Source organism: Amphiura filiformis, chromosome 1 (assembly GCF_039555335.1).
Source record: "Amphiura filiformis chromosome 1, Afil_fr2py, whole genome shotgun sequence".
Lineage (NCBI taxonomy): Eukaryota > Metazoa > Echinodermata > Ophiuroidea > Amphilepidida > Amphiuridae > Amphiura > Amphiura filiformis.
The window spans coordinates 100,514,058-100,569,605 of record NC_092628.1 but is presented as its reverse complement, the minus strand read 5'-3'; the positions used below and the strand labels follow the sequence as shown (position 1 = coordinate 100,569,605).

The 55,548-nt window shown below is 35.2% G+C and overlaps 1 protein-coding gene and 1 non-coding gene across 2 annotated transcripts; one reads left to right on the top strand and one right to left on the bottom strand.

Moving 5' to 3' along the window:
- The first annotated feature begins 3,987 nt into the window (after nt 1-3,987).
- On the top strand, nt 3,988-4,059 carry Trnaa-cgc (transfer RNA alanine (anticodon CGC)). The gene has a single exon. It is a non-coding gene; the product is annotated as a tRNA-Ala (tRNA).
- A 14,405-nt stretch (nt 4,060-18,464) lies between these two features.
- Nucleotides 18,465-45,992, bottom strand: LOC140160346 (homeobox protein Nkx-6.2-like). Its single transcript, XM_072183597.1, has 3 exons — nt 44,807-45,992; nt 38,407-38,585; nt 18,465-21,646 (listed from the first exon to the last, which is right to left on the bottom strand). Exons 1-3 carry the CDS (start codon nt 45,252-45,254, stop codon nt 21,410-21,412), a joined length of 864 nt encoding a protein of 287 aa, XP_072039698.1. The 5' UTR covers nt 45,255-45,992; the 3' UTR covers nt 18,465-21,409.
- Nucleotides 45,993-55,548: the final 9,556 nt, after the last annotated feature.

The window sequence follows — 55,548 nt, the reverse complement described above, 5'->3', positions numbered from 1 at the left end:
GCCTCAGGCCTGCCGGCCCTGCGGCCTTGATGTTTTTTGCTGATGGTGGGGACAGCGGTCACACAAAATTTCTTGCCCTGCAGGGCCCTTTTATATTGGAACTCACTTGGAGTGTTTAGTTGTCGTATGGAGTCACCGGCCTCAGGCCTGCCGGCCCTGCGGCCTTGATGTTTTTTGCTGATGGTGGGGACAGCGGTCACACAAAATTTCTTGCCCTGCGGGCCCTTTTATATTGGAACTCACTTGGAGTGGTTAGTTGTCGTATGGGAGTCACCGGCCTCGGGCCTGCCGGCCCTGCGGCAGACCCGAGGCTTTTTTTTTATGTTGGGGACAGGGGTCACACTATGTTTCTTGCCCTGCGGGGCCCATTTATTTTGGAACTCACTTGGAGTGTTTAGTTGTCGTATGGGAGTCATCGGCCTCAGGCCTGCCGGCCCTGCGGCCTTGATGTTTTTTGCTGATGGTGGGGACAGCGGTCACACAAAATGTATTGCCCTGCGGGGCCCTTTTATATTGGAACTCACTTGGAGTGTTTAGTTGTCGTATATTGGGGTCCAACTTGGAGTGTTTAGTCGTTGTATGGTAGTCTCCGGCCTCGACAGCCCGTCATCCAGTAGAGACAGCACGTCAACCTCAAGGTTACTCATTGCTTTCATGCCCTGCGGGGCCATTAGATTGGGGTCCCATTTGGAGTGTTTAGTTGTCGTATGGGAGTCTCCGGCCTCGGGCCTGCCGGCCCTGCGGTCTTCATGTTTTTTGATGATAATGGAGTCAAGGTGACACCTTCATGGCGACGGGCTGTCTCTAGTGGGTGATGGGATGTTGATAACAAAATGGCATATCGTTATCGACAGCCCGTCATCCAGTATAGACAGCACGTCAACCTCAAGGTTACTCATTGCTTTCATGCCCTGCGGGGCCATTATATTGGGGACCCACTTGGAGTGTTAGTCGTCGTATGGGAGTCTCCGGCCTCGGGCCTGCCAGCTCTACGCCTTGATGTTTTTTGTTGATACTGGAACTCAGGAGAGGCCTTTTACCTTAATGATGACGGGCTGTCTCTACTGGATGACATTATTGGTACACCACACGCTATTAGCGCTAATAGCGCACATCACGCTAATGTGCGCTATTAGCGCTATTAGCGATAATAGCGCTAATAGCGCCCCTATGTAGAGAAAGTGTTAATTTTAACAATTTTAATTACTTGCGCTACTACTTGCTATTAGCGCTAATAGCATATTGTGTGCTAATTCACGCTAACAGTGCTATTAGCGCTGGTAGCGCCATTTACTATGACTTTTAATATTTTGTTACTATAGCACAATTGCAAATGACACGCTATTCGGTGCTAATAACGCTATTAGCATTACTTGCGCTAGTACTTGCCATTAGCGCTAATAGCACATTGTGTGTTAATACACGTTATTAGCGCTATTAACGCTGATAGCGTACTTTTAATATTTTGTTACTATAGCACAATTGCAAATAACACGCTATTATGTGTTAAAAACGCCATTGGCATTACTTGCACTAGTACTTGATATTAGCGATAATAGCGCACATCACGCTAATGATCGCTATTAGCACTATTAGCGCTAATAGCGCCCTTATGTAGAGAAAGTGTTAATTTTTAACAATTTTGATTACTTGCGCTACTACTTGCTAATAGCGCTAATAGCATATTGTGTGCTAATTCACGCTAACAGTGCTATTAGCGCTGGTAGCGCCATTTACTAGTGACTTTTAATATACGGTGTGCAAAAAGTTCGTTCCGCCCTTGTGTCCGGTTTGCTCTAAGCATATTATCAATATAGTTAGAGCATTATCAGCTTTTGCCCTCAAGATTACTTGCTATGAATGTTCTTCAGGCATACACGCTGTAAAAAGTCTCCAGCCATTTTAATTTTCTTGTAGTGTGGACAGACGTGTGTCTTGGGGAATTTAAAGAACCCCAAACCTCAGAGAATTTAAAGATGGCGTCCAAATAAACCGACAATGGCTTGTTCAAGGAGAGAAAAATTGCTAGAGAATGGAGGAAGAAGGTCTTAACCCAATAGAAAAATATTGTGGTCTATTCTAAAAAGAAAGGTTTTTTGAAACTCCTTATTGCAAAAGCATAACACCACAAGTCTTACAGATAGAGTCCAGAGTGTATGGCAAAGTATAGACAAGAATGACGAACTTCTTGTGCCATTAGTGGACAGTATTTCTGTGGCAAGCGTGGTTTGGAGGTATCATGGTGATTGACCACCAAGGATCCTATGACTTCAAATAAATTTGTTTAACATCTCTACTCATGTAACAACATAACAGATAATAAGTAGCCTTGAAATGCATTGTGTGAGTTTCATTTTAAATGCTTTTGGGGAGGGGGCGGAACGAACTTATTGCACACGGTATATTTTGTTACTATAGCACAATTGCAAATGACACGCTATTCGGTGCTAATAACGCTATTAGCATTACTTGCGCTAGTACTTGCCATTAGCGCTAATAGCACATTGTGTGTTAATACACGTTATTAGCGTTATTAGCGCTATTAACGCTGATAGCGTACTTTTAATATTTTGTTACTATAGCACAATTGCAAATAACGCGCTATTCGGTGTTAAAAACGCCATTGGCATTACTTGCGCTAGTACTTGCTATTAGCGCTAATAGCATATTGTGTGCTAATACACGCTAATAGCGCTATTAGCGCTGGTAGCGCCATTTACTATGGCTCTTTTAATATTTTGTTACTATAGCACAATTGCAAATGACACGCTAATAGGTGTTAATAACGCCATTAACATTACCTGCGCGAGTACTTGCTATTAGCGCTAATAGCATATTGTGTGCTAATACACGATAATAGCGCTATTAGCGCTGGTAGTGCCATTTACTATAACTTTTAATATTTTGTTACTATAGCACAATTGCAAATGACACGCTAATATGTGTTAATAACGCCATTAACATTACCTGCGCGAGTACTTGCTGTTAGCGCTAATAGCATATTGTGTGCTAATACACGATAATAGCGCTATTAGCGCTGGTAGCGCCATTTACTATAACTTTTAATATTTTGTTACTATAGCACAATTGCAAATGACACGATATTCGGTGTTAATAACGCCATTAGCATTACTTGCGCTAGTATTGGCTATTAGCGCTAATAGCATATTGTGTGTTAATACACGCTAATAGCGTTATTAGCGCTTGTAGCGCCATTTACTATGACTTTTGATATTTTCTTACTATAGCACAATTGCAAATGACACGCTAATTGGTGTTAACAACGCCATTATCATTACTTGCGCTAGTACTTGCTATTAGCGCTAATAGCATATTGTGTGCTAATACACGATAATAGCGCTATTAGCGCTGGTAGCGCCATTTACTATGACTTTTAACATTTTGTTGCTATAGCACAATTACAAATGACACGCTATTCGGTGCTAATAACGCCATTAGCATTACTTGCGCTAGTATTGGCTATTAGCGCTAATAGCATAGTGTGTGTTAATACACGCTAATAGCGTTATTAGCGCTGGTAGCGCCATTTACTATGACTTTTGATATTTTCTTACTATAGCACAATTGCAAATGACACGCTAATTGGTGTTAATAACGCCATTATCATTACTTACGCTAGTACTTGCTATTAGCGCTAATAGCATATTGTGTGCTAATACACGTTATTAGCGTTATTAACGCTTTTCAATTAGCAAATAAATTAGCAAATTTCAAATAGCACGCAAGCGTTATTTGAATATTAGCACCTGTTAGCGTTCATCTGATAATTGCGCGCTATGACGCTAAATAGCGGTAATAGCACGGATTTCATTCTTTCAGCGCTAATTAGCATTGTTAGCATCTTGGCGCGCTAAATGACCAATATCGCGCTTGGGTCGAATGGAAGTCACCAAAATTAGTAAGTTCTTTATCTCTCTTTAGTTGTCACATCTGTATTTGGTAATAAAATCAGTTAATTTAACAGTTGGGGTTGTAGCTCAGTGGTAGAGCGCACGCTTCGCATGTGTGAGGCCCCGGGTTCAATCCCCGGCAACTCCATTATTTTTGGTTTTCATTGTTGTCGAAACCAAACAATATTTTGCTCACATCGTCGTATTTCAAATAAAGTTGGTCGGATTTTAATTATTTTTCCTTCTCTTCCTCGTCCTCCCGTATGTTTCCTTCTCATCGTTTTTCTTGTGTTTCATTCGTCTCCTCATTCTTTCTTCGCGTTCCTCAGTGACGTCCTAAAAGACTAATAAACAATCAAACAAACAACAAAATTTGATAATTCTCCTGCTCAAAATATTTATACTTCGCGAATAAAAAATGCCTTCAAAAATTCATGAAAAAACAAAAATATAAGATTTTGTGTGGTGTTGTGTTTAAACCACAGACACAGGACTTTGAAGACAAATGTGTTTAGTTGACGCTCCATTGTAAGATTCAGGGAAGGTGATTTTTTTAAATCGCAAAAGAGGTTCCTACGGGATTTTCACGGTAAGCTTAGATACACTTCCATTATTGTCATTCCTCATTTATACTTGTTCTTTATAAATTAAATGCTATAAACGAGCGACAACTGGGTAGAGCGCACGCTTTGCATGTGTGAGGCCCCGGGTTAAATCCCCGGCAGCTCCATTTTTTTTAAAAACTTTGTCACTCACCTCTATTTTATATGAAGCATTTTGTTGCTGTCGTTGTTTTTTGTTGGTTTTTTTGCTCACGACCTCTAATATCGAATAATTTGTTATTTGTCACATCTATGTACTTCAAATGGCAAGCGAAATTCTATGAACAAAATGAGGGTCAGGCAATGGGTTCACCCCTCTCCCCAATAGACGAATCCAACGAGCCAAGTCATGGTCAGGATTTGGTCGGCCATGACGGGTCCCCGCATGCACCACACTGGTGTAGTGACTGCCCAATTGGGTGGATTAAAGCCGCTTAAAATTCGATGTTAGATTATTTTGTGTTATATTCTGTCATTATTCTTTTGTCTACGTGTAACACAGGTGATAGAATGCAGTTTAAAATACCCTCCAAGGCCGCATTAGTTCACATTTTATGTGAGATTGAGCCGACGGGGACCCAACTTTGGCAGCCATTAAGGTATAGGAATGCGTGAATTTGAATTCGTCTATAACATCGTATAGCTTCATGTTTGCTTGGTTCAGATTTGTTGATGACACCTTTGTCGTCAGGCGACATGGCAAAGACAAACTGGTCAAATTCTTAATCATCTCAAAAACAACACAAGTGTATTCAGTTCACCTTTGAGATTCAGGAGGCGGGTCTTATACCTTTCCTTGATGTTAAAGTGCAAAGATCTGACACTAGCTTGAGTTTCTACATATACCCACTCACACAGATCAATACATTCACTTCACCTCTAGTCACCATATGTCTGCCAGGAACAGTGTTGTCAATACGCTGGTTCACAGAGCACTGACTCTGTGTGATGAAGAACATCGAAAAGATGAACAGGGGTTAAAACATACTCGGTCAAATTAACAGACAATCTAAGCTACACGAAAGATTCTCTGCTCAAGGATCGTGCACCATGTGTGTACTCTATACCCTATACCTTGCAGCTGTGGTGAGAAATAAATTTACATAGGTCAAACAAAATGACCATTAAAGGTCGGTAGGAGAGGTCCGTTTGTTTTTTGTTGACAAGGGGCAGTAATCAGTGAACGGCTCTTTTCAGAGCCACCAAACCTTTAATTTAGCAGATAAATTTAGGTGAGGTTTGCTTGTTCTCTATTGGCAAGGGACAATCTTCAGTGAACGGCTCTTTTCGGAGCCACCACAACTTTTACATTAGCAGATAGGCAAGATCTGCTTTTTCTCTGTTGACAAGAGGCAGTCTTCTGTGAACGGCACTTTTCAGAGCCACCAAACCTTTTACATTAGCAGATAGGCGAGATCTGTTTGTTCTCTGTTGACAAGGGGCAGTCTTCAGTGAACAGCTCTTTTCAGAGCCACCAGTAGGCAAGTGTCTCATTCTTGGGTACTTTGTCCTGAAGAAGTCAGAGCTACTTCTGACGAAAGCTTGACAGTTCTAAACTAATTGTCCGACGGCGAACCCGCTAAAACTTACCAATTGTTATGATTATGATAGCATGATCGTCAACTGCCAAGCATGATCGCTATTTTACCCTTAATATCATTTCATTCATTTTGTTATTTTCCTGTTTTAGTATTATACTATAAACGACAAATAAGTAGTAACAACATGGTATATATTTAAGTAGCATGGTTTGAAATCTTTACACAAATATTCATTTATGTGCGTCATTGGCAAGAATACAGTAAGGAAGCCGCAATGATGGAAGATGTGTCCCAGCAGTGAATGCAGGATTTTCAAAAAATTTCGCAATTTAAACTCCTCTTCCCGTGGAGTGAATTAGAATGATTTGTATAATACCCCAAATTAATATTTTATGACATCTGCAGCTCTTACTTATACGGGGAAATTTGAATATACAAAAATCAGTAGTTTGTTCAAAAGTTATATCTTCTCCGGTTTTTTTAGACAAACCTTTCATCATAATCGACATCGTTAACGTCCATATTCTAGGCATAATAATCAAAATTTATACCATTCATTCATTCATTCATTCATTCATTCATTCATTCATTCATTTGCCTGTCTGCTCGTACTAAAGCAGAGAAATTCATTCACTCATTCATTCATTCATTCATTCATTCATTCATTCATTCATTCATTCATTCATTCATTTATCCATTCGTTCATTCATTCATTCATTCATTCATTCATTCATTCACACAAGTACATACATTCATTTCCAGCATAAATATTTAGAAGCTGTATTTTAATTGGTCAATCGGATGTATATATCGTGTAATAAACCAATCAGAAATACTGTAACAAAGAAAGTGGTTCTCATGGGGTTAAAGAGGACATAAACAGTTCTTGCTCCAAGCTCTCGATATAACACAATGTTGGTACGGTGGCTTTTAAGTTTTGTGGTTATAAAGATGATCATGATGGTTGTTGAAAGCTTTTCAATAACACATCCGGGAACGGAAAGAGATGAGCAGAAGATGCCCTGTGGGATCTGACAAAATCTCGGTGGCAGGTGAGATTAATACCAAAAGTTGTCACGAACGTAGGTTGGATGGTATTAAATCAAAACATATTTTCTGTTTTTACTTTATCGGTTCCAATGAGTTTCCCGCCAAAAATTATGTAAAAAGGACACTGATCATTTTAATCACATGTGCATCAGTTTTCAATTTATTGAAACTACCACAATAAAAATGATATACCAAGTACACCCCCACCCCTCCCTCATTTATATAATTTCTGGCAATATGATCTGAATGCTTTAATTTCCGATCAGTTTTTGCTCTATACATTGTTAATCACAATGCTAATCTGTAGCTAGGGATGATGATATCATTATATATGGATGTTTCGGCACAATGTTGTATTCCCCGATACATTTATGCGTATTTGATGATACATCACTAGTGCCTAGTTATTGCAAGATTAATTAGTAGATATTTTTGTTATCTGTCCTATCGCCATCATCAAATTTGTCTTGACCTTTATGTGTCTTTCTTTCTTCGCTTTCCTTCTTTTTTCTTTTCTCTATTTTCTTGTTCTTTGTTGGTTTGAACAAATTAAAACTTCGCTGTATTAAAATTATCATGTATTAAAATCTACATATTCATTCACTGCTGATTTTTAGTGAATATAAATTATCCATATTATTAAGTACATTTTATCTAACTCTATTTGAAACACAACCTCCCTCTGGGGAAGATTCAGGTTGAATCGTTATCTGAGGGTGTATGAAATTCAAACAGAGTTGCCTAATGTGTTAATTCCATTTGAAATTCATACTCCCCTTGTAGAAGATATTTATTACATCTTCCACAGGGGTAGCGTGGATTTTAAATGAAATAGTCTAATGTACAAACAAAAATAAGAGTTACATCGCTTGTCATGCTTGTCTACAAGGTCAACGATCTGTAGAAATCAGTTAACAATTCGGCTCTGATGTTCTAATAATATAGCTATTATTTCCTTCAAATGAATTAGCTCTTTAAACCCGGACGTAGATGCTTTTGTAAACTGTTGATAAAATCAAAAGAATATGATTAGTTTTGAACTACCAGATATGGCTGATATTATAAGGTATACCCTAGATAAATTAACTAATGGGGAACAGGTCCAACATGAAAGAAATGAAAATCTATTTTTCACACTAAGCTTTCTAAGAATGAGCTAACATTTACTTTAAACTCTCTCCCGAACCCTCTAAGACATACCGCCAAGAGATCTTTGAAATTCTAAGAAAATTAGCCATTGATTTAATTTGTCTAATCTGTCTAGTGCTTTTATTGCTCAAAGAATCAGGATTTGTGATTTATTTTTGGAAAGTTTCACAGATTTAGCGTCCCATTAAAAATACTCATCATGTCAAAGTTATCTTGGTAAATGGTCTTTGTTATCTATAGTAGCTAAATTTATTTTGACACCGTAAAATTGTCGTCCCTCGTCTACCATTATAAACATAATACCAGTTAAAAATCACACTAAAACTGAATGATTGATCAAGCTATGTTTATCCCAATCATGACATTAAATTCGATTTCCAAAAAAGCCTCTTGGCACAGAAAAGTAATATTTTATAAGCTTTAAACTAAAGTGATCGTTGCACTAGAGGTCCTTGACACAATTATTCCATCGTCGGGTCGGATAGAGATAAGAAGTGATCTTTTCTTCAACCATAATCTGCTTGAGAAATGTCCCCTTCACCACTCGAATTCACACCAACTATGGTGAGATCCGTACTTACGTAGACCCCGGCTTACTTGAGGTCCCTATTGATTTACACATCAAATACCAGCCCTTTTATCACCTGTGGTTATAAATGTATATTTGCCGGATACTAAAGATTATTAATTTGCAATAGGTTCGGCAACGATGACTTACACGAGCTTCTTCTTGTTAAGAGCATTTTGCTTAGCAATTAACCGCGTTCTCCTGCCACGGGTTTTTGAACTCTGTCTTTAAGGAAAGACAGATTAGAGGGAATCTGCTGTAGCGGGTTGTGATTCATTTGGAAGGAGATAAGTGTCCATCCAAATTGACAGAAAGAGAACTAATGAAAGATGACCAAATTTGACACCTACAGACAACACGTCTGAGGCACACAGGTCTCTTCTTTTAACGTGACGCTGATCAAGTTAAGCGCTGCACCAAACAGGCAGTATCGTGAGATAATAACCGTGGGCTGAGAGTACATTATTCCATGTTAATATTAAACAAGTTGTTTCATGGGATCTTGTAAAAAATCTACACGGTCGAGTAAGCGGCGATTTTGCCGGTTGCTTATGGACAAGTAATATGTAACATATGTTAATGGCCACCGACACCAATCATTATAACCTCAATCTCTGGATGTATAGGGCATAAGTCTAACCTCGTCCTACACAACTTAAGGACAATGGTTTTGCTAAGAAACGTACAAAATTAAGACATTAAAATTGAGAACATTTGGACTCATTTTGTCAGAACTAGCCTGTCAGTATTATTAATTTCTTTTTAGTATAAACGTTTGATAAAAAGATAATCACTTTACTTAACCATAATTTTCTAAGACAACTTGGCACCCTCACCTTAAATTTGTCTCGTATTTGGTTGAATTTAACACTTTTCGTCTCAAAAGTTTAGTAACATTATGTTTGTAGTGCGGTTTGCCTTAAAGATTAGACTAAATTAATGTTGATATCCCGAGAGTATGGTGGGATTTACGCGGGTGTTATTGTGATTTTCAAACATTTATCTAACTTTTTCCTGCTTATGAAAATAAAAGGCGCGATAAGAAAAACACATCTAAATGAATGATATCGATATGGCACTTGAGTATCAATTTTATCGATCATTTTCGGCGTAAAATTTTAATATAAGAAGTATCACATATTAATATAAACCAAAATAAGCGGAAGATGACAACATATATGAATTGATTGCTCATAATATCTGACAAAATAATATGTTAACTTTCCCCTTAGAATTAGCATCTTTGCAGCAAAATGATAAGAATCTTTGTATGCTAATTAAAACTATTTAAGTGCCCTTCAAATAAATGTATTACAGTATGGTAGCATCCTTATACATGTAATATTAGCGTTGTTACTGATCAATTCGAGAATAAACGATAGGAATTTTATTTTGCCTATCCTCTACCGTGTGATAGACGACAGGCAGGTCCAATATTTTGAGTAGTGGATGCCGGCGCAGCCGGTATCCACTACGATAAAAATATTGGACCTGCCTGTCGTCTATCATAATGAGGATAAACAAAAAAAATTCCTATCGTTATTCTCATTCTTAATCAGTTAAATATTATTCCCGATATTATTATAATAACTGTAAACAAATTTTTTAAGCAAAAACTAATTTACCGTCATAAAAACTCCCCTCATTATAAAATGAACGAAACTTGTTTACAACTTCACGTATTCTGTTGTGCGTATTGCTAGCGCATTCGCGTATTCCGCACTAGTCTACGCATCCAGCGCGATACATACGCGCACCTCTACACGCGTGTTACACATTATCGAGACGCATGATAAACGGCACCCGAAATCATGCGATTGTCCAATCACAAAATGTGTCTACGAACTAGACCACTCCCACTGACTAAGAATGACAATTAACTTATATGTGCCCTTAAATAGATTTAATTATATAACTCATACAAAGATTCTTATCATTTGATTGGTCAATTACTATTGAATATTTTTGCTATCTATAGAAAAAGACTATTGAACTCCGCACCAGTGCAATAGTCCATTTTCCATTGCACTGGCGCGCAGCTACCATGGCAACGCTGACAAACGCGGGCGTATATCGCGAACGGTGACCACATCGACTCTCCAATTTATAGGTGTGGATGTCGCTTCTAAAATAGATACAGTTTGTAATATTTTTGCAATTTATTTTGTTTTCCTGGTGATTTATAAAATTAGGTGGAAGATAAAGAATTATAAATATAAAACAAACATTGAATGTTTTTATTCGTTCAATGGGAAGAATATATTCATCCGGTGAAAAATGAACTGTTCCATTCAACTCGGCAAATTCTCGTTGAATGGAACAGTCCATATTGAACTGTTCCATTCAACTCGGCAATGCCTCGTTCTGGAACAGTCCATATTTAACCTCATGAAAATATTCGTACCATTGTACTCATAAACATTCGATCTTTGTATACTCTTTAATCTGCATGTAACTATTTGAAATCGGCTACTTAAAAATAGATGATTTCGTCTTCAACATATCAAACACGTGCCCTTAAATAAAGGTGTAGAGTAAAACTCATCTTTACCACATCAGATGCAATGAATACACAAATAAGGTGAAGGCTATTGAGAAACGACATCCCCGCTTGGTGATTTCATCTCATTTCCCCTGTTTGTTTTCTACATACCACATAATAACCACTTACTTATACAAATTCAGCAAAGTTAAAAACACTGTATATTCCCCTTGGAGCTTGGTTAATATCACACGGGGTTCCCGCAACTACATTACTGTGAATTACACACTTACTCTTATCCAAATTGTAAATTTGGAATTCTCCATTTGTGAATCGAAAACATCGCCGGAAATATTGGGGACAATGGGATTTAAAACTATCTAGAGAGAAAACGATGCGAGAAAAAATAGCACTAATGGAGATCAAGATGTGTAAAACTGTAGCGAAGAAACGCACGTAATTGATATTGATTGTTGCTGCAGGTCTTTGATAAATAAGTTTTCTTCTTCTACTACTAATAAGTTGTATAAAGCTGACAGCGGTGTTACAAGAGCGATCCCGTGGGTTTTTTCTTGTGAAATCGAAGTGATAATGTTGTGTAGATGACATTAGAAGAAAATGCTTTCTATGTAGCATTATACAACTGACGAAGAGATGTCCAATTAATGAATCACGTATCATATAACAAGCATTTGTCATCTATATATTTTGCTAATAGCCAATTTAGCAAACAATATAGCGAAGATGTTATATCATACAGCGGGTCATATCATCTCTATGTTTAATTTCCGATCAGTTTTTGCTCTATCCATTGTTAATCACAATGCTAATCTGTAGCTAGGGATGATGATATCATTTATACATGGATGTTTCGGAACAATGTTGTATTCCCCGATACATTTATGCGTATTTGATGATACATGAGTATCTAGTGCCTAGTTGGCGCACCTTATGGTGAGATGATTACGTGATGTAAAATCCGATGTGATCTAAATCGATGGATATAATGGGACCTCAGAAGTTGGCTTTTCCATTTGAAATTCATACACCCCCTATGGAAGATATGACCACACAGGGGGTGTGGATTGCAAATGGGGTTACCTGAATAGGTGACTCCATTTGAAACTCACACTCCCTGTGGAAGATTAAGGTCATGTCTTCCGTAGGGGGAATGTGGATTTTGAATGGAATAGCCCATTATAGAGAGATCTTAAAATTATACTGTGTCCCGCGAAAAAATAATATCCATATGCTTTGGAACAAATCGTGATGAATGCATTTGAAACCACATTAACATTAAGACCATATTTATTTATGTGCGTGGCACTCGTCAATTGGGCTATTCCAGAAAATTCCTATAGAGGAGTTCCGATTTCCAGACTTTTTGTCCAGTCGTGATTGTTGGAAATCCAGACTTTTAAAGAGTCCAAAGACGAAAAAATCCAGCAGAAAATAGCCCAAAGTCCGAAATCCTGAATTTGAGAGCTCATTTTAGACATTTCCGTGATTTTCCTTCATTAATTTGGATTTCCAAGCCTTTTCAAGCGACTTTGGCAACTGGAATTCCAGTCGTTTTCATAAAGCAGACTTGAAAATCCATACATTTCTTTGAATAAAAAGTTACTCTATAGAGGGTGTGCATTTATTTTCTGGAATAGCCCATTGTCCATTCCTTTCAAGCAGTTACATCCTAAAACAGTGCCGAAAAATAATTTACAGTCCGAAGTAACTTTATACAGGTTTAAATATATTTAAACGATTGGATTTCTGAATTTACTGCATATTCTTGATTGTTTTAGCACCGCTTCAGGTTCTTTCATTCTCTGTCCACATTGCGGTATCTTCACCTCATTTTCAATTTGTTTTTACAATAATACATAGTTTTATATGTCTAATTGCAATAATGAAAAGTTAAAATTTAAAATGAAAAAAATATAGATTTACATTTAAACCTAAACAAGTCCACCATGTTTTGCAGTTATTATATTTATTTACGATTGAAAAACTAAGAATCAAGTAAAATGGACTCAAACCCCTAAAACTCAAATATTGTTCTATTTGTTCGTCATTGTTGTACATTTTGGCGAATTTCCTTTAGTAAATATGTTTTTCTTTTTTCAAGAATACAAAACTCTAAAACTTTGGGAGTATACAGAACATGACCATGCAAGTAGACACACCTGCACGACTAGCAAAGAAACACATCATCATGACACATGATGAAAAGAATGACTTGGCAAGATACATATCAATTATCAGTTGATGACAATTATTGAAATACATGTAAACATGACAAGCAATATTAATCATTTTAATATCACACCCAAATTGAAATGTATTTTAACTAAACGTTTATTTATCAAATAATGACATGAATCAAAATCATTATTAGTCAGTCAACATTGTATCCTTGAAATTATTTGATTTATAAAAAACGTGATTATTTTCCGCTTTTGATTTCTGATACTTAGAAGTAGATCTAATAAAATTTATCATAAGCTTTGTGTTGCAATCGTACAAATCCAATCTAATCCTGTCTTGTTAACAGTAATGTACAAAATATATCTATTAGAGTGTAGTCACAGGCCTCCGTTTGTTCGATAATAGAGGTTATCCGTGTTCTGTAAGCTGCATATCAGCGACTGATATACCTTGTTTAGGACTTTCAAAAGAAGTACCTGCATGTGCAACCATCACTGTTTCAAAATAGCCCGCCAAAGTCATGCAGGTAACTCCTAGGTCGTGCATTGAATTGGTTTGAATGAGGAATACTACTGGAACCAGCGCCTTTTGTTTAGAAGTCACACATGAGTAAAGTGGATAATCTCTATATAGACAAATCCAATTTCACGCATCCCTACACCTCAATGGCAGCCGGGCGGCTAGCCATAGCCGCGACGAGGACACAGCTATCTCACCTAAAATGTGACATGATGCGGCCAAAAAAGGGTATTTTAAACTGCATTCCATCACCCTTGTTACACGTCGACAATAGAATGATGACAGTTTACAACACAAAAGAATCTAACATCGAATTTTAAGCGGATTTAATCCACCCAATTGGGCAGTCACAACACCAGTTAGGTGCTGCGGGGAACCAAATATGGCCAACCAAATCCTGACTATGACTTGGCTCGTTGGATTCGTCTATAGAGGGTATTCATTACTACGTCATTGATGTGATTGCTCATGCATAAAATTCCTCCACATAGGTTGTTTAGCTTAATCGGGAGAGTGACCTCTTGAAATGATGATCACAGTTATCTTTGAGTTATTACAGTGAGGCCCACGTACAATGTTCAACACAAAGTGAACAATGCTATAACTTGGAGGGCAAACAAACCAACACCGCCAAATTCGACTGACATTGTGTACAACGTGGGAAGCTATGGGGAAATTGAACACTTGTTGTCTGATCATGCATGTGTTTATGGTTCGGGTAGCGGTTACTTAGCAACTCTCGTTCCGCTTGGGTTTATTGCATACACTCTATACCTGTTCGACATGATGAACCCTACCCCAACCATAATCCTAACCATACACCTAACCCTACTGCTCTAATCCTATTGAAATAAAAGGTATAGATAATCCGGTTTTGCTTTCTGCGAGTCCACCAAGCGGAGGAAATGCGAGTTCAATACCATTACACGCTGAATCGATAATCAATACCAGATTCAATACATTCACCTGCTGGGTACGGTATGTGCAGCTACACCTGTGGTGCTGCTATGGAATGTTAGCTAGGCGTAACAGGTGAATCTATTGTATTCATGGTATTTAACAGCAAGATGGCTGGCACATTTTTGGTTATGTATATCCTGGTATTCTTCAGAGATTTTAAGCACCTTTCTCACGCAAGAAAATTGTCCCTCTTCTTTTTAAGCAGTCCCCATCTCAAATTAATGTAATATTTAAATACCGTGTGTAAAACCGTGTGTAAGAGCTGGACAGTGTAAGATATGGAACTTATATGAATACCTGAATACAAAACCCACCCAAGTCCATACTTTGGCCAAATTGAGTTAATCATAATTCTGTATAAAAGAACAACACAAATCCACCCTCTGCGTGCGTTTATTGAGCATGTGAAATCCAAAAACCACCCTAGTCCAGGACTTGGGTGGTTTTTGCACAAATATTATAGTGCCCTCGCAAACAGGGCAAGACAGCTGATATGCTAAACTAAGAAGATGCCGACACCAGAGAAATGATACAGTCCCTCATGTTTTGGATGTCAAATATTTTTACAATATTCCTCGTAAAGTATATATATCAATATATCAGAGAAAACTTCTTGCTATTTAGAAATATGCCAAAACTGTGTCATCAAATTCTATTTCAATCATGGCTTATAATCACCATGACAACTGCTCAATAAGATTAAATCAGATTGTCGGAGGTTACTGGTGCTGATGAAAATCAGTATTAATATAAAGAGAACGTTTGTCAAAATTCAGATTCAGATTTTGGTGTAGTAAGGTTGCATAATTTGACGATTCACCTCCACAATATCAACAGCTATTAAACCTGAAACCTATATGCATTATTTTGTATTCGTTTGATATAGTGTTTTTACGCTAAGTTGAATATCAAGATTGTAAAAATTAGCACTTTTTTGTGAAATTTTGTGAACTTGCTCATATCTTTTATCTTGTCTCTCAAAGTAACATGACAGTGTCTTACTGATTTCCATGTGTGCATCATGCAATCATGATTATCTAGAGAGGTTTTCGCGAGAGTAATCTGTCACCACCACGGCGTTCGTGTTCGCAATGTCTGCGGAAATCTGATTCTCCATCTAACCCAGGGGAACAGCAGTTCACTACTATGAATTGATGCATATCGGAACATCGAATTTGCTAAGTTTCCTTAAATTGTCATTAAAGTGCGAACTTGTGGAATGGTTATACATTATTTACGTTGTAGAGGTGCGAAATACCGTACTTAGGTTCCGCCCCGTGAGGATTAAGACCTAGACATGCAATCAGCAATGCTACATAGTTAGTTAGATTGAAGAGAATGTCTCTGTCCTGTGATACCTCTTCGTGGGTTCTTAATATACCTGTACTGTTTTAAATACTACTTGACATTCAGTGTACTTAATAGTCATTTTGATACCTGGGTATACATCAAAAGCACTTTCTCTTTTGAAATCACATATCTAACAGAACTGCAAGGGTCAAAATGATTTGGATTCCCATAAATGACTAGAGTTCCTCTCTAAATTGAGAAATCTTTAGAATTTCGACCGTACCCATCCATTTGAAATAGTTACCTTCCACAGTAAAGGATAGAGCGCATGTACTGCGCAGTCCAATTAGCTCAATCGGCAAGGCGCTACACTCTGGTGCGTAAGTACTAGACGGTACGAGTTCGAGCCCATCAGTGTATATTTTCTATTTCCGTGGAAAATTGAACTAGCTTGAAATTCCTCTTGGCAAAGAACATACTGCCTATATTATAGGCTGACTAGGGTTCTGCGCCTGTTTAGAGTTGGGACCATGAATGATGTTAAAATAGATGTGTCTTGGCCATAGACTCCGTTGCTTTTTACTGGATACATTCACAGACTTTGGCTGACTGACCCACACAAAGGAAGATAATGAGATTAAGGTTAGCAACTAAACACAGCCAAATTAAAAGGTCGCACTAGTTCCATTCCCATAGCTCATGAACAACAATAAATTAAGAAAGTTTTCAAAGTATATGATTTGTAGAATAAACTATTTCAATAATATATTGATTAAGATTATGAAAATCGGTGGTTTTTTTTTTGTTTGGTTTTTTTGTGGCTGCTTCGACCAACAATACATCGCGTACACTTAATCTGGTTCAGTCACCTGCATTAAGACGGTATTGTCATGCAATATACCATATTTGGAACTCTCCTGGACTATATATAGTCTGAGATAGTGTGAAAGATGAGAAACATATCAGCTAACATTCGGGTTTGTTTGTTGGAGGTAAATTGTTGCTTTTGTTTGGTTGGATGTGATGCAACTGAATACAGAAACAGAATGTAATACGTAGGACATCCAATTCGAAGCTCTGTTAACCAAATTTAAAAATAACCAAAGTTTTCTGTAAGTCAGTCTCCATCATTTAACCCTAACTCACTTTCTGCTTTTTTGTCTATGGGGAAGGGAAAAGGGACGAATGAAAGGAAGGTAGAAGAAAATCTTGTTTTCTCTTCGGGTGTGGAGGACAAGACCGGGGATTCCACGAGTGTGAAAGCATAGTCTGTAACTCTTTTTACAGTCTATGGTGAAAGTTGCCCGGCCGACGTTATCGTGTGTATCTGTTTGGATCATTGGATCATAGTCGTATTTGCAGTCGGTTCGTGCTGCTGGATTTTGTTGAATTGGTCCGTGGTAGTTAATCGATTGAACATATCTAATTGATTTCTGTTTCTGGATGAGTCGCACCACAATTAGCCAATTAAACGAAATAATGTAAATCCAAATTACGAACACGGACGGAATACCTAGTGTGTTTTATTTCACACTTTCTGTTTTATCAATAAGACTTGCAGGTCAAATCTGGGACACAAATTAAGGAGAAATCGATAATTCATGATCCACAGCCTCAACCTCTACTTACTTTAAAAAGTTGAGATTTTTAGTCAGAAACCTAGGTTGTTGCACAACAATAAAATCCCATTAAAAGCCAATGGTAGATTGGAAATACCATTACACAGTTACACCTGTTACACCTGGCCAACATTCCATCCTTAACAGCTCATTACGTAACCAAGAGAATGTACCTTCAATACGTAACCTGCTGCACCTTTGAAATGCCGACAAGCTATTTATGTGTCATTTGCGCCTTTTTCAAGGGCCATTTCGTGATTCTAGCTTCCTCTTTTTAGAATATGTATCATATATCAGATATCCTATCCATGAAAAACCTTTTTCCGAAGTTTCCAAAATAGGTCACCATGTTAAGTAATGAGTTGCTAAGGATGGAATGTTGGCCAGGTGCAACAGGTGAACTATTGTATTCCTGGTATTCAGAAGGGACTGCGTATTGGTATTTCCAATCTATATACCATTGGCTTTTAATGGGATTTTATTGTTTTGCAACAGTAGCCATGTTGCGCAAGAAAAGGTAATAATTGCCGCACAATCGTACACGAGTAATAGACTCAAACTACAATGGGTGTTATTTTTTATACTCTGTTTATTTATTTTTTCAATATGCTATAGCCTCTCAATACAAACACAGTACATCACTATTTACAAACTTGGTATTTACAAAAATAATAACAATAATAATTATTAAAATGATGTATCCGCAATACACTTGACAATATCTTACAAAATATATATAACATCTTAGCACGTGTTGCTTTGTCTGCATCATTAATTCCTCCCACTTAGTGGGATGATAAGTCAACTCTTTTGCCATTCAAACACATAGGTTCCTTATTCCTTGGGGAGAAAACGTCAAATATCTAAGCGAATAAAAAATAAGGTGAAAATTCACCATTTCCATTGCAAACATGTTCACCCTGTCGTATACGATAATATTAACTTTTGCGTCAATGTTCTTAAAATAAGGTCAAGATAAATCTGTGATTATCTTCAGACGATCTTTAAATATTCCAAATGCTGCTGTTTTTATCAAATATTTTCCCATGTACAGAATATCATAGGAAGTTACAATAGACAACAGTAGGTGAACGAACGTGAATCCGTGATGTCAATTTGGTGCCATTCAAGGATGCTGATTGGTTACAGTGTGATCATGTGACATCACGAGTTTGCGTACTGCGTTCGTATTGTTGTCTACTGATTTCAAAATCACGTGCACACCTCAATCAGTATGACGCCGAGTTCCGATTGCATGATCAACTCGGATCAATTGATTGAAAGGATGTACATTCGTGCGATTTTGTTACTCTTTTAATTATAGTTATAAGCGCGTGTTTTTATTTTCAAAGATACTTTAGGACTATTAGCTATCTTGTTATGCCGAAATAATAAATAGTTTTTCAAGATCTGTTTATATGATCTGATAATATGAATTCTTGTTTATAACCGACGAAATAAGAAACAATAAATACCAAAAAATTGCATAAACTATCTTCACATGGCTATTCGGTAACGTGTTTCTTCAAAGTCGCCATTTTCTTTTAAATGAATTGGTGTTTAAGTTTTAGACAAACTGTTGCAAATATTGGAAAGTCATAACCAATCACTCAGTTAAATAAATGTAACAGTTTACAATGTCAAAATTCAAACGAGAGGGGAGAAATCGGGAGAAATTCCGAAAGTTTCCATGGCGAAACAAAAGGATAGCAAAGTACGACTTGCGCGCCATTAATGAACTTTGAAATCACTTTGGCCACATTTTAGCTGATCTATTTGCCTATAATCTCCCTGATGATAAACATATGACTCTTATGTCTTGGTATACCGAGGAAAGGTATATATGAAATTATACATTTGTATTGTTTATAATTTACATTGAATGTTGTTTTTAAACAGTTAAGCACATTTATCTAATTACAGTGATCAGAATTTTGAGCAAAGCTACGAGTGGAACTGGCACGCCAAACCATACCGAATCTTATTTTACAGCCATGACACATTTTAAACTTACATGTACAAGCAAACGATAGGTGATTCCTCAAGCTTCGAGATTTGCCACTGAAGATTTGCTACGTTTTATACATAAACTCACGAGAAACTGGTTGGCATACCAATCATTTGGAAGTTCAGCACACATACCATAAAACATTGTAAAACGGGAAAGTGTTGTCTTGGAATTCTGACGGTACATATTTCCGAATACAATAATTAAGCTGAATATCAATAGGATTTTTAGGAATAATGTACTTTCAGAATCTCGAGGCAACCCCGGAATACTAATAAGCTGTACTTTTGACCATCATTATCATTTCAGAGGACTTTGAAAGACGTTAAAAGAGCATTTGACATTCACACAACATCAGACCCTTACAATGTTGTTATTTTATCCGATGGTAACGATAGTTTTAAATGACAATCTTGGCACGTTAAGTTTCCCGATTTGAATCATTTGAGCAAGTGACCATACCCGTCTTTTTTGGCCACGACGGATATTTTTCAAGAATAGTGTCTTTCTTTTAAAAGTTCCAAACACAAGTAGTAAAATTCAGAATACAAAATATCACTCTTAGTACTTTCATTGCATTAACCAGAACAAAATGACAACTGCTTTGTACCAAATATCTACATGTAATACACGATGTGAGGATTGCACAGTTATTCCATGTAATACATTCAGCTGATGCCTCACAATGTTTCACATTCACTTTGTCATGTTTTAGAACAACATTCAACATTCTTTTCTTGATATTTCCCTTCACATGAGATTATTATACTTGCATTGTTTCATGAACATTATGAATCTCATGTAATGGTATGCTCGCGTTCCACCTTGGCTCGGTTCAAATCGTTCGTTTTGTATAACAATAGCTTTTTGTAACGGACTTTGTAACTCCTATTGGTAGCTTCAATAATTGTAAGAGACTTTGGGACTTTGTTAAGCTCAATACCTGCTGCTAGACAGGTAACCAACGAAGTGCTTGTAATTTGATTGAATCAAAACGAATATAACTTTTGATTACGGCCGGGCTTTCTATTTTCTTAGTAGATTCCGAATTTGATTGCCACTCTTGATTGTGGACTCAAAGTTTTCTTGATAATCCTTTTGTGAAAAACAGAATGATTACTAAAAGCTTCGTTATTGAATGAGGCAAATAAACAAAGACTTGAAACGAGCCATTGCTTAACACACACACACAACTTTGCGTAAAGTTCTGGAAGTAGAACATATGAGATCCGACGACAAATTGTGATGATGCAGTGAGTAGCACTGGAGTACGTGAAATTCATCTTGCCAGTTGATTCAGTGGGTGATGATGAGGAAATACGGAGTCCTCACAAAATAAATGTTACGGTTCGTGAAATGTCCTCTTGTTGACGATATATCTCTGTTGATGACTGCTTTTCCAAGCACTTTGCACATGCGCATAAATATTATTTACCAGATACTAATAGAGTTGTTTCTCTTTTATTCACAACTAATTATTACAATAGTCATAAAAGCCGCAAATACAATCAGCTTATTGGACTTGTTATACTTGAGTCTTTTCCGTAGTCTTCTTCTCTCCGTCTCTTTGCCGCACTCTCTCCATCGCTATCGTGCCTTGATCTAGAATGTTCTGTTCCTTCCTCTGTATCTGATAAAGCGTCTACGGATAAGTGGTCGTTGTCCGAATCGTGTTTTCTCTTTGCTGTGGCCATTTCGGCGGCGTGTTTCTTTCTCCATTTTGTTCTTCTGTTTTGAAACCAGACCTGCAGCAACACACAAAAACAAAAAAGACAAGTTTGGTTAAAAAAAGTGTCTGGTTCACTATTATAAGCTTTTGTTTGGAAAATTCACCGAATAAGTTTAGAAAACATAGTAAAATGGGAAGTTTTACTCTTATTTCTAGCATTGTCTACTAATTGATGTATAATGTTGCTTCAAAGGACAAAGGAAAATACTTTGAGTAATATAAATCGTTATTCTTCTAATCAGAAATGAACAGATTGAAAACAGCAGATGTATTGTATAGTTTAGTTGCAAAATACAAGAACATAATAAGGTAGTTCAACTGGACTTACTAGAATTATAATTTAGTACAACTATTTGATCTACCTGGATGATTGATAATATTCATAAATACAACATATAAGGTAATAACATCATTTTTCCTATTTGGAAATCCATTCTGCTACTTGCACATGTATTTTTGCAACAAATTAGCCACTCCATACTAAATAAAACAAGGACCAACCACCCTTATCCCTATTATTTACAAAGACTCGACCCTTGACCAAGTTAAAAGCCGTGCCGCTACATCTGCAGTTGTATACCCTAGTTACAGTCACTTATCCAGTAGTTACATGCTTCATTCGGTTGCCTTTAAGCTTAACTAAGATAACAGGAGTGATAATTAATAGCTAATCAAATTCTACCTATCAATGTTATCATTAAGATGAACTTTAAGCATCATTTATGACGATATGGTGTATAAGGTTGGACTTTATTAAGTTATCATTTACAAAGAGTTATACCTAATTAACACGGTAACAAAGACTTCTTAATTGCCATGAACGAGCGTATGAGAAGAAAGCTTCATTTGGTGAACAAATAATGTTGTACGATAAATTAACAAAAGTATACAACGGTTGTGTTTAAAACACTACGCGTGCTTGCTATATATATCCATATGTTTATCGTGTTTATCGCCATTCCAAAGTCTCTAATTAGCCAACGGTTCTACCGTATAAGACCAACTACATTACATCGAGACAAATATTAACTTTCTTAATACGTTGCTACAACTAGCAACACACATAAAGCCAGTGAACAATTAATTAATGGGGTATGAAAATGATGAAAGAGAGACAAATACGGTAATTAAGTGCGTTAAGTACGCATCGTTGAAGGCTAATCGTTTGGCAACAGGGCATTAATGACTTCTCCGCGACATAGCCGGCTGCACGATTCCCTTCGACCACGCTAATTTGTCATTGAAAACTTCAGACGGGTCTTCGTTTATTGGGTACAAATATCATTCCCAAATAAATACATTTTCTTAACTAGACTTACTTAATGGAAGATTGACAGCAAGAGTAATAAAATATTAGATGGTTGAGCAACTTTGCTTTCGATTTTATATGCGCTAACCTGCAATGAAACGTTCTAGGAGGGGCATGTTGATCATTAACCAATCTTAATTAGGCAGTTTTGGAACAAGAATTATTAAATGCTTATTGATTCTCTTTTCTGGATGATAATGAAATTATTAAATGGGGCATAACTTGTTTATATGTTACATAACTATATGTAAACCCTGGATGTGTGTGAAGTTATGTCCGTATGTCGTGGTATACTGGACGGTATATGTGTCTTTCTTTATGTTTGTCTGTGGGAGTAATGAGAGACAGGCAGACAGACAGAGATATTGTGAATGCCAGAGAAATAGTGACACAGGCAGAGACAAATATAATAGTGAATTATGCGCAATAATCTAAAGTACTATTATTGTATATCTCCTTGGTCATGATGTGGTTGACTGGTTATCATGTTGGTTGATTTCAACCAAAAGTACAATGCAGTGGAAAAATCAAATAATCCCCACATAGTGGTGTCCAAAATTAACATCAGTCTTCCCAACAAAAATAGAACAGAGTTCAACGTCTTCTTAAAGTCAATCTGTTTTCAAAGCATTAACCTCCATATTAAAGTAAACCACTAATCCTTTACCACGAATAGAACCCTCACATCAGTCACCCACCGGTTTCTTCATTTGTCCAATTCTCGGTACTTATTAACATTGATTGTATGACATAAACATATATAACACCCTTATTACCTAGTACCTGTATATTATATCAATTTTCAAAACACCTTACCGTCACTTATACAACTATTAATATTTTTTATCAAGAAGCCTTACATGCAAACAATAGGAAGTTATAAGATTCTAGTGATTAAGAGCTCTTGAACATAATTTTTTAGATATGGCTCTATACCTCAAAAAATAGATTTTTCTGATATTTTGTGCAATGATGCATGTTAGGGTGTTGACTACTTGTGTGACTAAAAAAAATTCAAAAATCGGCTCGTTGCCATGGAAACGGCCAAAAACCAGATTCTGTCATTTTGGGCCAAATTGGCACTGAAATTAGTTTAAAAAACATGTTATATCAAGTGTTCTCTGCATCTAAGCCATATAATGCTGGAACATTACATTAATTTCTTGTGAAAGGGCATCTATTCATCTGATGATCAGTATATTTAGAGGTCAATAAGTTATTCTTAAGAGTATGTGCAGAGCCCATCTGTCAGGTGTATTTTCACTTTTTCAAAAATGTCATTTTAGCACCTAACATATCATCATGAAAATCAATAACCCGGTGTTGCCAGGATTTTGTCCATTCTAGTGTGGATAGTACAAGCTAGGTACTTTACATTTTAGTAAGAATCAGCTTGGGCAAATGCTACTTCTAAATACAGTGTTGCCAGAAAAACCGGTATTTCTGCAAATTGACATTTTGTCAAATTACCCATTTTGTCACAATTTTGTGCATTTTGACAATAATTTCCTTCAAGGTGAATCCAAAAACACTTTTTCATCTTTGTTAATACTGTAATAACTAAACTCAAAATTAGTGTTGCCAGAATTCTTGATAAAACACCCAATATTAGCATTTTACTGATAATGATTTTTTCTTGATGCATTGGTTAGGAAATGCTTATTTCTAATTTTCATACCGAATGTACATAGTATGCATATAGATTGTTATATGAATGTTTAAACACTAGAGCACAAAATAAGTGTTGCCAGAATTCTTGATAAAACGCCCAAAATCATATATAGTCCACTCACGCTAAAGTTGACAACATCAAAATGTGGTTTACTATCATCAATAGCTTGTCCTAAAAAGCGTTTTCAAATTTTGAAAACTCCACAGTTTTAGTATTATCTAGTACAAAGTTATGGTCAAGGTATATGGGTATTAATTTTGGTCTTTGTTTTCTATTGGATTTTGCCACCTTATTTTGCCAATACAGTTACTGGTGACTTAAGCTAAGGCCATGATTTCTCCGTGATACGGAAAAACTGAAAAATTCACGGAATTCGGGTTTGCTCGTGAACGGAAATTTGAAAATGCCACAAAATAGTGAAAAACTATGCAAAATGTCTACCTTTTGTGTTTATTTGCAAAATAAAACAAAGGAAAGTGATCATTTAGCAGTAATCAACCATTAAACAATCCATTCTAGCATTAATTCTAGGCCTTCGCTGCAAGACTCTGGCCATACTACAATAAAAGGTAAGACAAAATACACTTTAAAATAAACATGTTTGTTTTAACGTTTTAGGGCTTTATATGTGGAAAACGGAAAATCCAATTTGTAACACGGATTTTAAATTTTGTAACACGGAGAAATCATGGCTTTAACTTAAGTGGATTGGATCAATATCAATATCAATAATATCAAACATAATAAAAAATATTAATATCAATATCAATAATAATCCAAAATATTAATATCAATATCAATAATAATAAAAAAATATTAACATCGATATCAATAATAAACAAATTAGAGATATCAATATGAGTAAAAATCAAATATTTTAATATCAATATCAATAATAATCAAATATATTAATACCAATATCAATAATAATCAAACAAATTAATATCGATATCAATAATAATCAAAAATATTAACATCAATATCAAGAATAATCAAAAATATTAATATCAATATCAATAATAGGCCTAGTCAAAAATATTAACATCGATATCAATAATAATCAAAATGATTGATATCAATATCAATAATAATCAAAATTTTTTAATATAAATATCAATAATAATCAAATATATTAATATCAATATCAATAATAATCAAACAAATTAATATCGATATCAATAATAATCAAAAATATTAACATCAATATCAAGAATAATCAAAAATATTAATATCAATATCAATAATAAATCAAATATATTAATATCAGTAATAATCAAACAAATTAATATCGATATCAATAATAATCAAAAATATTAACATCAATATCTAGAATAATCAAAAATATTAATATCAATAATAATCACAAATATTAATATCAATATCAATAATAGTCAAAAATATTAACATCGATATCAATAATAATCAAAATTATTGATATCAATATCAATAGTAATCAAAAAATTTAATATCAATATCAATAATAATCAAATATATTAATATCAATATCAATAATAATCAAACAAATTAATATCGATATCAATATTAATCAAAAATATTAACATCAATATCAAGAATAATCAAAAATATTGATATCAATATCAATAATAATCAAATATGTTACGGTAATATCAATATCAATACTAATCAACCAAATTAATATCGATATCAATAATAATCAAAAATATTAACATCAATATCAATAATAATCAAACATATTATTAATATCGAGATCAATAATAATCAAAAGTATTAATATTATTATGAATAATTATCAAAATATCAATATCAATAATCAAAAATATTAATATCAATATCAATTTTAAAATATTAAAATATTTTTGATTATTATTGATATTGATATTAATATTTTTTATTGTTATTGATATTGATGTTAATATTTTTTATTATTAGTGATATTGATAGTTTTGATTATTAGTGATATTGATATTAAAATTTTTGAATATTATTGATATTGATATTAATATTTTTGAAAATTATTGGTATTGGTATTAATATTTTTGATTATAAATGATGTTGATATGAATATTTTTTATTATTATCGATATTGATATTAATGTTTTGGATTATTATTGATATTAACCCTAGAACTACAAAGTACCAACTCCCTAAGATCTTTTCTCTGCTGTAAAAACGCGTGCATTTACGCCCAAACGACCTAAGCTAATCGTAGATCCATCCTTTGGTGAGGCCCACTTTCAATGATTTTCATTTCGCTCATATAAAATTATTATAAGCTACTAACTTTTTACTTGTTAATTAGGTTGAAATGGTCATTTCCTTTTATATTTAGGAGAAAATTCGGTCAAAATCAAATTTTTGTGGAATTTTTAGCCGAAAATCATTTTTCTCTATACTTTTGTACATAGCTGGTATTTCCCAAATTTCCATGGGCGCCATACATTATGAAGTCATAGCGACATTATGTGGGGAATGTTCGTACTTATTGGTATCACTGGATAGAGGAGACCCATAGCTATACATTGTTACCAAATATAACGGACTTAACGGTATATGACGTTTATAATTGAAAATTAGGGGGTGTTGCAACCCACCTTCGTAATCCGTGTTGCAAAATATCATGGCTTTAAAAGTACCGGTAGTTCTAGTGTTAATGTTATTATTTTTGATAATTGTTGATATTGATGTTAATATTTTGGATTATTATTGATATTGATATTAATATTTTGGATTATTATTGATAATGATGTTAATATTTTTGATATTATTATTAATATTGATGATAGTAAACCAAATTTTGACGTTGTCAACTTAAGCGTAAGTGGACTGGATCGTGGCACATATAAATATATATATGATTTTGGGTGTTTTATCAAGAATTCTGGCAACACTTGTTTTGTGCTCTGGTGTTTAAACATTCATATAACAATCTATACTATATACATTCGATGTATGAAAATTAGAAATAAGCATTTCCTAACCAAATCATGAACAAAAATTCATACTATCAGTAAAATGCTAATATTGGGTGTTTTATCAAGAATTCTGGCAACACTAATTTTGAGTTTCAGTATTTAGATATTTAAAGAGACGAAAAGTGTTGTTTGGAATCACCTTGAAGGAAACTATTTGTCAAAATGCACAAAATTGTGACAAAAAGGCGTAATTTGACAAAATGTCAATTTGCAGAAATACCGGTTTTTCTGGCAACACTGTGTTTAGAAGTAACATTTGCCCAAGCTGATTTTTGCTAAAATGTAAAGTACCTAGCTTGCACTATCCATACTAGAATGGACAAAATTCTGGCAGCACCGGGTTGTTGATTTTCATGATGATATTTTAGGTGCTAAAATGACATTTTTTGAAAAAGTGAAAATACACCTGACAGATGGGCTCTGCACGTACCCTTAAGAATAACTTTTTGACCTTTAAATATGCTGATCATCAGATGAATAAATGTCCTTTCACAAGAACTTAATGTAATGTTCCAGCATTATGTGACTTAGATACAGCAAACACTTGAAATAACATGTTTTTAAACTAATTTCAGTGCCGATTTGGCCCAAAATGACAGAATCTGGTTTTTGGCCGTTTCCATGGCAACGAGCCGATTTTTGAATTTTTTTTAGTCACACAAGTAGTCTACACCCTAACATGCATCATTGCACAAAATATCAGAAAAATCTATTTTTTGAGGTATAGAGCCACATCTAAAAAATTATGTTCAAGAGCTCTTAAAGCTTCCTCAGATTGCACTCTATAGCTTCCTATGTCACCGATATGATGAGCGATATGTAATTATACATATCATTACTTGAGCTTACTGTCACGCCACTACGCAGGTAAACTTGGCGGTCGAGAGCGCGAAAATAGGTCACAATTTAATAGAAATTTTAATCTACTACATTAAGACCGGATTATGAAATAAAAGTAAACTTTTTCTCTCTTTTCAAAGCAGCTGCATATTTTTACATATCTTTTTAACAGTATTTGGAACAAAATTTATTAAGAAATTTAGTTTAGCGCGCCAATTTGGGAGCAGACGAGTTATGAAAAGGCGAACTAAAAGAGCTCATATAGCTTGGTGCTTATACACATTCTCACTGCATGTTCTAAGGTAGCACAAGCTGTCTAAAGCATTTCAGAATGTCACTCACGAACTTGCTAAAAACACGGACTTCCCAGGAAACATTAGTTAACATACAATGTGAGTATCAATTGACGCCTGCGCTATCAAATCTAGCGCTTGATTTTCTCTTTATTATTTAAGAAGAAAAGATTGGTTAATATCACGTGTCTTCTGTTGTCACTTTGAGTGTTTGGGATGGGTGTGGGAATGTGTGGAGTAAATATGCTGACATCTTCAGCTCAAACTTCCTGACAATCAGGTATACCTAGACAAGCAACTATCGCGTTGTAACAGATAATTTATTAAGGTGTATCAAATATTTTGGTTATCATGGCTATCAACACTTTCTTACGTCATTGACAGAAGTACCCCCACAGTAATAGCAAAAGCACCTCTTGTAGTTCATGCAACCAGTCTTCAGTTACATTGGTTTCAGTGATTTACTTAAAACAGTCCATTTGGCATGTTTGGTCACCCAGTAGCAGTTACGAAGACCTAACATATGTTGCAACCTGTGGTCACACTACAATAGTTATCACTGATGATGTAACCCGTTCACGTATGACCGAGTTATTTTGATGGACCTTAGTGAACATGGCACAAGGTCATTGAATACCATTGTAGTGTGTCCAGAGTTGAATTCGTACGAACGTCTTATTTAACTGCAACTGTGTGACTATACATGCTATATGGATTTAAAATGGTAAATTCTTTATTTAATAAATTTATGATATTATTTACTTGTAACCAACAATTGGAAACATACATAATACTTCAAAAGTAGCCACATTTTTCATTCACCGTATTTATTTTAAGATTCCATAATTTCCGTGGCTATAATGCTTCCAAACGTCTGTTAAAAACTAACTTTAATTGAGCATAACATTAATTTTTTGAGCATATTAGTATGTGATTAGTTCTGGCTGCTTTGATATATGATTACATGAAGAGAGGGAGGGGGGAGGTCTGACTATAGAGCACACAAAGAAATTTTATTTTAATGGTACTCTTTGTTGTCAAATCGTTCTCAATCTTTTTGTCGTCGCGGTGTCTTACTAATTTTCTCATCGAGTCATGATTTTAGCCCATTTTGCAAAATATAAATTTTAACATTCAAATAATAATTTCCCATTAAGGCCAGACAAAGTTCCCATGCCATCACACTAGGCTGCTAAATCATGCCTATTAAATGTGCCATGACGAGCACCAAATATCATCATACAAATGGGTGCGACATGATTATGAATTTAAAAGTCATTTGCATTGCAGATTCGACCTTGGCTTTACTATTAATTAGAACATTATAAAGAGATTTTAATCTTTTTATACTTTCAGCTCTCTTTACTATATCTCTTTAAGTGAAAACGTCTACATATAATAAATCAAACATTTCAAAATATAAGTCCAGAAGTTAAAAAAAAAGGATTAGGTTAGATGATATAAACTAACAAGTTTAGTTATACTATTAGATATACTATGACGCCAAAATTGGCATTGCACCTGTCTACCAGTTTATTTATGAATAGTTTTAATTGAATTCTACGAGTTTATGATTAGGAAATTTTCCAATTCCCCCTTTTTTGCTTTCAATTATCATTAGTGTATTTGTGTTCACATTATTGTTCTTGGTCTCTTTGACATCATCTGACGCAAACTATTTTGTTTGAAATTGTGATTATTATATCGAATTATATTAGTATATCCTTTAGCCATATTAGCACACCAATGAAGAAATTGTGATTTTAGCATTCAAACTAAACCTTTCTACCATATTCACAGAATAGTATGAATTTTTTTCGATAAAATGTCCTTGTTAATTTATAAGTCCTTGTACATGTATCAAAATTTTTTTTTTAAACTTTCCATGATTACTCTTAAAAGATGTTTTCACCAACATATTTGGGTATCAAATCACAAGCGTTCACCAATCTTACAGTGAATTGGTCACACATGATGGATAATTATCCATCTTCGTCGTACAAATTTTGCTCATTTGTTGTCATCTTTTGCATTCAATGGTCATTTAGATGATAATGACTTATCAGTACAAGCACTCCGCTGAGATTCCAAGATAGCTATACAATCTCGATTTCATCAGTTGACGAACAAATTGCCTGATAAATATACCCTCAAATGGATTGGCTAAAGGCTGTTATCCTGTAAGATCTCTTCTGATCCAGAATAATGATTCTTTTGGCGCGATTCTTATAGCTTAAGTAATACGTATTGCCTTGGGCGGGGCTTGGTTACCAATAGGCACAAATACTCTTTACGGAAATCAGAGGTGCGTTTAAACGGCTGTTGACGATATCATTTGTGGAGGTGTAAATGACATTTTGGTCAATATTTTGCAGACTACGCTTTGCCTACAGGCTACACATTGGACACACTTCGCCTTCCCTGCCTGGCCACTAATTTCTTTTTTATATTTAAAAGGCTACAAGGCATCATGGGAACCTCAATCGAGGAGGCCACCAACGTTGCATTGATGCGTATTTGTTCAGAAAGTGGTAGCACCAATTGGAAATATTGTGGCAAAAGTCAAATCACTTAATGTATTTTGACAAACGCTTTAGCGACTCATAGGGTTGTGTTTCAAACGCAAAGCCCTGCTGTTGACTACTAATGCATTCTAAATCGTATGTAAAACACTTCCAACTATCACCTGCTTGTTGGCATTCTTTGTCGACAAAAAATAAAAGCACCGATGCTATCGGAAGTTCTTTTTTCCTCTTCTTCGTCGTTAGAATTTAAGAAAAAAGTATATCCCGTGAGAGTGAGCTATATGGGAAAGCATAAGTTTGTTATTTCAGAAGTGCTGGGCCATGTACAATCTATCATCAGAATATAGCGGTGTGTAAGGCCCTCTCTTTGTAGGTTGCTTTACGGTATGCTTTAGGCAATGAGCCGAATGGGCTATATCCATTGACCCGCGCTTAACACCTTGACGATATTTGGCATGCCTGCCCCGACCGGGTGGAGTGGAACTCATCATTTAGATGAACACATATACACAATAAGGGTTTGAGGCATAACCTCTTATGTATTTTGATGATGATGATGAAGCCTTCTCATCAGACACACCTGGATACGCTATATCCGTCAATGAAGGTGCATTTACTCATTGGATTCAGAAAAAAATCCGCCCTGGATCACTTTTAGATTTCGGAAATGTTTGACACCTTCGACCCAGCCCATTTGATTGGTAGCTACCGGCACAACATCCATTAAAACCAACACTGATTGGTCATTGAGTAATGCAGATTTCCCTTTAGATCTATACCGAAAAGAATGTTAATATAATTTCGTGAGAGAGACACTCTAATATTCATGATGCACTCGTCATTTGACTTAACTTCAATCAGGTAATTTCCCAACTTTTCATCTAAACCGACAGTGCACTGCCCTTAAACACTATATAAGAAACAAAATCAACTAATATATTTCCCTTTACATCATCAATCGCCAAATTTGTTCACTTTAAATTCACCGGGTCATTCATCATTGACGGATTAAGAAGTTCACCTTAACTAATAGACACCAATCACCGTTTTCTCTGTCAATGAACTTATGATAAAAGTACTTTTATATGTTGCATTAAGTCGGTTTTACGCAACTTAATGAGATACTGCACCTCTGCCTCTCTGCAGTCAATTACCACAACTAGGTCAGATAAAAGCCCACTTGTATACCTTATGGCGATGAAAATTTACTTCACCTCTTTCGATGTTTGGGGTTTTGCTTATGATTCTAACCAATCCAATGTGGTTTTCGATCATAGATTTTTCCATTGTTTGAATAATTCGAAATAAAGCTAATTTTAAATTTCGGAATAACTATGGAATACCCTTACTCCTAACCCTAGAAGATAATTCTAACTCCAAACCCTAGCCCTAGCCTTGTCATTGCCACATATCAATCAAGACTGGTTTTTTTTTGCTCAGGATGTTCTTAATAAGTTACTTTATCTTGTCCCTCAAAGAATTGTTTACAACTAGCTATTCTGTTCTATGGTCATCATTAAAATTAACTTCCATATTGAATAGGTCCGTATAATATTCTTGCACACTTGATAACATGCAGGATAGGCTATTGCACATACTGTTCTACTCTAAGTACAGATTAGCTGACCATACAATCCACGGGACAACCTATAGATGCACTCAGCGTCCGATTTCTCAGATGTTCTCTTCATCCAAGTCATTTCGCCCCTTTGTCAAAAGGTGTAATAAGTCCATCCAATCAGCCCACCATGATTTTCCTAAGCCTATTAAAACCTGAGGACGAACAAGGTGACAACACTCATCATCTGTCCTCTTCGCTCGCTCGCTCAGGTGTTCCTAAGATTGACCATAATGTCTTCCTTGATCTTCGGCACGGCGGCTACTTTATACTCATTCCATGGGGTTATGACATCGCATATAACAGCAAACAACGACAACGTTTCATTCCGTTGTACCGACAATGGGCCTGCGGGAATCACGGAGGATCTATTCCACAGCCTTACCTAGGCTTCCCACTCTATTACCCTACGTTCCGCAGGTGTGGGCGCCGCTACCTTAATCACTAAGTCCAACCTTTTTCACCTTGTTTACCACATTATATCGGGTATGCCGTACTTTAAAAAGAACTTTGAAGACCTCACATCTTATGCACCGGAAGGTTCAAAAGCTGTTGGAACAATCTGAATCAATTATGAGTACAATTCATGCTATTTGACTCATTTCTGTCTCATAAAGTTATAACTTCATTCCAACTAAGATACGAAAACCCGATGTTGTACTAATCAACATATAACACACGGGAGTCATTGGCATAACTTTTTTCAATAGTGTTACACTGTTCATACAATAATTCTATTATTCCATCAAATTTAACCCACATAATATTCATTGAGCTCACGACATATAAATGATATTAAGCGTTAAGAGTAGTAGAAAATTCTACCTTAAGGGCACTATAACACCAGGATAACGGGCTATTTGTCAACGCTAATGAAGCAGTGAGTCAATGACTAAAAGCCCGCCTACAATAACCATATAACTGCTCCTTAAGTCTTAAACATCGTTGATGATGATGCACATTTATACCAATGTCAGCCTTTATTGCAATACTTAAGAACTATTACACTGGCTAATAGGTACTTACTACATTGCCTATGCGTCTATTATTTATCAAAACTAATAAAGCTATTAGAGCTTTCCATCCTATTAGACACAGGTTCCCAAAAAGTTCATCGCAGCAGTGAAATTTCTTGCATGACTACTACAAATTGTACCGATTAATTTTTCTGTTACAGACATGATTAGCGAAGCGCGTAACTTAATCCAATGATCATCAACACCATATAAATGACTACCTACTTAAGTTTTCTTCTTAATTTATTTCGGTGCAATTTCTTGAAATCCAAAACGAATTCATCACTCCGGAAAATCATTACTTTCGCGACCCCAGGGTGATTCAAACTATCCCATTTAAATTGATCTGTATCAAACGACTCTAACTTTAAAGCTTGTTTCTATATAAATACTCAATAGCACCGCGGCATAGAACAAGTTGAGAGTTGTAAAAACATGTAAGGGTGTGTTTTGTGTTCTTAGCAATATTAAGGAGTTAAATCATTAGCATTAAATCGAATTGTAAAAAGAATGAATGGAATTAAGACAAAGTGATCTATATGTAAAAGCAATACAACAAACATTAGGTCAATTGGGGCATATCAAACATGAGACATCCACGTGCCGTATTGAAAACAAAGATACTTAACGGCGTGACATACAAAATAACATAACCATGGTTTTTTACATAGTACGATGATTGTGCTAAATAACAATAGCCGAATAAGGTATATTGAATTTTTAGCCCGTCTGTCAACATGGACATACCTTTAACATATGGAAACACAATATTGGTTAATACATTTTAGCCTTTGTTTAATACATTGGTTTAAAGTACAGTAACATATAAGTCATTAAATTTTTCAATTTCATGCTTGGTGCTTCATCTAAAGAATTTAAGGAATTGAAATTGGTTGGGCGGTTTCTTTCATACAATCGCGTAAAATATTGAACCTATTTAAATGTACTTAAGTCTTTGCAAACGCTTGCTGCTTAATGTCTACATTTAATTGGATATACAATGGTGATTTAACGAAAAGCATCGATGATCACGGTTTTATGAATGTTTAGAGACCTATTATGTTCAAATCGACGACAATGTCAAAAAGCAATAATAACAATTATTGTTTAAAATATAACAAATGAACTATTAAGCCAAACGATTACAAACTTTAATTGGTAAATTCATTGCACATTATTGTAGGAATTGTTTCATTGTTATTATTATTATTAATTTATTAATTTATTAATATTATTATTATTATTATTATTATTATTATTATTATTATTATTATTATTATTATTGCTGTTGTTATTTTGTCTATTATTATTAATTAGTTAATTCTTATTATTGAAATTCTGTGATCTAATTCACAGTCCTGATCAATTTGTGATCTAGAAGAAATCAAAGTCTCAAAGCGACCAAAATAATTGGGTGACATCGCGACCTTCGGTGTGGTAGTTGAATTGACAGTCACGGATCCAAAGGGCTTTCCTCTCTATTACTGAACAGCATTAGTCTGGATTTTCGGTAAAGCGCAAAGATTCAACTTATCTATCAAGATATTAAGGAGTTAGTTTTAATGAGGTTTTGAGCTTAAATCAACTTGACTGTAATATTATACAGCTAAATGGTTGTTTGATTGAAAAAAAAACCCATTCTATGAAGAATTCGACTTCTAAATGTGGTAAATTCATTGCACATTATTGTAGGAATTATTTCATTATTATTATTATTATTATTATTATTATTATTATTATTATTATTATTATTATTATTATTATTACTGCTGTTGTTATTTTGTCTATTATTATTATAATTAACTAATTAATTATTATTATTTAATTATCAAATTTATAAAAGCCTCGCGTAGGAGTTATTGCCCGATTATTTTTCAAATCTGGCAACAACAATAGTAAGCATTACGTTGCTAATTTATAAATTGCTGCAAGTCAAAATGAGAGTAATAATCGAAGTCAAAATCATTTACACCAGGTGGTTAAATATGGACTTATATGAATATAAAGAGTTATTCTTTTACTATACGCTTTATTCCGGATTACATTAAATACTGTAGTAATACCTATATGCGTGATTACTTATCGACCGTTGACCCTGTGAAACTCATATATATTCGGTTATTAAACAAAGACAATACCACCAAAGCAATAGCTCTTATAAAATTATAGCTTGTTATTAAGAATTTAGTTGCCCTTTTTTCCCACGAAAAATTAATTAGACCTTTAATAATGAAATTTGTTCCGATTAATTTTATGAATAGGGTTAAATGGGTAATCGGATCAGAAAAATCATGTTTGGGATCAGATATATCAGTTTATCAGTAGCAAGTGGGATGTAAAGTGTATATTATTGCTAAGAATAACACAACGCCCGCGATCACTGTACGAGCGTTGACCCTTAGGAGTACTGATTTTACAACGTGATCAGGTTAAGCTCTTTGACTTTAGGCATTGCAAAAAAATTACCAAAATATAGCTAATAAGTTATAAGCTGTAAATAAAATAATACTCATACAAGGTGTAAATTAAATCAATCTTTTGATCAATTTATCATTTTAAGGCGTGGAATCAAGTGATCATAATAAGTTTGACAATCTTAAAGCTGCGACGATAATAATTATAATACCCTATTGAAAATATGAATTAAGCGGGAAGTTTTTTGATCAATTTATCACCCCATATCTTGTACTTATGGATATTATTTTTTCCAAAGCATCTGTTCTTGAAAAGAATACATTTCATATCTTTATCAGCTTACTCAATGTTAGTGTTAAACAACAATTGACCAAGTGGCAGAACTTGCACTGGACACGAGTACAAGCTTTTGAAATTACCGAAGGAGAATGATTGATATGTTTGAATTAAGGGCATGATTTGAAACTCCCGCTTCGCGTGCGCTTAGACGAATGCATTTCTCACCATTCATTCATATGAAAAAATTCCATATTATACTATTCTCATATTATATTTTAACGTATCTACAGAACCAAACTGGTCATGAAAATTGGAAATTGGGGAAACTTTCCAAAAGTGTAGAATTATGTGAATGTCAAAGTAATTGCACTTGCATATCCATGACAGTATAAGATAGGTTAGCATTGATAGAGTGGACATTGTAGTTAAATGCAGGAAGGAGGGCAGAAGTGGCTACAGGCAAAAGCTAACACAAGTGAATTATTATTTGAACTTGACGCGTTCGAAAATTAGAGTTGTTGTAATAACCAAGCGTAAAGTACTATTAGCAGCATCGGGTGTTATAGCTCGCATTTAAGCAAACAAAACACGAATAAGGGCAAATGTTCTCCTTATTTGTGATTACGATATGTAATATACGGACAAATATGGTAAAATAATATGAATTATATTCAATTGCAAAGCGAAGTAATGAACAAAGTCGCACCTGTATACATTTTTCGACATACTATTCTATAAACATTTGAAGTAGAGTACTTCTGACACGACTCAATTGTCGAGAAGTCATCTACAACTTCACAAAACTTGACAAAAGATCAAGTAACCATGACATTTATTTGTTTTCCTATTTTCCCAGCGTCTGTTTCCCAATGTGCTTAAGCAATCATTCTCCTTTGATTTCTTGCAGTTATAATGTAAATGTAACTTTAACTAGTGTATGTTGTACTTTTAAACACATCTCAGAGGTCCAGATTTTGGAAGTGTGGGTCCCCTTAGAGGCGTGATCAAATCGGAAGCCTGTTAATATATTTGAATTCTAATAGCCAATCACCTTAGGCGAGGTGACCTCTTATTTGCAGCAGACCTCTGTGATATACCTATTGCACTTTATCTGTACTTTTTATCGTAACACAGAGAACTAATATTTTGCTTATTATATACTTTGTATTGTTAGTGCGAGCTCGAAAAGGGTTTTTTTGTGTGTGTGGTAGCTTGTTAAAATTGTTTTTTGCAACAAATTTATTTTTCAACATAATGTGAAGTGGCGAGTAAGAACAAGTAACCGAAGTCTTTGTTTGCCATCAAGATGAAGCACAACCTATCATTTCTCAGATATAAGATGTGATATTGCCATCTTTCAAAAGTTTGAATAACAAACTTGAACTAGGCCTACTACACATACGTCATTAACAACTCGTTATTTCTTTAATTGATATTGGAGAACAATCTATCTGAATGCTTAAAGACCTGGTGCTTATTGTAAAATATTTCACTTTCATATTCTTTTGCCTCCATCAACAAAATTAAAGTGTGCCATATTCCAGATCCTGGATAACCATAATTACGACCATGAAAGGCTATTCTACCCGCCCATTCCCAAGTAAGCAAAACCAGACGATCTACAAAAACAGATATTGCCTTCTTACTTGGCAGACAGGTGTTTTTGGATCAGCGTGCTCACCAAGTCAAAATACTGTATCTACATGTAACCAACGTAGCAGATACTACACTTTGATTTGGGAGGCAAATAGCTTGAATCAGATGTCTAAAGAAAAAGGCAGTATCGTTTTTAGTTGAAAAGACCGACATCTTCTAACACTCTAACTCCCTCCAACGCTTTCTTCATTTTACTCACCTTGACTTGGCTTTCTGTCATCCCCAGAGCATACGCCAATCTGGCTCTCTCAGGACCGGCAAGGTACTTTGTTTGTTCGAATGTTTTCTCCAGTGCGAAGATCTGTTGCCCTGAGAAGGTGGGTCTTGTGTGTTTCTTCTTGCCATCCTTGTCTAAAACCGTCATACTTTGTGTACCACCTGATGGAAAGGAACAAGAAAACATAATTATGGGTCGTTGGCATTACAAAATATAATGGACGATTTAAGATTCCAATGTTAAGTTGAGAAATCTTTAGAAAACCATCCATGTTGTACTGTTTCCTTTACTGTGTGTCAGGAATTGCGTGTTATACTTTGATATTCACTCGTTGGTGATTGTTCAAAACAAGTATAACATTCTTTTATAGAAAAATATTTAAGAATTTCAAAGTAAAGTGTAAAAATAGTCAGATAGTGGTAGTATATTACCAGATCAGATTCAGAGTTTACCTCTTACAAGTACCAATAAGCCTGGCACCTGTATTTGAATTGGATACTTTTGTAGTATTGTAATCATGATAATATTCATTTTATTTACTCGATCGCGATGGGCTCTTGAATTGACACAGCCATGTTGCAATGTGACAGTCGATTATGAAATGAATGTCTGTTAACAGGCTATCAATGGTGAAAAGGATGAGTACCAACAGGTTATCTAATCACAAATATGGATATTGGAAAACAAATCTGTGTCTGTCAAGATCATTGTCTAGTACTATATTTCGTGAACTGCGTGTCAAGTTATGTTAGATATTGCGTGTTATATTGAAGCATAAATACAAATAACATTGCAAGATGTTGCCAGTTTATAAAATACCTATTATACCTTTTCACCCCTGCAGAAGAAAAAAAAATAGAAGAAATAATATTTCCAATTTCAGAAGATCGGTACAATCTGGCAAAAATGAATTAACTTTGAACTGAATTATCCACCGAAAAGAAGTAAATGCCGACACTTAAAGGATGAATGACAATTTCATATGACATTTCAATGCACACATCATCTGGTAAAATCTTCCCTTTTCATTGAAATTCTGTGATCTAATTCACAGTCCTGATCAATCCGTGATCTAGAAGAAATCCCAGAGTCTCAAAGCGACCAAAATAATTGGGTGACATCGCGACCTTCGGTGTGGTAGTTGAATTGACAGTCACGGATCCAAAGGGCTTTCCTCTCTATTACTGAACAGCATTAGTCTGGATTTTCGGTAAAGCGCAAAGACTCAACTTATCACGATATTAAGGATTTAGTTTTAATGAGGTTTTGAGCTTAAATCAACTTGACTGTAATATTATACAGCTAAATGGTTGTTTGATTGAAAAAACGATTCTATATAAAAATAATTCGACTTCTAAATCATATTTGGCTGCTAATTCAATTGAACTTATATAAGTACAAGCGTTTTACTGTGTTTACAAAAGTTTGGTATGGTACTTACATCATTTAATGAAATGTTATGATCAATAATTACCAAAAGTTTATACCAATCATACTAATCAGGGTTATTTCGTTTAATAACTGAACATGCTGAAAGTCTTTGTTGTTTCAAACCATTCATCTCTAAATGAATCAGAGGCGCACTAGTATATTAACAGAATCTAATATTCAATACCTTCCCATTTATTGTAACCAGCCTGGGAGAAATCCACAAGTTATTACTTCCAGATTTGATTAAAAACATTGGAACAGGTAATATAAAGTGAGGTACAAGTTTGTACAACTACATCAAATAATCCGGGACAGGTTCAAAGTATCTAAAAGCTATCGGTTCAAAGAATCGGGAGGAGAACAGCGCTGTAGAGCTTGCAGTTGCCAGCCATGGAATCTTTCTATAAAACGTGTTTAATGAAAGAAATTTGTTACCCTATGGCACCTAACGTAATTAATAGATGCTTAATATAAAAAAGTTCTTGCAGAAACATTCAATAAATGGCGTTTCATTTGCTGTTGTGTTTGGATAAGCACAAGAGCAAGTAATATTGGTGTCAACGTTGGAGTCTTTGAGGTATGGTTGCAATGAAGCTGGCATGCGCCGCGCGCAAAGTATGTTAAGTGAATAACAATCTATGCTTAGGTTACACACGGTCAGATTATGTATGGGTACAAATATCAATATTGCCTCAATCTGAAACTTATAGAACTAGATTGAACAATAAAAAGTGTTATAATAAATGAATAGCGTAACCCCAATGGCAGCTTGTGTAAACATGTATTATTCTTCTGCATTGATGTCAATTGGCACACACTTTTACGCATCTTTTTTCCCTTACCAATCCATCCTTGTCATCCGGGTATTCATTCTTGAAACCCACCCCTCTTATATCAAAAAATGTTATACTGTGTTTAGCTGGCTATACAAGCAAAAAAAACTGCCGTTGATGATCAGTGTGAAAGAACGAACGTCCTTAAGGGGGAAGCTTGTATGGTATTTGTTCATCATATAATAAAAAACTAAGGTAATATGCCATTTCGTAGCCGGAAACTACTCTAGTAAATACAACAATAGTCTTATGTTGTAGATTAAAAAAGCCGTCTGATCATTTGAGATAGGGTAAAACACCCCCATACTAATCAAACTCAATCCGAAGCCATTCATTTTTCACTCAGAAACCCTAACACCTGAACATTATTGCTAGAGCCTTTTAATTTCTACTGATAACCGTAGGGGCGTGTGAGAGTGGAACAATACCTATATTGCTTTGCTAAGGTTCCTTTGCTCTTTATCTCTAAACATCCAACTTGTAATTTTACTCCTTTGCGCGTGTAGCTAGACTTTTACGGCAAAAGATCACCTTAAGGGTGGGACATAATAAGATTAGTACGGGGATATCTGCGGGCTGTTGTGTGCGTACAATACGTCAGATAGCTTTTTGGTGTGACATTTTTGCCGGTAATTCATATATGTCATCCTATTACGATATGTTGCGTTAGTTATACAGTAAGAAAAGCTTGCAGGGGATTCCCTCTAGTCCCGTAATCGAATATGTGTTCGTCTCGCGCGATGAAATACATCCTACCAACATCAAGCGGTCCCAACCATTCGTTAAATAAAAACTTCTTGTTTGGTTGCTTGGCGGCGCTCATATTTCCACAATGACAACACTGTCATGATGTCTAAACAATTCAAATACTGCCATGGGTGGATTTCTTTGAGAACAAGCAACCAGGCGAACAAAATCTGAAATCTAGCCACTATATCGTAACCATTTCAATACAGTTATCCGTTTGTTGCCATTTGCACCTTTGAACACTGGTCAATACCCAATGCCACTCAAAACCATTCATATCATCATTGAAGTATAAGATAGCCTTAAAACTTTACAAAGTTATACTTTACTGGTATAATGTTTAATGTATGACATCTTCATCAGCTGGGAAAACAAGTTCTTTTCTTCAAACATGACATGTATTTATCCAACATATCCATTATTCGGATAAGCCATAGTGTTACAAGATATTTAAAATGGCAGGTGGGAGTCAATCAAAAAGTTATACAAATAAAAACTTCTTTGGACAATGAGGGATCTATTACAATTGTAACAAACATTAAGCATAATGTTATATTTAAGAATAAAATCCAGTGTTGTTCGCTTGGCTTCAACTGAAAAACGAGCTTTTGATACCCATATTATCGTGACTGATGTCAAATTTATCCATTATCTCTTTCTGCTTTTCTGCTGCCTAATGATATATGATGTAGGTCTGCTTCCCAATTGCTGCAGATTGAATATAAATACTCTTCTAGACAATTATGGAAGAAATGGAAAAGTTTCCACATCTGCCACAATGGTGTCTTAGACTCTACCGTAGCTTTTGTGAAAGGTCTGTGCCACTTCACGAATCTGTTTCAAGTACTGCTTACTTCCTTGTCATAATTAAATGAACCATTTTCGTGAGTTAATCGCATTTCTATTGTTTTGAATTAAGTGTTTCACCAAATTAAATTTCTCAGTGAATCTTAAGTTTCGTTAATTATTGCTTTGAGAGACTTGCATAACAGCAAAACTGACTGGACAAATTGATATTAAAGTTTACAGATTTTGCAGGATTTCTTGTCAAATATCCATAACTGTTTGGCTGTCTCCTACCTACCAGTTCCAATGTATTGCCACACCTTTTGCTACATGAGAATAACAGTTACTGTCATATTGGATAACAAATGTGCTTAAAATACTTATTAGTATAGTATTCTCTTCTTGTTGAAAGTGTGTTGTTGTTATATTGTTTTCATTTGTATTACCATTTGTATTGCATCTGCATAACACTGATCGCTTTGCTGACGACTCGTTATACTCAACAATATATCAGAGTGTCGTAATTAAGTTGAACGTTTCAATTATGCACATTTAATTGTATTTACCCAGAATCTTTCAAATCGGTATCTTCGAATTTCATCAAGCGTCCATTTGTTTTGATATATGCGTCAACAGAGATCACACAGGGTAAGCTAATACTTCCATGTAACAAGTTTCTCAAGTATTAGTATACTTGTTGAAGTCGAGATCAGATAGTTGTGTGGCTACTTATATATAGGCAGTATTAAAACTAATCATGTGTATATTGAAATGCCAAAAGACTAAGGCAAAGCGAATTGAACTGAATGACAATTGTTAATTTCAAAAGTGCATGTGATCTTCCTTCATGTAGGTTATTTGAACTGGAACTTCAAGTGTGATGCTAATGCAAGCATGAGTGACATTTCAGCAATAAAGTGTCATAAAATGAACCACTTGGACTTGAAGACAAATTGTTTTCGAATGTATTGAAAAACAACAGAAGGATGCTACGATCATGTACTTTATATTAACAACATGAACAATAGATCCAGAATACTAATGCAAGGAATGCCAGAAATCAGGCAGACAATTTTTGTCTCAAGTTAGTATGTTATTCGTTTAAAAGTATTGAAAAACAATGTCTATATAATACAGATAATACTATAATATTAAAGGATGTTAAGGACATTGATCTTGAAATACACTAATACTCCAAATGTTAAAAGAACAGTGAAAATCTTAGATGAGTGATTATTTTGAAGAAAGTATAACACAAAAAGTGCCTCTGATCACAATACTATATATGTAAGTGGGTAAGTGTTTCTCTTACCACCACGTGTAGTCAACTAAGAACATCAGATGTGTTACCTCAATTGCATTTCCCTTTTACAGAAGTGAACGTTTAACATGCTTAAGTAGCTTAATACCTTATAAGCATGTTAAGTTTGTGACTGGTTCTATATTTGCATGTGCTTAATTGCAAATAAGCCAAAACTGGTGATTCTAGGTGGGTTTTTTTTTTTCTTTTTCGAAATACATGACACTACAAATTTCATCTGAATAACAAAAGTTACATGAGTGTAAGTTATCATTTGTTAGTTGTTGTTGGTATTATTCTTATTTTGTTGAAACATATTATAGTATTCAACAAGACCCGGATGTAAATAAAAATCAAACACCAGTGTATATTACAAGTGTATCACCTTTACAAATTCACAATCATTGCAGGAATTACTATACAGCGACAAAAAAGGACATGTGGATCTTTTGGGACAAGTTTAAAATATATCTGTTTCGCCAACATTGTCTTAGATATCTACACAACCTGTTAATTATGTAATCTTGCATGATATTTGGAGGTTTGAATAGGATACAATTAACAGAGACGTCTGGCTATAAGACGGTCTGCATTGGCATTGTCAAACTTGATCAACACATAAGTCCATAGACTCTCAGCTACTTAGTATATAACTAAGCACCACTCTGAACTAAGCACCGGCGTCACTTTAGCATGTTTAACGCTACCTCCAAACACCTTTGCCCAATCTAGCAACTGGCTCACACGTACTACCCATAGTTGCTCCAGGCGTGTGACTGATGAACGAACCCTGTCGATTTAGTTAAGAGCTTAGTTTAGTAAATGCTCCAACACCGGTACAAAACAACTACAACCACATGGCATAAAACTGCTCTTAACAAATTTGTAATCCGCTATTTAAGGAGTCACATTAGGTACAACCCCTTTACCCTTTACCCCTTTTATTCACTCGATAATAAAGGGTTCAGGGTACTGAACGTTTTCATCATTTAAGTAGACAGGTACACTGCTATAAGTAATTGCGTTTATTACTTTTTTATTGTGTTTGGTATTCTACAAAAAGAACCTAACCCAATTAATTCCTCACATTAGGTAGTCCTATGTCCAAGTGTTATGCTTTCATTACGATCTGTCTTGATTTGACTTGTAAGCAACTTTTTCAACATATTCCAAATTTTATTTCAAGCCGTGTCAAAATAACACAAATATTTCTTCAATGTACCGACCAAATTTAGGTCATATTCTATACAATTTACAGAGAGACATTTGAAATAATTTTACTTACCAGTGGGGCACGGGAAACGGGCATCTCTCCACGACGGTGCTGTTTGAAATAAACTAGCGGGCCAATAGAGATGAGCGGCCGGGCTTGTTCCGGGCAAGTCTGTAATAGGTTTACCGAGTCTACTTAGATACATACTCGTGTTCAATGCCCCAAATCTTGCAGCCATGCCGCTAACATGACTGAGAAAGGCAGGAGAATTTTCTGGCCGATTTAATATATCGTTGATACCATGTGGAGTAGTGGGTGATAATGATGGTGAAGAAGTCATACACATGGCTACTGGTTTAATTGCCGTACCACCAAAAGGCTGTGCAGGATACGGAAATGCTGGAGTTTTTTCAGTCATACTATGCAGTGCAGCTAATGGTGGGTTTCCCATAATAAAGGCACTTGGCCGAGCTTCTGCTTCCATTAAGTTATGTAATGAAAGCATCGATTCTGTTGTCATTGTACTACTGGTTGGAACAAGACCACTGGGATACCCTGAAGAGTCCAAGGCTCTTGGAGTTGATGCTGCTGCTGAAGCTGAAGCTGACGAGGCGAGATGAAGGCGTAATTGTTCACGAAAGTTGTCGAATAACGACGCCGTTCTGGCCGCACTTTGGCCGCAATCCTTCGGTAAATCCAGGATGGATGATGTGGTAGCCACAAAAGCCTACCAGACTTCTTACTTAGCAAAAAAATTAAGAAAGTATGATGCGAAATAGCAATAGGCTCTATGGTAATTCCCAATGTTGTAACACAGAACACAACGAACGACCATCAAGTTCAATGTTCACAGTGCCTTTTGGTCTCCAAATGAAGCCACAGTGTGTGATTAACAGGATCATCAATCAACTTTACAGATAGCTATTAATAGGGCTTTGATAAGTTGTCGTGATTGCTAAATACTCACACCCACCCTCATTGGGCAATTCACCCATAGAAAGAGTCACGTGGTTTATGCAAGTGCCGATTGGTGGTTAACTCATTGGTGCGGAAAACGAGCGAAAACCCTCTCTTCAATAGATAAACATGTGTGAGCAAAGTACGCTTAGCAATTCCGCCGTTGTGTGTACATGTATACGTTAATGCCCTAAGTAAACCACATCTGTAGTGATAAAACAGCCGCAGCAGCAGGTTAGCCACGCACTCTTGGTGTTAAAATCAAGTTTTATGTATCAACTTGCAACATCAAGTTTCTAAGCAATTATTGGGTTGAACTGAAATTTACAAGCCTCGCAGTCAACAATTTCCTTTTTTCTCTCTGAGTCAGCCACGCGCTGTATATAACTTGGTTATTGATAGCCGTTCATCATCGAGTGGTGGTGATGATTGAAACCTGTTTGATCTTTTCCTAAATATTGAAAATCAGGATATCAGTTTTTGGCAAAATACTATTTTCCAATTTCATATTTTGTGATGATATTTATCAATTATCATAACATCCTTTATCGTCATATCTGGTTGAACAATGGTCACACACAGACGCAGTAATCTTAATGTCGATGATCATCCGTTGATTTGTTCCAAAGATTTAACTTTTCGACACGTCACATCTGCATTGTATGCATTATTTTTGTTTTTAACATTTCTTAACCAAAAATGCTCTAGACTTCGAAATAAAATTGTCGCAAACGCCTTTGTGAGAAGCCCAACGTTATGACAACAGTTTGTTATCCAAATAGTACAGTGCTTGGATTCTAAATGCATTCTCTCAGCAAAATACACCTTAATCCTGAGCAGATCACCAGCCTCATAGACCACCATGTTTCACAACAAGAACCTATTTATATTTCCCCTCCATAATGTGTAGCTATTATCCATTTTGCCGGCGTAATGTTGAAACACAAAGTTGACCTTAATTTGGGGACACGCCGCTTGAACCTTTACCGGTACTTCTCCGGTACTTGTTTTGGTTGGCTATGCCCCAGGGATTGGTGAGGCTATCATGACTGTATTACACTATTGATGTTTAAATGCTCGACAAATCGCTTCACAAAATCATTACAGATCCTTCCCTTATGTACGTAGGTAATGCACGATGCTCATGGTGCTATATAGCTCTACAAATGGTCGACAGTGAATTTGTGATTATGATTAGAGGTTGAGCATGACAAAGTTGCGGCAAATTTGCCAAAGGCATTTTTGGAAGTAAACTGTACCATTATTGTTCCGCCAATGGTAGTTGATGATAGGTGGCCATGCAGAATGTCATTAATGCTTGATACAATATATACTTGTATGTTTTTATTATTATTGTTATTTATATTATTATAGTTATTATAGTGTCTGTGGTTACCAAAGTTATATAGTGACAAATAAACAAATGCATACTCCTGAGATTGCTTTTTTGGTTGCATTATTTATTTTGTACATAGGCAGCGGATGGCAGAGGGATGTGTGCCTAAATATTTCGATGGGGGGACGTCCCCTAAAAATCATAATAGAAAAAAAATAAAAGTAATAATTGCCCTGCGCATCTTCCTTTTTAGGCAAAGTTGCCAATTCAACTTAATTTAGGAGCAAGTAGTCTGAAATTGAACATTTTCGCGCAACTGTCAGTAAAATAGAAAACCCCCTAAATGTTTCCCTTTAATGCTTCCATCGTCACTGTTGGTTTTATATGTATAATGCAATTAAGCTAAATACTAACGAAACGTCTTACTTAGCGTATAACGTGACCCCGTGTCAGATAGTATGTTCATGCTGACTGTATATCTGGTTGTCTTCTAATCTGTTCTTATACAAAAGGTACCTTTATCAAAAGTATATTATACCCATCACCGAATAACAGTACTTGAAGTCGTCTTTGAAACTTACAAATACAATGAAAATAAGTGCAATTTACTGAAATAACAACTACAGCAGAAAAGTATACAAATACCAGAATTTGAATATCTATGATACTAAGTTCAGATAATTCTGATTCAGCCACTTTAAATGGTAAATAAAACTTTTAAACATGTTAAACATTGTACTTATTTTTGAAGCTTCTCCCTGTTTCTCTCCCTCCCTCTCTTTTCCCTCCCCCCCCCATCTTTCTCCGTTTCCCTTCCCCCCCCCTCCTTTAGTCTCTTCCTCACCCTCTCGCTCTTTCTTTCCCTTCTAAGATCATACATACACTCTTTGTGTCATTGAAGAGATTCAATGTTAAAATTACCGCTTAGCCAACTTAAAGGGCATTTCGTGATCCACAGCATCATCCCCCACTTTTCTCAAAAAAGTTGAGATTTTTATATCACTGGAAACCTCTGGCTACATAATGTTTATGTACAAAATATTTCTTGCAGATTAATTCGTTTTGCAAAGATATCGTGAAATTTGAATTTCGTTCTGGTGCACCAGAACGAAATTACAACGCATTGTCTATGGAGCAGTGTAATACACATGATCATGCATAACTCGCAAACGCAAAATCGGAATCAACTGAAATTTTGGGAATAGGCTTTTTTCGTGGATATGTACTGAAAAATGTCATAAAAAGAGGATGCTAGGATCACGAAATACTCCTTTAACTTACCATATCGATAAGCACTCTTTGTGTGTTATGTTGTATTCAAGAAGACATGGAAGATGGAAATATGTGCCTTTATATTGATTGCTTACAGCCTCAGATACACGGTATACCTAAATTTATATATGTAAACTACACATATCATTTTTATGTATTACCACTATTAAAATTACCGCTTAGTCAACTTAACTTAGCATATCTATAAGCACTTTTAACTGTTTTATTAATTAAAATATTTCGGAAGCGATCATTGTATGTCCTCTACAGGTATCACACCTAAAGACCTCTGATAAACCAATTGTCACTATGTAATGAATGTAGGTACAATAAGATCACAGTAAGCATGGTAAGAGCACATACAGGGCGACCTGTTTACTGCATTGACGGCGGAAACACTAACGCACCATCGTGCCAACACCACACGAATGTCGATGACAGCTAGACCAATAGACAGCCCCGCCGAAAAGTACAGCTATCTCCCCTGAAATTACCCCTATGTTTTTGTTATCGCCTAATTTTGATACCTTTTGAGGTTTTTCATGAGGTAACAAATAGGGTTGTTAGATGTTTATCGGCAAAGGAATGAAATCTGAGAGACAAGAACACAAATGGACTGCTGATGTATGATTTTATACCAAGTAAATATTGGGTATTACAACGAACAAGGTGTGCTCATGGGAGGTAGGTATTTAAGTTAAACCCCGTTGCCACGCAGATCAGTTTTTGCGACAATTTTCAGCGCTAAAAGTTGCCAAATTCTAAAGATTTCTTTACAAATGGAAAATATGAACTGCTGAACCAATTCTATGTATATTTGTACTTGTTTAAATATAAGATCTAGATATTTCCAATGACCAATATGGCCACATTCTAGACTTTTAAAAGACCATCTTGGAAAGGGTTAAGGGATCCAAAATGAGCGTTTATTGCGTTTCGACAGTATTTTTTGTAGGACATGAGAGCACCTCAGACCTATCGAATTGCATTCTGAATACGAAGCATGTCTTTCTGATATCAAATAATTTTCATTTTTTTAAATCACAATATAATACAAATTTTATGACAAATTATAAAAATTTGATATTTTTCAAATTTTTGATATATAACAGTCCTCGAAGTAAATTATATAAATCTAATGATATATTCTTAAAGTGTATGTAGCAGGGAGGAAAAGCCGACAGTCAATTGAAAATTTTGACCTTTCATATTGAAGATATGGATTTTTTCCCAAAAAGACCTAATTTTTGTTGGTGTTTTGGGAAACGAAATCCATATCTTCAATACAAAAGGTCAAAATTTTCAATTGATCGTCGGCTTTTCATCCCACCTACATACACTTTAAGTATAAATCATCAGATTTATAAAGTTTACTTCAAGTACTGTTAAATATCAAAAATATCAATTTTAATGATTTGCCATAAAATTTGTATTAAATTGCGAATTTCAAAAAATCAAAATTATTTGATATCAGAATGACATTCTTCGTATTCAGAATGCAATTCGATATGTCTGATGTGCTCTAATGCCCCAAAATAAATACTGTCCAAACGTTCATACCCCAGCCCTTAATTTAATAGTAACATTTACAAAAAAAATCAATTCCACGTCAAGTCTGGGTTTGCTGCTCTCTGGAGGTAACACTTATTCTATATAAGGGCTTGTTTTTGTGATGCAGTCATTATGGGGATATACATGGTCAGGATCCGTTAATGAAATGTCATTTGATTATAATGAGGTGCATAAGCAATTGCATTTCCTATGCCCTGATTGAAAGTACATCGGAGAACACTGTTAACCCTGTGGCGGAATTTCTTATAGCATTTTAAGTGTTCATGCCACACGACTTGTAATGTGAAAACCTCACATGTTGGTTTATGTTATCCGTTTAAAACTAGTATATGAGCCAAGCAAATTAGTAGGTAATTTGTTGTCATATATTTTGAATATTATAAGCGATACAGAGTTGAAGTTTTCATGCTAATATCTTTTCATGTTAAATGTCTTCTTTTTCTTGTTTTGCCTTCTTTATCATCAGTTATTCTTTCTGACAAGTATAAAAGATTTATATTAGATACAAGTATATTAATGTTTTATTGTTTTCGTCACAATTGTCCTCCACCGAAGGCGCCCGCTATATTTCTCCCTATCTTTTGTCTCCTTTTGCCCCGTTCCGATCTTCTTTTCTTTCATCTTCATCTTCATCGAATCATCGTCATTCTTCCTCTTCTTCTTTTCTTCTTCTTCTTTTCTTTTCTTTCTTCTTCTTCTTCTTCTTCTTCTTCTTCTTCTTCTTCTTCTTCTTCTTCTTCTTCTTCTTCTTCTTCTTCTTCTTCTTCTTCTTCTTCTTCTTCTTCTTCTTCTTCTTCTTCTTCTTCTTCCTCTTCTTCTTCTTCTTCTTCTTCTTCTTCTTCTTCTTCTTCTTCTTCTTCTTCTTCTTCTTCTTCTTCTTCTTCTTCTTCTTCTTCTTCTTCTTCTTCTTCTTCTTCTTCTTCTTCTTCTTCTTCTTCTTCTTCTTCTTCTTCTTCTTCTTCTTCTTCTTCTTCTTCTTCTTCTCCTTCTTCTTCTTCTCCTTCTTCTTCTTCTTCTTCTTCTTCTTCTTCTCCTCCTCTTCTTCTTCTTCTTCTTCTTCTTCTTCTTCTCCTTCTTCTTCTTCTTCTTCTTCTCCTTCTTTTTCTTCTTCCTCTTCTTCTTCCTCTTCTTCTCCCCTTTTCCTACTCCTCCTTATTTTCTTCTCCTCCTCTTTCTTTCCTTCTTCTTCTTCTTCCTTCCTTCCTTCCCTCCTTCCTTCCTTCTCCTTCTTCTTCTCCTTCTCCGTTTTCTTAAGACCCGTATTGTCAAGTTGATTACATGATCCAAAATGGGCTTGTGTTATTGTACAAGTGTATAAAGATTGCAATGTAAGCACGGCTGTTCAGCATTCATGATCTTTTATCATTATGTTGGTGATGCATCCGCCCATATAACAGCGTGTTTTTCTAACTTGATACCGTATGTTATTCATCGTACTTTGTACCTCCTATTGAAATCGTCAAACTAATCCGTATTTATAGCATCATATTACAGGGCTTCCTTACCAATTATTCAACCACCACTATTTTGTATCTTTGGAACCGGGCAATCTTTGTATGAAATATATCCATCAAGCCGCTTCAAAACTTAATAACGCTCGAAAAGAAGAAAAAAGCAATGCATTTCGCCTCCTTCCAACTAGCGCACAATGAATAACATGACTATCTTGGGATCACAGTTACAAAGATTTATTCAAAGCATGCGTTGAAGGACCTGATAAAGCAAATGTAAATTTGATCTCAAATTTGTAGGTATTTTGAAACCTTTTTCATTTGGTTTTCCATCCATTAACGATTCTCAATTTCTTTGAGAAGATGTAGAAAGGTATATTGTTGCTATTCACTCGGGATACGTATAGGCAAATTGAGAAATAACACAGACACAATAACTATAGAGTAAAAAAGGTACTGTGTATGGACTAGGGACGCGTAACGGACACTCAACAGCGCCCGCTGCTGAGGTCCTTAATTTGAAGCAATCCTATATTACTGTCAAATTTTACTCTGTTTTGTACTTTATTTCTTCTTTACTTGACATATCGATAGATTTAGGTTGATCATCATAGTAATGGCGGGAAAAAAGTACGTCTCACCAAATCAAATTAATACCAACAAGTGATTTAGATTGACTGAGATCGTGTCTCACTCAGATTGCATGATATTCGATCAACTTAGGGACGAAAACTAGCAAGAGATTTTTTTACAAGAGAATATCTACCCTTTTACACTCCGTATTTGACTAATTCTGTACGTTTATAGACTTTTTAATTGTACAATATTAAATTATCGGTATTAAATTTAGCATTTTACAGAATAGCATTAAATATGAAAATATATGTCTAATTATTTATTATAAGTTGCATTTTGTGTAAATTTGTAAGCCCATCGAATATTTTTTTATAAATAAAATGATCATGTAGGTCGTTAAACAAACTTGTTGCCAATTATACAATCACCATCATCGTCGTGTCTCTCAACTTAACACACCTTTCCATATACTGTAGGTATTATGTTTCTGCAGCAGGTCCTATCGTTTTACATAAAGCAAACAATTTATTAACGCATATTACTTTGACAAAGTTATCAAAGCAGTCGACACAGCGCTCCTCTTTCAGATCAGAACAAGCGCTTAATCTTCAACAAAACATGATGAATAAAAAATAACCAGTTTTAGAAGCTAGTCCTATGATTTCTACTTAAGTGATGAAATAGCATGCTATACGCTTGCGATGAATCAAAAAAAGCGAAGACGGTCTAATTTCATTGAGTGACTCCATTGCTGTAATGACGCGGGGCAGGCACCGGGCATAGAACGAGTCAAGACATGGGGTATCCCAGCGGTACTCACGTAATTATATTACAAGCAAACTTGTTCTCGATAACACCAAGGAGAAAACGCTATGAAAACACATCAATCTTTCATTATTGTCCTAATCAGACGATTTGACAAGACCAATGTTTGAGTCACAATAGCATAACAGCATTACACACCTCCTGCCATTTTTCATTAAATCGTCTTAACACAATGCAAGGTATAGTGTTGTCGGGTAGAAAATAGACGATATATAGAAAATGATATGTAATTTAGGATATTTCTTTTTACTTGGAGGCTGTTTACGTTTATTACTTCATTGTGGGATTGTCAGATAACGGGATATAAAAGGAAATCTCATGTTGCATTCTTTAAACAAATTATGACATAGAGGTGTATTGATACATCCTCCATCAAACTTGAGTTGTCATGGTGACTAACAGAAGTGATCACAACTGTCTTAAATGTGTAAAAAACAGTCACCGTGTAAGACTTGAATGAAGGATGATCAAGTTTATTTATTATAATAACTTTCATTTTCAACTTGTTTTAATCATGCAAACGTGTAAGGAAGTAAATTTCATAAAAGAAGTGACATGTTCTTCAAATTATCAAAAGTTTGACTGTCTTGATGAGATATGATAAACTCTGTATAGCAGTATATTACTTTATCATAAGGTGCTATCTTCAGTAGATAGCAAAGTCAAATCTTTAATCTTGTTTAGACTGTAGAAACAACAAGCAATGACAAAATTCAGTAGATAGTAGTACCACTATCTCTTATATAGTAGGGCCTAATAGGCGACACAATTTGTATCTTAAGCAAAATTGCTATCTTCATTATATAGCAAAATACAATCTTTGTTGCACATAAACCCGCTATCTTAGTAGAAGCACAGCCAATATTTGTTATATAGACGACAAAATTGTTATCTTTACAAAATGCTATCTTCCGTATTTAGCAAAGTCACTACAAAAGGACATACTCGCTATCTTCACACAGAAACAAGACTACAAACTGTTATTTTCAGCAAAATTGTTATCTTCAGTAGATGGCAAAGTTAGATCTTTGTTGGACTGAACCTCGTTGGCTGCACCACGAACTCGCTATCTTTAGTAGATAGCAAAAGTACACAAAATAGTGGTGGTTGAATAATTGGTAAGCAAGTCCTGTAATATGATGCTACAAATACGGATTAGTTTGACGATTTCAATAATAAGTACAAAGTACGATGAATAACATACGGTATCAAGTTAGAAAAACACGCTGTTATATGGGCGGATGCACCACCAACATAATGATAAAAGATCATGAATGCTGAACAGCCGTGCTTACATTGCAATCTTTATGCACTTATTTGCGAAAAGTTACTATCTTCAGCAAAATTTGCTCTCTTCAGTAGATAACAGAACCGTTCTAGCTTGGGTTTCCACTGTCATATAAGATATTAAACAGTAATTCGTATGTTACTAAGTTATCTTTAAAAAGAGACGAAGAACTCAATGCATTATCTAAGATTTATTTTTTAAATGACATACTCAAATTATGTTGATATTAGATAAATGAACTTTGTGAATTTCAATTCATCTAATTATGAAAAGAACGTTAGGTATCGACAGATTACACTTGCATATCAAATAAATACAATATGGAATAAGTTCATATATTACATAATCATGACATATCCACGTTTGATCATGCCAATGTTTATATTACAGCTCCGGAAGCATTCATTACCAAATTTCATCACAGATTTCCATAAATACCACTTAATACTAAACCCTTTTGCATATTATTCAACATATATTTCAACATCCATAACGTTTCATATATGATGTGATTTATTTAAGTAAATTTTCGTTTAATTAGTAGGTAGTGATGATCCTGGGGAAAAGTGCGCCGTGCTCTAGCAAAAATAAATAGCGTAGTATTAGCTAGTGGTTGATGCCATGTAAGCGCGTTGGTTGGCTCATAGCCTTTGCTGCATGCTATTATAGTTGGTGTGTATAATGATACCTCATCCAATTATTGTGATTGAAACTAGCGGGTATCATGGCAATCAATACATAACCCTTCCGGCGGTTTATGTTAACAACAAATAAAACCTGCACAATGACAAATTACATTGCTCTTCTCAAATAATTTGATTAAACACCACGGTGTCTTATATGTCATTTGACTAGTTTGAAGATATTTTGTTCCATAAAATGATAAGAAATCCAAGGCGTTTTCAATGTGAGTTAAGATGTGGTGTTGTCTGATGGTGTTACGATATGCATGGAAGAGCATTCTATCTTTTACGCGTAAGTGCGGTTGAGAGAGTCAATTTTGATGTCAAATTTGAAGGGAAAACATGCTCCTGATTGCAATCAATATATTTGAACTTACATAAAAGTGTGTTTATTTAGCTACAAACATGCCTAGTTGAGGCCCAGTACCTTTCGATTATTAAATAAAGCATTTAAAATTGGGCAGAGTATAACGCGATACGCATGCGCGCTTTTAGAAGATGACGGGTGAGTTGTCAAACACGAGTGTCAAAGCATTCAATTCTAATTTTTGGAATTACTTTGCTCGAGACAAAGATTTATTATTATACACACGGTAAGAAGATTGACTATTGCATTCTATTAGTTTGTCAATGAAATGATAGTGATCAATTATGCCTTTGTTGGCAGGTGTTATGTTGTTTTATCCTTATTATTTTAATTATATTAAAGATAACCATTACATTTAAACAAGATGTTCGTGCTGTGTGATACTTGTTCCAACAAAACAACTCATTAATAAAGAGATTTTTTATTAATCTGATGCACTTAAAAGTGCATGGGAGCCATACCAAATAATTATTTTTAAGCGCTGTTG

What these genes read in the sequence shown, in the direction of transcription:
- LOC140160346 (XM_072183597.1), bottom strand. Translation starts at nt 45,254, where the DNA reads ATGACAACAGAATCGATGCTTTCATTACATAACTTAATGGAAGCAGAA. An exon ending in CCGTTTCCCGTGCCCCACTG is followed by an intron (nt 38,586 to 44,806) that starts GTAAGTAAAATT and finishes CCTTTCCATCAG; the next exon opens with GTGGTACACAAAGTATGACG. An exon ending in TGACAGAAAGCCAAGTCAAG is followed by an intron (nt 21,647 to 38,406) that starts GTGAGTAAAATG and finishes GTGTTGCTGCAG; the next exon opens with GTCTGGTTTCAAAACAGAAG.